Source organism: Leucopleurus acutus, assembly GCF_964270905.1.
Source record: "Leucopleurus acutus genome assembly, chromosome: 18".
In the NCBI taxonomy this organism is placed as follows: domain Eukaryota; kingdom Metazoa; phylum Chordata; class Mammalia; order Artiodactyla; family Delphinidae; genus Leucopleurus; species Leucopleurus acutus.
Genome location: NC_139160.1, coordinates 20463897 through 20528775, shown reverse-complemented (window position 1 = coordinate 20528775; position 64879 = coordinate 20463897). Strand labels below are relative to the sequence as shown.

The 64879-nt window shown below is 45.7% G+C and overlaps 1 protein-coding gene and 1 long non-coding RNA gene across 2 annotated transcripts; one reads left to right on the top strand and one right to left on the bottom strand.

Moving 5' to 3' along the window:
* The first annotated feature begins 4429 nt into the window (after positions 1–4429).
* LOC309974580 lies at positions 4430–6205 on the top strand. The gene is made up of 3 exons (XR_014326889.1): positions 4430–4471; positions 4599–4689; positions 5998–6205. It is a non-coding gene; the product is annotated as an uncharacterized lncRNA (long non-coding RNA).
* A 13501-nt stretch (positions 6206–19706) lies between these two features.
* Positions 19707–46070, bottom strand: RUBCNL (rubicon like autophagy enhancer). The gene is made up of 14 exons (XM_082859669.1): positions 45945–46070; positions 43714–44345; positions 40212–40294; positions 39542–39752; positions 35494–35595; positions 34979–35039; positions 34036–34165; positions 31971–32116; positions 30446–30510; positions 25059–25297; positions 23923–23984; positions 22184–22337; positions 21119–21209; positions 19707–19949 (listed from the first exon to the last, which is right to left on the bottom strand). Exons 2-14 carry the CDS (start codon positions 44249–44251, stop codon positions 19828–19830), a joined length of 2004 nt encoding a protein of 667 aa, XP_082715795.1. The 5' UTR covers positions 44252–44345; positions 45945–46070; the 3' UTR covers positions 19707–19827.
* Positions 46071–64879: the final 18809 nt, after the last annotated feature.

The following is a 64879-nucleotide window of genomic DNA, read 5'->3' as shown; positions in this document are numbered from 1 at the left end:
AAAAAGTCATTATCTATTTGGGAAATATCTGCTCAGCCACCAGATTTCCAGTTGACCTTAACTGAAGATGCTCTTGGCCCAGAAAGCACGATAATACACAGTCCTTGAAACAGCGTCCAGGAAAGGGCGCTGTTTTGTAACATCATGTGTCATAGAAAGAACTGCCTTAACTGGAACTTTCCAACTTCATTTTCCCTGTCCACTTGGCAATACACCAAGAAAGAGACCCAAAGTGATGTACAGTATTCCTTTTGGTGATTTCTCAAAGAACCCCCAAACGTCCCTGAATTTAGATTGCAGCTGTCTTCATTCCATTATGGTAACAGAGGGTGTTTGTTATCATGACTACTGGATCTATCTCCTTGACCTCCTTTTTACAGAGCAAAGGGAATTACCACTATTTATAGTTCACAATGGACACAAGCAGATAGCAAAAGAAAAACAGGTTTTTAAAAAATAGGAAAACAATATTACCTTATAATGGTAATGGGGATGCCATTAAGCACAACAATATTACCTTATAATGGTAATGGGGATGCCATTAAGCACTGTCCCAGCCTGAGGGTCTCTCTTTCAGCTGACAAAACACAGGGCAGGTGGAGCCCAGGTTTACCCTATACGCAGCTCAGCGGCGGAGGGGACGGAGGTCTCTACATGTGTGAACGCTTGTGGGTCAGTGATGGAGACACCATTCAAGGCGGCTCCAACTGCATGAGAAGGACCCAGGACAGGTCTATCAGTCTACTCCCCTCCCCAGTTCCCCCTCTCCCTCCCCGGGCAGCCCCTCCGCATTCTGAGCATCCCCTCTAAAGTCCCAGGTAACTGGCTCTCCATCCCATAAACACTACTTGCAGCGTTCTCTTCTCTGTTTTCTGTGAGTTCCTGTTGCACACTCCCTTTATTGTCTTCCCAAACAGCCAAATTCTCCTCTTTCCTTTCACAACAGACTTTGATTTGCTCATCCAAACTACAGCCCAATCATCACCAGCCAAAGCAATCTGAATTCCTGTTCCTTAGGGGCCAGGAAGGCTCGTCATCAAAGACCTTTGAAAACCTTCAAATAGACCCAGACCCTAATCCTACACACCTGCTGCTTATAAAGTTCAATCAGCCCACATGAAACGCACAATTCCAGGCACTGAGTGCTCACTAGAATGTTCCCTCAGAAAACGAAGTTTAGGGACTTCCCTGGCAGTCCAGCGGTTAGGACTTCACCTTCCAATGCAGGGGATGTTGGTTCGATCCCTTGTTGGGAAGCTAAGATCTCACATGCCTCATGGCGAAAAAAACCAAAACATAAAACAGAAGGAATATTGTAACAAATGCAATAAAGACTTTAAAAATGGTTCACATCAAAAAAAAAATCTTAAAAAAAAAAACAACAAAGTTTACCCTAAAAGCAATCCATAAAAATTATATGTGTAGTTTTCTTACGTCAAAGAAGTCCTGGGCTTCCCCGGTGGCGCAGTGGTTGAGGGTCCGCCTGCCGATGCAGGGGACACGGGTTCGTGCCCAGGTCTGGGAGGATCCCACATGCTGCGGAGCAGCTGGGCCCGTGAGCCATGGCCGCTGAGCCTGCGCGTCCGGAGCCTGTGCTCCGCAACGGGAGAGGCCACAACAGTGAGAGGCCCGCGTATCGCAAAAGAAGTCCTTAACCCTTTTTATGACAATATGTCTGAATTAAATCAAAAGCTCCAGTTTACATAACTTTGAGGCATCTTAAGAGATCTATTTCCAGAGCTGAATGAGCAGTGGGTGGACCAAAGCTCTCTTCCTAAAATATTTTTTTAGGTTTGTTCAAGCACACAGGGTACCAATATCTGAAAGTTGTATGCCACCATGTTGTAATAATTTTTATCTGGAAAGATTCTTATTTTTTCATCAATAATTATGCCTAACATTTGTCTAGCACACATTGTGTGCCAGTTTTCCATTATTTAATTCTCAAATCACCCTATGAAATAGTCTCTATTAATATCTCTATTTTAGAGATAAGGAAACTGAAAGGATGAGTTTAAAAAGGATGAATTCTGAACAGTATCATTTCAGGGTTACATATAGAAACACGCTGAAGGCTCTTGACACAGAAAGCCAGTTTGCTTTCTGGAAAATTTGTGTGCTCACTCATGTACACACCGGTAATCTACATCACCTTTTCCACCACACACTCACCAAAACACTGAGATTGTCGTTTAAAATATTTAATCATTTGAGAGGGGAAACTGGTATCTTATTGTGGTTATTTGAATTGTCTTTTTAAAATTTCCTATTTTCTACTAGTTTAATTTTGTAATATAATTAAATAAATTTGATTGCCATAAATCTTAAGGAAATGGATTAAATGCTTCACTATTTTACCTGGTGCCAGACTTAGCTATTTTATTCTGAAAAAAATTAGAAAAGGGGGAAGCTAAAAGTATCCCACACTTCTACAGCTTGTTTCAGAAACAGAAACAGCTTCTTTACTCTGAGGAACCACTAAAAAGTTTGTTCCTCTTCTCAACAGCCAGCAGGTCCCCACCAGCATCAGTATCACCAGAGAAGCTGAGGGCGGCACACCCATGTGATTGGAAGCAAGCGGACAAGCATGTGTCCAAACTAGGTTGAGCCTCATGCTGCATTTTCTCCTTTTTTTATATAAACGCATCACTGGCAACGGTCATATTACGGTGTCTCCACATGCTGAGAATTTTATGCAATGTAATGAATACCCAGTTACGAAACATGCAAATCCCAATACCTGTGCTCGAGTATAAGGAAGTGGGTCAAACAGAGCAGGTCGCTGCCCTTTCACACTGCCTCAAAGGGTTGCATCAAACAGGATGATGGGTGTTGCAAGGGGCAGAGACCACAAACCGTCTGCTGCCACCACTGCCAGGCACCACGGAACCTCATTGTTGCTGCTCCCTTAACCCTTTCCTGGCAAACAGCGCCTGACACATTGCAAGAAGGCAGCTCTAACTAAAATGTACAATCAGGCAAGAGAAAAACAAAATCAGATTAGCTATTTTAGAATACATCTGAATTCCCAAGTGTGATGACTCCCAAATGAAATCACTGTTTCTAACCCACATAGCTAAAGGCAACTGAGAAACAGCAGGAGAGAAGCTACACCCTCAAAAGAAGCTGGCTTTCTGCTCTGGCTGGCTTTGTTAGAGCATATTCTGCCCCGAAATACCACGATGAGATATGTCCTCCAAAGAGCTATGTCTTCCAGAAGATAAGTAAAGGCTGCTCTAGGAAAGCAGGAATCACGCTCAGATGAAAGGTATATTCGTTTCCTAGAGCTACTGTAACAAATTACCACAAATCAGTGGCTTAAAACAACACAATTTCGTTATCGTATAGTTCTAGAGGATTTATGTCTGAAATGGGTCTCACTGGGTTTAGGGTTTAAGTCACGGTGTCGGCAAGGCTGCGTTTCTTCCGGAGGCTCTAGGGGAGAATCCATTTTCTTGTCTTTTCCAGCTTCTAGAGGCTGCCTTCATTCCTTTGCTCATGACACCCTTCTATCTTCAAAGCCAGCGATGATTCTGTCTCTCGCTGTCATCTCTAATATTTCCTCTTCTTTCTCCGTCTTTTGAGGATTCTTATCCTCTTGACAATGGTCCCACCCAGATGATCCAGGATAATCTCTCCATCTCAAGATCAGCTGATTAGCACACCTTAACTCCACCTGCCAACCTAAATTCTCCCATTGCCATGTGACATGACACCGTCACAGGTTCCAAGGATTAGGACCGAGACATCTTCAGGGGACCGTTATTCTGCCTACCACAAGAGGGAACACCGGAGACGTTAGTTTTGTATCTCTAATCCACACAGCAAACGTCAAGGTGGGACGCCTACGATATAAGAAACTGAGGTTTTGAGAATTTAAGTAATTTTCCCAAAGATATTCTTCTAGTAAGAGACAGCTGGAACATGACCCCTTTCATCCTCCACATCATGCCCCCATCCAGGAGGGCAACCCTGGCCCTTCTACTAAATCCCATGTCAGATGGAGCCTGAAGACTATTTGGCAGGAACCTCAGAGGAAATTCCTCTTCCTTTGGGAATTTCAGGGGGTGCTGGTGAGGAGAGAGATTTAGGACACTTGGCCTTGACTTCATGTGGAATTGCACCCACTGTGTGACTCTGGGCAATTTACTAAAACTTTCAGGTTCTCAGTATCCTACACTGTAAAACCAAAGATTTGGACTGGATGGGGTCTAGCATTCCTTCCAGCTCTAAAATTCTAAAATCGAATAATCCTCTGGGTGAAACCACTGTGTTGCAGGACAGTGCTACATGATGCATGTTTTGTGGATCCCTGTCAGTCCACAGACTATTTGTTACCTATCTGGTAGTCCGTTCAGGCTGCTGTGACAACACAACACCGACTGGGTAGCTTGTAAACAACAGAAGTTTATTATTCACAGTTCTGGAGCTGGAAGTCCAAGACCAAGGATTTTTGTCTTCAACTTGTTTGGTAAACTTGGCGTTTTTTCCTCTGCTTTTTTGTTCCGCCCAGGGAACTGAATTAACAGTAGTAACATTTATAAAGTGTATTATGAGAAACACTAATTTTTAGAAACAAATATATATTTTAAATACAGGAAGAATTTCCACAGGAAGACTTTCTGTTACATGGTAGGCATGGATGTACAAAACGCCTTTATTTCACTTCACTCTCATATAATAATTTAGGTGAGTACAGAGTTCCAGGCTGATGACTATTTCACTTCAGCACTGTGACATTTATCTTTTGTACCTATTGTTGATAAGTCTGTTCTCTGCATGACTACTGTTCTTTTGTAGGTAACCTATGGATCCTCTCATTGTGTTTAGTATTTCCTTGTTGTCTTTGATATTCTGAAGTTTGACCCTAATATATTTAGTGTGGACTTGGTTTTATTGTTTATGCTTGGGAATTCAGAATGCTTCTTCAAACTGAGACTGCATACTGTTCCTCTCTAGAAAATTCTTAGCCATTGTCTCTTCATTGGCCTCTCCCTCCTTCCCTCTATGCTTTCCTTCTAGATGTAATTTTTTAAAATCTCTTATTTAGTTCCCCATGTCTTTGAACTTTTCTCATGTATATTTCCATCTCTTTATTTTGGTGTACTGCATTCAAGACGATTTCTTCAAATTTACCTTCCAGTATTTCAGCTGTTCCTCACATGCTGTTTAATTCATACAAGTTTTTTTCAATGACTTATTTCTAGAAATTCTATTTGATTCTTTCTTAACTCTCTTTTTCATAGAACCTATGCTGTTATTATGATTTCTAAGCTTATGAAAAATTTGGTCACTATAAATATGTTTATTTTATAGTTTCTTTCAGATTATCCTGTTATTTAAAATTCTCAGCACGTTAATCTCTTATTATATATGTTAACTCTCTTTCATGATAGCTGATTTCCTCTTTGAATAGAATTTTTTTTTTTTAATTGTACTCATCTTTACTAGGAGTTAAGTTTTCACTGGGAGTAGCAGGGAGCCTTGGGTTCAGACACTCTTGCATTTGTTTTGGCCGCGACTCTAGACCTTTCGATGCCTCTGGATCAGTTTGTACGTTCACTTCTTGGCTTGAGTTTCACAGTCCATACAAGCAGGATACATTGATAAGTCATGCCTGTTTGTGGTTCATGCCCAGATTTTTCATTTTTTATGGGTGACATTTTCCCCCATGTGCCCATAGATACGATTAATTTTCCCACAACTTCCTCAAGCAAGTGGCCAACATTTTTCTAATATTGTATTTATTTCCAGAACTGCTCCAGGGCTTTGCTCACAGCCCTTCAGATTCCATTTTTAGCAGGAGTGTCCTTGCTCCAAACCTGCCAACTCCCCCACCTTTAGCAGTAGTTACCATAAATCTTTTTCTTTTTTTAAATTTTATTATTTTTATTGATTAGTATTAATAATGTATCATTGATGTGGGAGTTACACTCTTTTTTTCTTCTGGTTTTTTTTTCTTTTCTTTCTTTCTTTCTTTTTTAACATCTTTATTAGAGTATACCATAAATCTTTGGTCCAGCGATAAGAAAGGAAGCTACAAACAGACAAAACCAGACGGGACCAGCTGGGACCAAGATGCTGAGGAATCTGACCTCCAACAGACCCTGAGTCTCATTATACGCTGATTTTACCACATTAGCACATAAAATAACACACCCTCCTGCAGCCAAAACCTAAGAATAAGGACCCAAAAAGGATAAAAAGGGGGTAGCACCCCTCTCCCTCTGAAAAAGCCCTGCCCCTTCTCCAGCGGACTAATGCATATGCCTCCCCTCGCTCCTCCTCCCTTTGCCTTTAGTGTTTAAAATTAAACCACTCTCCCCAGGTAGGTGAGAAGCTGATCTGTGAACCTAGTTCCCGCTTCTCCATTCCTTGGCCACTGAATAAAGCTTGTGCTGTGCTGCTATCTCAGCTTCGGTTTCCTTATTCACCTACTGAACCCAAGTGGAAAAAGAACCCTCCCCTGCAGAGACAGAGGGCCTCTGTGGGGCTAGGGCCCGGAAGAGGGTCCCTACGACTCAGTTAGGTAACATATTGGATCACCCCCGACTCCGTTGGCCAACTCTGCCCCACCCCCAACCCTGCCCTTTTCCTGTCCAGGGCAAAGTCCAGCTTCAACTCTGCTTGGGGTTTGGAAAGTTCTCATCCCCTGAGCTTCATCATTGGAGTTGGCATCCTCCAGCCACTCCCTTCACAGTTCTGAGATTTTGTTAAAACCAAACATTTTCCAAACTCAAAATTCGCCATCTTAGTTTGCTACTTTAGAAAATCCCTGGGGAAACTTAGAATACTAGTGGCATACCTCTGGTGGTTCCAGGTGTCAACTTGGCTAAACTAAATGGCATTTTCCAGCATCTCCTTCCCGGTAGGTTTCCAGGTAGAAAGAAACCACAGGAGTTACATTTGCACGCGGCACCGGCCCTCTCTTCCCGCTGGAGACTGAGGGCGAGTGGAGCCTGACGCAGCGCACGCGCATCGTCATGGCTCTGCCGGCTTCTCTTGCTGAGGCGGGGCGGCGGCTGCGCCCAAAGCCCCTCCAGCTCCCGCGAGATCAGCAATACAGAACGAGAACACCAACGGTGTACCGTTCAGTTGTCCGGGAAAATCAATACTTTTAGTACGATGCCTTGTTTGTACTAGCATAGTTATTGCATATGCATTTGTATTTACTCTCCTCTTGCATTTGCATGAAACTCATGACAAAACTTTCTTTTGTGAACATCGGAACAACGAAGTCTCGGCGGCGTATTTCATGTTTCTTCTGGTGAGACTCATTTGCTTGCAAGCAACACAAAACTTAAAGCTAACTCAAATAAAGGGACTTCATACAGGACACGAATAAAGTAATAGGGAAGGTGGGCTGTCTTTCAAACTTGAAAGCACGTCCTCTTACCAGGACTGGATCTGGATCCACAGACACCCTAGGGGTCTGAGTAGCAGCTGTGGCATTCCTTCACTCTTGGGCTGTGGTTTGAATACGACTTATCTATACTCTGTGGGTCCCTTTATTCTTGTCCTACGGCCAAGAGGTTTTTTTTTTTTCTCTTTAACTTTTCTCATTGCTTTACCTTCACTTCTGTTTTTTGTTTTTTTTTTTATGCGGGCCTCTCACTGTTGTGGCCTCTCCCGTTGCGGAGCACAGGTTCCAGACGCGCAGGCTCAGCGGCCATGGCTCAGGGGCCCAGCCGCTCCGCGGCATGTGGGATCTTCCCTGACCAGGGCACGAACCCATGTCCCCTGCATTGGCAGGCGGACTCTCAACCACTGCGCCACCAGGGAAGCCCCACTTATGTTTTATGTGAGACTTTTTCGGTATTATTTTTTAGCCCTTTACTTTTTTGGAACTATCATTTTTAACCTCAAAGAAATTTGCCTTCCTTTGATTATTTTTATAGTATCTCATTCTTGTTTGGGATGCAATATACCTTCTCTTAACACACTGAGGATATTCGTTTTTTAACTTTTTATTTTGAAATAATTATAGATGGTTGGGAAGTTGCAAAGATGTATAAAGATGTAACACCAGGAGGTCCCAAGTACCCTTTACCCAGTTTCCCCAAATGGTTATATCTTACGTTTACTTACTTGTAACACAATATCAAAACCAGGAAACTGACATTGGTACTATGTGTGTGTCTAATTCTATGTTATTTTATCACATAAGATACATCACCACCAAGATCAGCCTTGCTATCCCTTTAAAATCTTACCTTCCCTCGTCCACCATAGAATGTTAATTTATTTTTTTCTGTTTTCAGCATGATCTGTTTCCTCTATATTTGTTCTTTCCTTCCTCCCTCCCTCCCTCCCTCCCTTTCTTCCTTCCTTTTTCTTTCTCTTTCTCTCTCTCTCTCTTTCTCTCTCTCTCTCTCTTCCATTTTGTAGCTACCCACAAAATGTCTGGTGATCTTGCCTATTCTTTCATATTTAAGCACGAAGCTAATTGCAAGTTCAGTTGTGAGTATTTGTGGGGCGTCACCCCAGGGAGATCAATTGGCAAGTTCCCGTTTTCACTTGGGGGGAGGGAGGTCCTCCAGTGCTGGTGCCTGGGATCTTTTTGCTTGGTTTATTCACAGGCTTCAGAGAAGAATCCTCGGAGTGTGGGGTGGGGGATGAGAGCCTACTGTTCAATGGGCAGATTTTCACTTAAGTCCCTTGTTTTCAACTTGTATCCCATCTCTCCCCACCCCACTTCGCTATGATTCTCCCAAGTTTCTTAAGGTCAGTTTCTCTAGAGAATAAGCCTCCAGACTCTGAGGGGTGGGGAGGGCAGTTGCCAGACTTCATGAGGATGGGAAGGACGGCAAACTGCTCCATAGACAGACTTCCAGAACATCCCCATTCTCAGCGTGTTGCCTTGTGGGACTGCATACCTTGGGAAGCCTTTCTGTGGGTCCGAAGAGGAACCCTTGGCTTCCCATCCTGCCGCCTTCTTTGCAAATCCGCCATCACCCAAAACTGTGTTGAAATCTCTCTCATCTGATGCTGTTTCGTATCCGATTCACCTTGTCCTCTTGGATTTTTTTATTTATTTATATTTTACTACCTTTACAGTCATTTTAATAAGATTCTAGGAGGGAAGGTGGGAAGGAGCATGTCGTTAATCTGCCATGCTTATGCAGCACACAACAATCATTTTTTTAAAAACAATATTTGAAATATACGATGAAAACCAAATTTTTCTCTGAGTACATTTTCAATATAGATGTAACATGGGAGTTTAGTTCAGACAAGGCATTACAAAAAAAGATTGATTCCTTCCACAGCTTCAGGACAGAAGTAATATTTTTTCCTCATTTGCCTTGAAAACTTTGTTGGGTGATATACGGCTCTATCTTCCACATATATTTACCCCCCTTTGCTGCTACTGCATTATCAGTGTTGTGAAATTTGCCAGGATATGTGAGGAGGGCTAAGTTTAAATGAGCTCCAGACAGTAGGAACCTTTTGTCTCTGGAGTTAATTACCTCTAACGAAAGACAGGGACCCACAGGGCTCTTTCTTTGGGTTCTTGGCGGACGACTTGAATGAACGATGATTTTGTCGGCTCTTCTTTGTCTTATAGAATCCACACTGCTTCTGACTGACCATGGCCCAAGGGGATGTCAAACAGGGTGGGAGGGGGCTGAGTACAGGGGTTATTCATTGAAAAGTTGGCTTTGAAAGATATGAGTAAGGTCTCCTGAAGGTTGAAGACTGGCAACAAGCATGGAAGCATGAGAGAGACCCCATCAAGGAGAAAGAAGGTAGTAAGAATGAGAACAAAGAGATAAGTGGACAGTAATGGAGAGAAAGACAGTGGAGAATATATAAGCGAAAACTGAAAGCAATATGAAAGACAAGACACATACCAAACAAGAAGAAAGCTAGGACCATTAACCAGCAAATACTGACCTGAACAGAATTGAAGTCAGCACACTCATTCACTTAACAAAATTCATTAAATCTCTACTGAGCAGCTACTATGTACAAGCCCTGTATAGGACAGAATAAAATAGACCATAAACGTATTTTTTTTAAGTGAGAAAGGAAAATATCAGATAGTAAGAATTAAAATAAGGTGAAGTAGTTAAGAGTGACAGGTGTCTCAAAGTGGTGATGTTTAAGCTCAAATTTTAATGACCAAAGGGAACCAGCCCTGTAGCTATCAGGGCAGGTGATCAGCAAAATGCAACTTTCTGTAATTTGGAAACTATTTCAAAATAAAAACGTTTAAAAAAATAAGGTATTAGAGCTAAGGAAGAGAAAGAGAAGTAGGGAGAGAAAGAGAAAGTGAAGGGAGAAGAGGAGGAGACCTTGGAGGAGAAGGAGTAGGGGGAGGAGAAGGAGGGGGAGAGGGAGGAGGGGGAGGGGGAGAAGGAGGGAGAGAGGGAGGAGGGGGGGAGGACTATTCCCTCTGAGCACATACATACCCACAGGCTGTCCTGCAATATGATTCCTCTCCATAAACACACACCATCAAGGTTGCCTTTGCCATGAGGTCTGTAGTCTGACACCGCCTTCAAAACTTTATCTTCATTAAGCAATTTAGTTGTAGGAAACTAGAGACCCAAACAAATTGCTTTGAAAAAAAGTGGGGGACAGGCTGCTGCAGAAACCCTCCATCTCCTTCAGCCCTTCCCTGGCACACGGTCCCGTCCGGCTCATGGCCCTTGCGCCTCCTGCGGTGTGTGTGCTCCTCTGTGACACCTCAGCCCCGTCCCCTCACCTGCTGGCTCGGAGTGGTCACCCAGGCCTCCCTCGCCCCTTTCTGCCTCATGATTTGTCAGCTGAACCCCCACTGCTCATCACCTCTGTCTTTTGATAACTTAGATCTCAGGGAACAGGGGACCCAGCCAGTTGAAGGACTGGACACCCTGGGCTCAGGTGTGACTGGAGAGGAGGGAGGAGGACAAAATATGGGTGTCTGCGCCCCAGGGACTGTGGGTGGAGCAGGCTCCCTTAAAGGGGCCCTGGGTGTGAAAAATGCTCTCAGGCTCAGCCTGTCAAATGCCATCTTGAATACGTCAGTCCTCCGAGCTCGTCCGGAGGAAAGGACCAGTACAGAATCCGGTGTTTCCCTTTTTTTTTTTTTTCAATCTCTCTCTCTCTCTCTCTCTCTCTCTCTCTCTCTCTCTCTCTCTCACACACACACACACACACACACACACACACCCCAGCAGCTGCCTCTCATTTCAGCTCGGCACTGCTGTTAACCCATTTGATGCCGTTCTTCCTTCCAGAAAGATTGTTTCCATCCTGCCGTCCAATTCCACAGAGAATGTTCCTGGAGTAGATTTCCTGCCACTATGTTGGTTTTGTAAGTCATGCCAGCTCCACAGTTAGCCTCCTGTGGCTATAACTGCAAAATCCGGTTGTCGGATTCCGTCATCTGCAGGGTCTCTATCGGTTCTCACATCTGTGGTTCAGCAGCTCAGGGGAAATCCGACGGAGGAGGCGGGCAAAACTGCCTGCAGGGCTTTCCAACTGGATTTGAAAATGCTTGGAGGCAAAACTGTGTGGCTGGCGCCCTCTTGTGGGCACATCTGACACCTCGAACAGCCACCGAGCCTTGAGGAAATCACAAAATCAGAGCACCAGCAAAACACTTAGATAATGGTTAACGTTGAATTGAGGGCTTAGTAAATGTGCCTGCTGGCCGTTATCTCCATTAACCCTGTGGCACCCCTGCCTGGTGGTGATGCTACTACTTCCACTTTAGATGAAACTTAGGAACCCCAGGCTGAAGCCACCTGTCCAAAGTCACAGCTCACAGAGCGATCCCAACTCAAGAAGCAGGATTCCAAGCTATATTTCAGAACTCGACATTATGCTGCCTCATCAGAGGAAAATGCCTTTAAATGTTTTTTAAAATGCAAAAACCACGTTGGAGATCATCTTGCCAGCATCTCCCCAAATGGCCCACGGTCTGGAGGTCGTTCTGCATGAGGAAAATAAAGTTATGGGTCTGTGATGGTGGGGACAGGGTGGCAGAGTGTTCTATGATCAAACGAGGCTGAGAAACGCCGGGTCGAAGAGCACTTACGGTGATGCTCCTGTCTTCATCATGCCAATGTGTGTGGAGAAAGAAGGTGATGGGATGCGCTCCGTAAATCTCAAGCTCGTTAGACCAGGGTTTCTCATTATATCTTAGTTCCTCAACCTTATAACACCCTGGGAGGAATAATTCTTTGTCTTGGGGACTGTCCTATGCATTGTAGGGTAGTTAGCAGAATCCCTGGCTTCCACCCACTAGAAGCCAGGGCCGCCCCCCTTTCCTAAGCTGTGACAATCAAAAATGTCCCCAGACATGGCCAGATGTCCCCTGAGGGGCAAGATCAAAACGACTGCTTTAGACCACAGAACTCTTTTCTTCATGGAGCAACTCAAAGGACTAATGTTCCAGGGAACTCACTGCTGGAAACACTGATTTCGTTCATTTCTGCTCAGTTTCAAGGCAAGGAGATGAAGGCCCAGAGAGGCGAGGTGACTTGTTTATGTCAGTCGCATAACTTAAGCGATGCAGGGAAGACCTATGTTTCCAAATAAACCCTGGCCCTTTGGGCTTCAGGCCTATCCTAGCCTCTCTTAGGTGACACTGACAATGTGGGCTGGGGGTGGGATCAGGAGACAGCCCTCACTCAGCTCTGTGAAGCCCTATCTTTGTCACTGGTGCTGCGTCAGAGATATTCAAATACTGTACACATTTTTTTTTCTTCTCTTATTGAGGCAGCTCATGGACCCAGGGCACTTAGACACTCACTGAAGGACAGACCAGCTCATGGCTGACCCTGTGGTCCTACTGTAATGAATTTCTGGTTTTCAACCAAAAGGAAGAAAAAGGCTAAGTTCAGAAAGAGTCCCTTTTCCATACTGGATTCTCCAATAGTCACTTTTCTTTGTGGATTTCCTAACAGTGGTAGTGTTGGGGCCAAAGTTGGCATCTCACACCTTCTTTCCCTCAAGAACCTTTGGAATGGGGGCAGATTTCCATTTATTGAGGCCGATTTGAATGTGGAATTAGGATCGGGGTGTAAATGACAGGGGGTCAGTTGACTTTGGGAGAGCACACGCTGTGCTTTCTGAGGCCAGGACGCCACAGGAGCGGGAGGTTGGACCAGGTGCAAATTTAGGTTCCACTCTGCCTCTCCATGGGCTTGACGTGTAGCCCATTCTAGAAGCAGGGACACACCTGATGCCTCTCTGTCCACTTCAACTTGGGGTTTTGACCACCTGGATTCTACCCTTGAGAAAATAAGGAGGTATTCTGTGACCAGTTGCTCCTGGCTTGGGGTGATGAGTGCTTGGTGCTCTGCAAAGCAGTTCTCACCCTTAAAACGCACACACGCAATAGCGACAATATTCACCATCAATTGTATTGTGCTTCCCAATGCAGCCAGTACTGCTCTGATGCTTTACACTTACAACCCATTTAATCTTCACAACCCCGTATGGCAGACGCTGCTGTTATGTACATTTTACAGATGAGGAAACTGAGACACAAGCATTACATAACTTGCACAAGGTCATAGAACTAGTAAGTATGAGACAGCTTTGAAACTCAAGTGGTCTGGATTCTGAGGCTCCTAAGCTTTGCTCTGCCCATCGCCCCTTCTCCACGCCCCCACCCCAGCCCCAGGTCTAAGAACAGCCCTGGGAGTTCCACCTTTGAAGAGGTAAAGACACTGTAGATTTAACCAGGAAATCACTCCTGGTGCAGTGTGGTGCTTTGTAATGGCTGGAAAGATAGGATAAACCAACTCTTCCTTATAAAAAGGTGATATGTTGTCCTTATGGGAACATGACATGTTTAAATTACAATCTGATCGACCACTTTCCTAAAGGGTGATTTTCTAGATTATAATAATGATTGATTCGCTGCTGCTTTGCCTGTGGAGACACCAAAGTGAGCTTGAAATGCTGTTGATTTTGGTAGCTTTGATGTGCACGCGTCACCGCTTGAGGCTCAAACTCAAAGCTGTGCTGCCACCTGCTGTAGAGATGGAGGATATATTTTCTTCTCTTTCCTCAACAACGTTAACAGTCATAGAAACAAAGGAGGGAGAGGGGAGATGACCAGTCTCAACCGATCCCCCCAAGTGCTGAGTGGGTGCCTAGCTGCGGTCATGGCCAAAGATGTAATTTTGTTACTGCCTTTCTTCTCACAATGGAGCCTAAGTATACTTCGAGGTCTTAATCACAACATTGACGCCTGGACAACAGACCATCAACTTCTCTCAACTCCACTGCTGCCATTGCAGTCTGCGGCACCATCAGCTCTTGCCTGGACCTGGGTTGCCTCCAGCTGACCAGCCAGCTACCACTTCTTCCCCTAAACATGCCCTTCTCCGGGGTGATCACTATTTATTTATTTAACTTTTTATTTTATACTGGAGTATAGCCGATGAACAATGCTGTGATAGTTTCAGAAGCAAAGCAAAGGGACTCAGCCATACATGTACATGTACCCATTCTCCCCCAGACTCCCCTCCCATCCAGGCTGCCACGTAACATCGATGATCACTTTTTTTTTTTTTTTTTTTTTTGCGGTACGCGGGCCTCTCACCGTTGTGGCCTCTCCCGTTGCGGAGCACAGGCTCCGGACGCGCAGGCTCAGCGGCCATGGCTCACGGGCCCAGCCGCTCCGCAGCATGTGGAATCTTCCCGGACCGGGGCACGAACCCGTGTCCCCTGCATCGGCAGGCGGACCCTCAACCACTGCGCCACCAGGGAAGCCCACGATGATCACTTTTAAATGTAGATTAGACCATGCTACTCCCCTTCACGCAATCCTCCAATGGGCTTCTGCTTCACACAGAACGAAATCCAGACTCCTCCGCATGGCCTCGGCAGCCTCACGTGATCCAGCTCCTGCCTGCTCTCTGATTGCTGCCTGGGTTGCTCTAGCCTTGATCTTCTGGTTTTTGGACACAGCAGGCTTCTCGGCACTTTGGGGCTTCAGCCTTTGCCATTTTTCCTGCCAAAGAATGCTCAGGCCACGGATCTTTGCAAGTCCTTCTGCTCTTTGCTATTTAAGGCTCAGAATCAACGTCATTGCCCCCAGAGAGAATTTCTCCGGCCATTTATTTTTAAGATAGAAAACCTCAGTCTCTACCACATAACAGATGCACAGTAAATATTCTTTTTCTCCCTTTTTCCAGACATCCCAGGCTCTGGTGCTGTTAACACAGACAAAGCTGGGGGCAAAAGATTTATCGTTTGAAGTCCTTACCTGCCCCCAGCTCTGAAGTTGGTACGAAACTGGGAGAACACAATAACCTGTTAGCATAAGTGAGTGTAGCTGGGAAGGCTGAGGGGACAGTCATATGTAGGTGAGTTTGGCTTGTGTTGATGCGAGGCTGAGGCCCTCAGGACACGGAGGTCTAGTTGGAGCATCAGAGGACCTCGTTAAAGGAACTGGACTAAACTAAGGGAAGGCCGGGGTCCATAGCCATCCTCCCCCTACACACCTGCCTGTTCACCCTTACAGTTACCCACACCCTGGGTCCCCTACTGCTACCACCAATCCACATTTATAAAAACAAACACCTCCAGATTAGGTCTCTCCTCTCAGGCTGAACATCAGAGAGGGGTCTTGGGGCAGAGAGAAACGAGAGAGTGGAAGGAAAGAGGATGTTTCAAGGCCAGACCGGAAGTCATGGTCATCACCTCCACTTGAATTTCACCGGTCCCTCTTTTGCTACATTGGCTGAGCCAGATGCATGGGGCTAGGACCATGTGCCCAGGAAGAGAAGAGCAATACTGATGGACATGCTACAAGCTGGAGACACATCTTTCTTTCTGTTTTTTTTTTTTATAGACTCATGGTTCATGGGAGCCACTGTCCATTAACTTGATGTAATAAAGATTGCCCACCAGCTACTAATAAGCCATCTTCTGTTCAATATTAATAGAGAAGCTGTCCCCAGAGGCCTCCCTCTTCAGTGGGAAGGCACGGTGCTCTTGTCTGCCACTTGTGGGGTCCATAATGAGAAGAGTTCAGGGGAAGGAGTTCAGATCCTGGTAACTAGAGTCTGGGCTCTAGTCCTTTCCCAAAGGTACCTTTATGTGCCTGGAAAAGCACCCCCCCAACAGATGGCCTATGGAATAGCATCGTTAATTTGTTTTCAATGTTGAAATTTGTTTCAAGTGAATGGGACCGAGGGCAAGAACAACAGAGTGGGGATAGGGCGGTGGCAGAAGGGGACACTTCCCAAATGAGCCTCTGCCTAGGTGTGGCAGGAGGGCTCTGTGGGCGGAAGGGTGCTTTGTGGGCTCATGGCTCTGGACGCCAAGACTGGACCTAATGCATCCTGGCGGCCTCCCTGCAGCCGCCTTCCTCTTCTCGCTGAAAGGAACAGTGTAGACGTGTGATCGAGGAGTTGGGAACCTCAGTCCCTGCCGCCACGGCTCAGCTGGTTTCACGCCAACCAGCTATCACATACACGAAGCCTCCGTCACAAGACTTCTCAAGGTCATTTCCGAAGGGGGACGTGGGAGAGAATCTCAGTGTCTCATCGTCAACATCCTTTATAAGGTGCTTCCTTATAAGGATCTCTGTCTTTAAATAATCCCTCAACTGGTTTGGAAAGAGGAATCAGAGTTCTCTTTTTCACTTCACCAGAAACTAAAATAGTGCTTTCATGAGTGATGTCACAGATGGCAGACTGCAAATACAACTGGAAAACCTCAGCCTAAAACTGAGAAAACACGCTTCTCCGCTTCCTCCCACACGTAGGGCCAGCTCTCCTGGCCGACAGGACTAAGGATCTGAGAGATTAACCCCAGAGTTGAGGCAAATCCTGTGCTCCTCTCTGCATTTTCTCAGGCTCCTGCCTGCACCTCCAGGCATCTCTCCTCCCAGGGCCCCTCCTGACCTTCATCTTTCTGAGTTCCTGCCTCCATGCTCCTTGCCTCTGCTGGATGCTGCATTTTCATGTCAAATCCTCACATCCACTACATATCGTTATTATCCCCCAGTTTTCAAACAGAAGCTCAGGTACTGATAATTTAAGTAGCGTGGTCAGAGTCACACAGGTAGGAAGTGGCAGGTCTGGGATTCGGTCCATAGTTCTGGCCAAAGATTCTTACCCAAGTCATCACACCAGGACGACTTTGGGATGGCTCAGCCTCCTTGCCCCATGTCCCCTGGTATAACTCCCTACTTGCAGCTGAGAATCACGACTGTAAAGACATGTTATTGGGATTTTCCAAGTAAAGAGTATAAAGGCAGAAGGTTGATCCCTGAGATCCTGGGACTGAACCTCAGTGCCTCACGGTGGGCGATGGCCTGATGAGAAACGCTAGGTCTTCGTCTACCTTCCAGCAGCCATGGGAAAACCAGGCAAGGAGTAAATCCCAGTAAAGAGCAAAATATGTCACAACTAATTACTTCCCTCCGGGGTGGGCTGAGGACACTTCTCTGTTCCAACAGGTACCTTACTGGGAAGGAGCCTCTGTTACCAGGGCAGGGAGGAACCACAGCCCAGTCAGACCTGTAGACTGGTGATTTAAATGGCCTCATTCTTCCTCAAAATAAAAAACCAAAAGCATCACTTCCTGGTAGCTCCTGTGCACTCTTCCTCAATATCAGAAATGTGTCTCACACCCATACACACATGCACACACACACACACACACTCACCAGTGCCTTACAGACCTGGCAGCCTGAACACAAAGCCCTTCAAACAATGCATAAGCCACAGCACCTCCCTCAAATCAACGCAAGGGAAGAATGTGAGAAAACACTCAGCCAATGCCACCAGCTGAGGTTTGACCAGCACTTAGAAGTTAAAGTGGTTTTTTTTGTATAATCTAAGAAAGATGCCACGGAAGAAGTGGGAGTTGGAACATGGTCTTTGGAGGCAGGCAGCATGCATAACTTGTGGGAACCTAGGTAAGTTACTTCTCTAAGCCTCAGTGCCCCTCCCTGTAAAATGGAGATATTGACGTGAACCTCGTAGGACTGTTATAAGGAACATCAACATGCCCCTCGGGCCCTAGATTCCTAAGACAGAATGTAAGCTATGGGTAAAAATGAAACAGTGTCTTAAATTTCATCTCATTTATCTTATCCTATGTGCCTGAATTTCTATTTAAAAGAGACCTAGCTTGGACTTCCCCGGTACCCAGTGGTTAAGACTCCCCGCTCCCAATGCAGGGGGGGCCGGGTTTGATGCCTGGTCGGGGAACTAGATCCCGCATGCATGCCACAACTAAGAGCCCGCATGCCACAACTAAAGACCCACACGTGGCAAAAAAGATCCCGTGTGCTGCAACTAAGACCCAGCACAGCCAAATTAATTAATTAATTAAAACACACTGAGATTTTTTTTTAATTAAAAAAAAATAAAATAAAAGAGACCTAGCTTAAATAATGAAAGGAGGCACAGCTCCAGCAGAAGCATCTGGGACGGGAAAACAATTGATAGGATGAGAAGATGCCAGATTTATAGTAGACACTCATTTCTTGCAAGTACTCAATATCATCCCACTGAATGAAACACACATACATACAGACACACACACACACACACACACACACACCACTGGATGAGGTGAGGGAACGACCTGTCCCACTTTATTGCTTGCCTGTGCTGTTTGACAAGTTCATTCTGAGTAGGTTTACTTAGGGCGTGAGAATCCTGGGGACATGACACCACATTCCAGACTAAAGATGTGCCGAGAAGGGACCCAGCCCCAGGGCCCTTTCTCAAGCAGGAGAAAGTATATAGGAGGTGGAAGAAAAGCATGTAAATATAAGAAATATTAGGAAAAAGAAATTTATAAAGGTTTAGTGATTCACTTAACCTTGTTAATGGAATGTCTATGATTTTAAAGTTATTACTATAATCACATTGTGTTCATTAACAGCATTTCCCCACAGCGTATTTAAGTCTTCAAATATCTTATGGTCAATTTTATATCTATGAGACAAAACCCTCAAAGTTCTACCCACCCATGCGTCCCTTGACTTTGTAGAACAAAGGTGACAAATACAGGTTTGATTTGTGCTACCTGAAAGAGCGCCATCTAGAGGCAACTACTTCAAACGGCACCTGCGTACACCGCTAAGCATAAACTCATCTTGACATAGATGTAACTGCAAAAGTAATACGTACCCTCTGTACAAACCCCGGAATAAGTAAATCTGTAAGACTGATACAATTACAAAATGGAATTTAAGTTGGAAAAAAATGCCTGAGCAAACAGATTTTTGGTTGCCTTTTTGTTCCTTGGAAGTACCAATCCCTTTCACAAAACAAGCTTCACGGGAAGAGGAACTGAGTCATTTGCCTTGTCAGTTACAATTCATAAAAAATAGGCTCCACCATTAGCTAAATACAACTATTCAAATACGATTTAAGAAGTATCAAAAGAAAAAAACCTTAAAAAAACAGTAGCAGCAAAAACATTGAACATCTGTAAACAAAATCACCAGTAACAACCCTAGGCTTAATAACAAAGGATCTGCATTCTTGTAAAATATTAAATATATATAATGAAGAGAATATTGGCCATCTTTTTTCTTAATAGACAACAGTCAATAATAAAACAATCTTGGGCTTCCCTGGTGGCGCAGTGGTTGAGAGTCCGCGTGCCGATGCAGGGGACGCGGGTTCGTGCCCCGGTCCGGGAAGATCCCACATGCCGCGGAGCGGCTGGGCCCGTGAGCCGTGGCCGCTGCGCCTGCGCGTCCGGAGCCTGTGCTCCGCAACGGGAGAGGCCACAACAGTGAGAGGCCCGCGTACCGCAAAAAAAAAAAAAAATAATAATAATAATAAAACAATCTTATCAATAGGAGACGTGATCATAACAAGTGTTTCACAGTCTTTCTCACGACAGTCAAGGGCATGACGTCGCCACAGAGGGCAAACTTTCCAAAAGTCTTCTCCTCGCTGCGATCCTCGCACACCGGGGGCACTCGGAGGCCTGGAAGCACTGCTTGTGAAAGCAAGCCCTGCACGCTGCAAGCAAGGAGGACAGCCGTCAGCTGACAGGTAGCTGGTTTTCTCAAATATGTACAGACGCTCATCCCATCCCGGGGAGAGAGGGGATCTGAACCCAGAAACCAGAGTCTTCCAAAGAGAAGTCAGGCAGGTTGAAACTCAGAGGGACTGTAAAGTCCCCAGTAGGTCACGAGGGCCAGTAGCACATGAGGCTCAGAGAGCTTGATGTCGCGGATGCTGCAGTGCCTCCCAGATCTGTCCAAAGACCACCCCCCAGGGTGCTAAGAGTGCATCACCACACCAATGGCTGATGGCTCAGGAGGAAGCATCTCTTCTCTGGAAATGGCTTGATCAAGGTCATGCCCCCTTGCTGGCCCCAGCCCGCATCTAGTGACTGGTCAATATGACGTTTAAAGGCCTGGCTGGCTCTCTTGTCTCCAGTTTGGCAAAATGCCGCAAAACCATCCCAGCTCCCCTGAGATGCACTGAGTCTTCATGGCAACCCCACCACAGTTCAACTTCTCCCTCTGCCCAACCCTGCTGCCGTCATACTCTCGCAGGTGTTGAACCTGAGAAGTGCCCTAGTGAACTTGGGATTGACTGTGATTCAATTACAAAACAGGGGGGCAGCTGGGGCTTCCCTGGTGGCGCAGGGGTTGAGAGTCCACCTGCCGAGGCAGGGGACGCGGGTTCGTGCCCCGGTCCGGGAAGATCCCACATGCCGCGGAGCGGCTGGGCCCATGAGCCATGGCTGCTGAGCCTGCGCGTCCGGAGCCTGTGCTCCGCAACGGGAGAGGCCACAGCAGTGAGAGGCCCGCGTACCGCAAAAAAAAAAAAAAAAAAAAAAAAAAAAAAACAGGGGCAGCTGTAACTTGCCCTGATGTAGAAGAATTGGGGGACAGGCCAAACAGGGACCACCTCCTCTCGCCAAACCCTGTTCCATAAGACATCATCCTTTAGCTCTGCCCCACTCAAATTCTCCCCACTGTGCACCCAAACCTTTATTGGCTCCAATTCAACATAGAAGCACACACCAGCATTATTATACTTTAAAGAAATAACACAGTGCTTTAGTTATTAAGCTGTTTTTAAGCTAAAGTTAATTTTGTGCTTAAGTCATCAAACTTAACTTTGCGCTTAAGTTATTAAGCTACTATAAAGCTTAAGGTACTATCGCATTATGATACCTGAACATCTTCTACACGTTGCGGTCTGAAATGGGAAGATGACGGCTGTACTCCGGCAAAATTCACAAATGAAACCCTTTCCTTGACACAGCTGTAAGAATAGGAGTCAAAAAGTGAGAGTCCTCGTTGGTAATGTTTCTCCTGACGCAGAAGCCGAGTTACCACTTTCACAGAACTTTATAAACACCAGTTTTTTCCCCAGGTATTGAAATCTTTTATTCTAGCATCCCCCAGATTGACTGTGGAAGTAACAAGTTTCTGCATTTAAAACGTTTATATAAATTCGTGAATTGCAATTTTCATAGAAGTCCAATGAAACATTCTGCATAGGACAAAAGATATGCCTAAGCAACATATCATATTTGCACAAGGCCACTGAATGTCGTGGATATACGTAACAATTAAAAAGCTTGTCTACGGCAGATGATGTAAAGATTTCAGTTTGGTATTCTATAAGCCAAGACTGTAAACTGCTCTTACTATACAAGAGTTCTAATGACATACAGAGTTCTGTAAACATCAATGTTTAAATGTCTATGATTCTAGCCTCTAGAAGGAACGGGATGCTATATCCTGCCACAATGGAAGAATCAGAACAATAAATGTGCATTTGTTTTGTCTGGAGAAATTGCACATCAGGGCAGTTTGAGGCACCAGAGAAAGATCATGATTTTAAATAGGTGTCCTTAAAGGATCTCATTTTGTTTCTGATAGCTCCCCTGCAACTTGTCAGGCTCTGAAGACACAGAGGTCCTGATCCACTGGATCCTGAGTCTACACAGCTGCATTTGGCACGTCAGGGCAGATGGGAGTCAAGGGAGGCCCCACACAGCGCTGGGCGCCCAGACGACAAGTCGCTTGGCCCAGGCTTGCATCCCAGTAAGATGCTCTTGCTCTGGTACTTAACAGCTCTGAACCTCATTTTTTCTCATCTGCAAATAGTGTTGCTGGTACTTTCCTCAGGGTTTGTGAGGGTTAAACGAGGCAAGTGCGGAACAACCTGCCCAGGCCTGGCCACAGAAGGGACAGTTCAGGGATGCACCCACCAGGGCAGACAAACCTCACCTCACAGCTGGCAACGTGCGCGAGGGAAACTTTCAGAATGTCCTTGAGCAAGGGCGCCAGCAGCCCTTTCTTGACCCGGACCAGGTCCTCCAGGGAGAACAGGTTAAGCTTATCAGTCAAGTGTCCTGGCACCTGTTCAAACTCCTTCAATGTGCTGCCGGGAAGGAAACCAAGGGGAGATCAAACCCACCTGACACAGGCAAGGGCAGAAACGGGGGGTGCTTTTTCCTGGCACTCACACTGAATAGTTTGGATTCAACTTTTAAAAAAATAGCCCCAGGAACAAGTTAACTTTACTCTCCACTTTACATTTTGCCAATCTGCTTGGAAGCCAGGAAGTTAAAATTCCATAAACACCGAATTTCAAAAAGCTGAACAAGAAAAGTGTCTCTGGCAGCCTGCCCATGTGCACGTTGAGCAAAAGAAAACTGAAAATTTGTTTTTCCAGTCCTGAAAACGTGTACTGAGATAAAAAATTACCACTTGATTCATTTCCACTAAATTTCACGTCCATCAGCATCACTGAGTGATGCCTCAGGAGAGTTACTATGACTCCCAAACCACTGGTCCAGCACTGAGATTAAGATTCAGGCATCCAGTGCTTCCCTGGTGGCGCAGTGGCTGAGAATCCGCCTGCCGATGCAGGGGACGCGGGTTCGTGCCCCGGTCCGGGAAGATCCCACATGCCGCGGAGCGGCTGGGCCCGTAAGCCATAGCCGCTGAGCCTGCGTGTCCGGAGCCTGTGCTCCGCAACGGGAGAGGCCACAACAGTGAGAGGCCCGCGTACTGCAAAAATCTCTGCTAAATTCATGCCTGTGCCTTTATGGACATGGCCTTCAGAAGTTCATCCTCAGGCTATACCTATGGATGTGGTCAGAGATTCAGCTAAAGCTTAGTGCTTTTTTTTTTTTTAATAACAAAAGATATTTAAAATGTATGAGGTGTTCAGTAATAGGACAATACTTAATACCACATCATAGTACAGACTATTACACAGTCAATAAAAGTTGACATGCCTCTCTATCAGCATAGCAACACTAGTCACAATAAGCAAAAGAAAGCAACCCAAGAAGGGTGGATGGGTCCACAACAGGTGGAATACACACTCAATGCAGTGTCATTCAGCCTTACAAAGGAAGGACATCCTGACACAGGCCACAGCGTGGGGTGAAGCTTAAAGACATGATACTACATGAAATAAGCCAGTCACAAAATGACAAATACTGTTTGATTCCACTCATATGAGGTACTTGGAATAGTCAAAATCATAGAGGCAGAAAAGAGAAGGGTGGTTCCCATGGGCTGGGGGAATGGAGGCTGGGGAGATGGTGTTGAATGGGTACAGAGCTTCAGTTTTACAAGATGAAAAGAGTTCTGTGGTGATGGTTGGCCAGCAATGTGAACTTAACCCCTTAACTGGACACTTACAAAGGGTTGGGATGGTAAATTTTATGTTATGTGTATTTTATCGCAATTTAAAATAATGATAATAATAGCCCACTGGCTAGAGCTGTTTCATCCTTATACTGGTCCATTTTTCTTAACATGTTAAATTCCCTGCTAGTGAGCTAGAAGGCTTAGCAACACTCAAGAGGGGGTCCGCATCCCCAAGGAGAGTCACAAGGTGACAGCTATGTACTGGAGGAGCTGGGCCTGGAGGCACAAAGGATCAGCAAGTGCGTGGGGTTATCAGACCTCCCATTCACAGGCCCGCCCGCCCGCCCAGCCAGCAGTAGCACCTTTCAGCAAACCTGCAGGTCTTCAACAGCTTCCTGATGTGAAATAGCTGCTCCTGGATTTCCTGATGTGAGGAACCAAACAGGAGGAAAAGTAAGTGTGATAAAATAACACTGGAGGGTATATGTACACGTGTAGCTGATTCACTTTGTGATACAGCAGAAACTAACACACCATTGTAAAGCAATTCTACTCCAATAAAGATGTTAAAAAAAAAAACACTGGAAAGGTACAAGTCAAAATTAAATGTTATTTCTAACCTTGAAATGCTACAACTCTAGAAAATAAGCTTTTGAAATACACAGTCTTTATAGCAGGGGTTCATTACTGAGTCCAGAGATCTACAGAGGGTCCAGGAGGGACCCAGGTCTCGGGGAACCTGAAGCTTATACAATGTTGGGGGCCTTCTTTAAGAAAAACACCAAACTATATACAAAAGGAGGAGGTCCTGCGATTTGAGACACCATGGATGAACCTGGAGGACATTATGCTAAGTGAGATAAACCAGACACAGAAAGATGAAAACTGCATGATCTCACTTATATGTGGAATCTAAAAAAGTCAGGTACATAAAAGCAGAGACTAGAAGGGTGGTTCCTAGGAGGGAAGAAGTGAGGGAAATGGGGGGATGCTGGTCCAGGGTACAGAGTTTCAGTTACATAGGGAAAGTCTAGAGACCTCATGTATAGCATGATGACTACAGTTCACGAGACTATATTAAATACTGGAAATCTGCTGAGAGAGTAAATTTCAGGTGTTCTTAGCACACACACCCAACAGGTAACTGTGTGGGGGGATGGATATGTTCATTAGCTTGACTAGCAATCATTTCACCACGTATACGTATACCAAATCGTCATGTTGTACCCCTTAAACACATACAATTTTTATTCAAAAGAGAATAAAATTCAAAAGCTAGGTATAAATGAAAACTACGCATAAATGTGAAGTTTGGTTTGGGACCACAGAAAGTGCCCAAGCAGGCGAGGGTCTCTGAAGCGTAAGCTCCATCCACTGGATGGTAAATCCGCCCCTTTGAGGGTCTGTCTGGATGCCCTGAGCTGGGGGAGATGTCCATCTGCTGCCACAGAACCAATTCAGCCACTGGACTCCCTTCCCCGGAAAGGCAGTTGCTCACCCTCACTCTGTCCAGCTCCTTGGCCTTCGTATACAGGCCGTGGCCGACGTGCAGCAAGTTGAAGATGGGCTGGTACCATATGCTATCCAGCAGCCGTTTGGAGAAATTGCTGACGTAGTACCTCCTGAAGTCCCACAGCCTGAGGATGCGGGCCGGGATGCACGACTCCGCGTACGAGTGGCAGCAGTCACAGAAATACTTGCCCAGGTATTCGCAGTACCGGAGCCGCTTCACAAATTCTGCGGGACACACGGAAGGATGAGCACTGATCACCTGACGCTGGAAACCCACCCTTGCCTGTCCCCACCTCCAATTCCCTCCCAAGGGCAAGACTCAGCTCGCTGTTTTCACGACGCTGAAGCCGTGCTGGGGAAGCTCTGGCAGACACGGGAGGCCTTGAGTCATGGCCATTCATGAGCTTTGCTTTCGTGTAACAGATGTCGGGAAATAGAACCCTCCCGGAACACTCTTGGATTTGGAAGATGGGCCTTTTAAACTGACGTGTGGTCAAAAGAACATGAGATTCAGGGTCTGGGGATTTGGTGGGAGTCCAGTCTCAACCCCTTACTGGCAGGAAGACTCTTATAAGCCCAAATCTCTTCGGGCTAACTGTCCTGAAGCCACGAAAACAACTCAGAACTGGATTCCGTGATATCACACATATGAAACATGCTTTGGAAATGATAACGCACTCTACGTAGACTGTTAGGAAGTAGCACCCCAAAGAGTTTTTGAATAAATCGGTGAGGAAAAAAATAAAAACACGCACAAAGGCTGGGAATACATAGGAAGAGGAAACACAGCCAGTAAAGATGTAAAAAACACTCAGTCTCAGTAACAAAGACATGCATATAAAATGAGTGAAAACTTGGCTTTGACTCAGACTGTCACACATTTAAGAGATCCAGAGCTGGTGAGGTGCAGCGTGGTGGGCACTCACCCACAGGGCTGACAAGAGAGGCTGCCTTTTAGGACATTTCCGTGATACAGTTCAATTCTTAAACATGAGGCAGTCATCTTAATTCTGCAGCATTAGACAGAAATGCTAACTAGCACGTGTGGCAATAGAGAAAAGCGTTCATTACAGCACATTTATAATAGATGGAGGGGGGGCGATCTAAATATCCATTAAGAAGCAACTGGTTAGATAAGCATGGCGCACTCAACAGTGAGATGCCCGGGGGTCTATGAAATACAGGGAAGAGTGTGGGCAGTGGCCGTGCAGGTATAGGTGTGTATTATGTGATCTGTATTTTGTTTTTAAAAATAACCACACAAAGTCCAAAAAAGTGCCCACCAAAAAGCCATCACTGAATACTTCTAGAGGGTGGGGGAAAGAAAGGAGTTTTGCTCTTTGCACTTTTTAATTTGCTAAAATGAACATGCATTGCTTTTGGAGATATTGTTAATAAAACATATTGACAAACAATAAGTATAGAAATTAATGCAGCCAATACCTGGGTGCCCACCACCTGTCTTAAGAAAGAAAATGGCAGTTCAGTTAAGCCTCCTGTGCGCTCCTCCCTCAAGCCTAGGGTCTAAGATGAGCCGAGGTTGACATTTATCGTTCATGAAGGAAGCTGATTTTCTCCTTAAGGCACATCACAGCCTTCCTGTGCTTAGGAACACTGGACAGCATTTCAGCACTATGCTTGGGGGCCATTTTAAACAGCTGAAACCACCCCAAAATGCAAAAATGTAAAAACACATGGCACTAAATAAACTGTGAAAAGGACTTGTTTACAGCATGAGAGCTGAAACAAGGAGGCAGAGCTGCCTTGTTCAATTTCAGCTGAGAGAAAGTGCACCGGGCAACTCACATTTTGGGCGATAAATTTTTCGGTGCTTTGCACATACCTGTGAATGCCTGTGCGAACACCGTGAGCACTGATTTTGGAGTCACAAGTAAATTTTAGGGAGTAGGCAAATTTGCAAATACGGAATTCGTGAGCGATGAGGGCCAACAGTAAGTACATATGTACACACGCTATTATCAAACTCTAAATTAACATATGACACTCCTCTAGGGTTGACAAATTATTTGTGAAGAACTTAGTAAGTGCTTAATGATTCATGTCTGAGCTCTCACATTTGAAACTTTGAAAAGTCTACTGTACTGTGTCTATTTCCCACCTTGGATTAGGATCTCTGATATGAAGAATAATGAGTATTATTCTGCGTATGATAGGGCCTCAACACGTTTTATATTAAACAGGAAAAACACAGGCATATCCTGGCCCCTGAACTCTATTTTTCTGATCGAACTTAGCAAGATGTGAAGACAGAGGAGGACAGAAGGGGCCAGTGCATTTTCCTGTTAGAATGCATCTTTCTCTAACATCTAAAATCCTAACGTTTCAACATCCAGCCACTTATTCACCAAATTTCATTGAATGCATACTAAGCATTATACTATCAATACAGAATGAATTACGTCCATCTATTTTGGTTTCCTCAGTCCTTGAATTAGAACAAAACAGAGCACGCTAAACCAGTGGTTCTCGACCAGGAGTGATTTCCCCCCAAGGGACATAGGGAAATGTCTAGAGACAATTTTGGTTGTCACCACTGGGGAGCTGCTAGAGGCATCTAGGGATGCTGCCCAACTTCCTACAACTCACGGGGTAGTCTCCCCCGTGCCCCTCACAACAACGCACAGCACAGTCTCTCCCACCCCATCCCCCACACATAACAAAGTCAGCAGCACTGAGGTTGAGAAACTCTGCTCTAAGCCACAGTTGTTCTCATCTCAGGAAAAGTCAGTGTCATAGAAAAAAAATAGGAGGGAAAAATTCTAGAACAGCGCTGTCCAACAGAGCTCTCTGTGAGGACAGAAACGTCCTTGATCTGTGCTGTCCTGATACAGTCACTACTGGCCAGAGGTGGCTGCTAGGCACTTGAAATGTGACCCGTGTGCTTGAGGAACTGGATTTTTAATTTTAATTTTCAGTAGCCACAGGGGCTAGTGGCTACCATACTGGACAGTGCAGTTCTAGGATAAAGCTGACTAAAGAGAAATAATGACGGAATGCAATGTATGAAACTTGGTGGACAAATTAGCTATAAACATCATCTTGAGGACCACGAATGAATCTGGACTAGTATTAGACAATATTAGAGAATCGTTACTAATTTTCTTTGGTGGGATAACTGTTCATCATCCTTATTTTTAGGACCTGCTAAAGGGTAAAATACCATCCTTTCTGCTGCTTACGTTTCAAATGATTCAGTTTGTGTGAGATTGGAGGAGAGTAAGAAGACACGACAACTAAATTGAGTGTGGAATTCTGGATTGGACCCTGGAATGGATAGCGGTCATTAGTGAAACCCAAATAAACACTGTAGGTTAGTTACTAGGATTGTATCAATGCTAATGTATCAGTTTTAATAATTATACTATGATTATTATAAGGTGAAGGGTGGGTGAAGGGTATCTGGGTTGTGCCTGTACTATTTTGGCAACTCCTCTGTAAGTCTAAAAATATCTCAAAATGAAAAGTTAAAATTATCCTAAGAACTATAGGAAGTTCACGGGAAAAGTCCAAAATGATTTCCACGGTTGCTAACGCTCCTGCCGTCTGTGCTCTGCCTACCTCTGCGGCATGTTGTCTGATCTTGTTCCTACTCTCCAGTCATATAGGACTTCTTTGCAGTAGCCTTGGGCCCTTTACATATGGTGACCCCCCCCCAACCCGTACACACACACACACACACTCTCTCTCCCCCTCCCCTCCCCTCCCCCTCCCTCTCTCTCTCCTTTGGGGACAATCACTTCCTTATGAAACCTTTCACTCCCAGCCCCCTGAGCCCAGATTAAGTTCCCTGGCTGTAAATCCCATAGCACACTTGCCTTTCTCTTTTGTCGCAGGCATCGCCCTGTTATTTACTTCGCTGATGACTTCCTGTCTGCAAGCTTCATGAGGGAAGGACCATGCTATTATCAGTGGTGCAGGCCTACGTCCCCACATGTGAACAAACTCTGGGAAGTACTTTAAAAGTTGGTGGAATCATAGGCACGCATTCACACTTTCTGAGTCATGCATTCAATATTTACTGAAGCACCAGGATACAGTGGTTAACCAAAGAGACATGGTCCCCACTAGACTAGCGGGGAAGAGGGTCATTCAAAGAAAATTTGTTACAACTGTGACGCATGGCAGGCGTTACCATTCAGCATGGCAGAAGGAAGTTCAGATAGATTTCTGCTTTCTATTTTTATAGAAAATAGATGGAGATGCTCAAAGGTGGAGCAAAGGTGGAAAATAGGTGGAGATGCTCAAAGTCTTTTTCCTTCCAAGATTGCCTATCAAAGGAACCCTTTCCCACAAAGCTCCTTCCCCAGCCTTCTCAGGTTAGACCTATGGATGCCTTCACAGCAAAACAAGTGATTCCCAGTCTCAAGAGAGCAACTCGCCTTTCTGACGGGGTGAAACCTAATTTTCTAGGCCCTGGGGCCACTCCCTGAAACCCTCTTAGAGGAGTCTGGCTAGCTTCTGCATAAGCCATTCAGTCATTCAACAAATATCTTCTGAGGCCCAACTGTGTGCCAGGTACGCTTGTAGGAGCAATAGATAAAGCAGTGGATAAAACAGACAACATATCTGTCCTCATGGAACTAGAGTCTTCTGACGGAGACAGACAATAATAAGAAAAATCAGTAAAATAGGAAAGAATATTTTAGGGAGATAAGTGGTTGAATAAAAATTAGAAAGGAAGGGGAATATAAAGTGTGTATGTGTGTGTTTGTGGCCAGGAGGGTGGTGAGGTAGACAGTTTCGATAGGGTAGCCAGGGAAGATCTGTGAATGAAGATGGGACGGAAGGAAGAGAACCAGTCAGGGGGACACTGTAGGGAGGGCATTCCAGGGAGAGAGAAGCACAAATGCAAATTCCTGAGTCAGGAGAGAGCCTGCCGCCTTCAAGGCCCGACAGGGAGGCCTTGTGGCTGGAGCTCAATGCCCGACGGGGAGAAAGCTAGGAGATAAGAGTCGGAGAGGTAATGGGCAGTCACAGAGCCTTGTAGGTCACGGTGGCCTCTTCACGAAAGAGAGGGCAGCATCATGAAGCGCCTATAACTTCTCATCAAAGGCATCTCTGACAAAAACAATGCACCGCCCAACTCTGATGTATAGAGGGATAAACAGGAAATATAAGAATTGGTTATTTGGGGGTGCTTTTTAACTTACAGTATTTAAAAATGCAAGGGTATGGATATGAAATTATGTAAATTTCATTCACATGCTTATGAATCAAACCATTGTTGAACAGAAGATTTGTTGCTGTGTAATTATTGCTTGTATGCATTTGAGAGAAAAATATACCCATACTTATGTTTTAAGAAAACAATGTTATCACCTAATAAGCAGGCAACCCATTATCCATACTTACTAGGTTCTATCGGAGTTCCACAGCCAGCACAGAAAAAATTTTGGGCTGCTACCATGAGATCCCTCCTGAGGGCAGAAAATGAAAAGAGTTACATTTCAGAAAAGGCCAAGGGGGCATTTTTTCACTGATTGGAAGAGAAATTGACATCATCGTACTTTTCTTGGCTTAATTTTATCATTTTTCATTTGGGAAAGAACTAGAATTATTCAGTAGAGTTTTCTAGTTGAAATCTCTAGGTCTTTTAAAAGCCCCTGCTACCACCAAAGCAGAAGTCGGTATCACGAGTAACTATTCCACTGAGGGGTCCTTAGAGACGTCTCACTGGGCATACACAGGATTCTCTCTCCACGGAGAACTAGAGGCACATAATACATGGGAGAAAGTTCAGGGGTACGAGACACCAAGAGATGATGCACTCGGGCAGTTTACGGATGGACCCAAAGACATTTAGATGAATAGGAGGTAATATAAGACAATGCTATCAAACATTTTTGGTGAAAGATAGTCTACTGAAGTGTTTGCTATTGAACTGTTAGTGTCACAGTTCCACATGGGATTTGGAAATATGGAGAAAGTTGTAAATTTTTAATACAGTTTAGGGTCGGCAAAAGTGGCCACGGTAAAAATACGCGGAACCCTACTCATGTGCGTTTGAGAGGACCCAGGGAAATCCCAGAGGAAAGACATCCCACACCAAGGGAAATGACCCCTCAACAAGGCTTGGAGAGGGGGCTCTTCTGCCCGAGCAGCCCCAGAGAACTTCCTGGCATTCTCTTGAAAGAAAAAAATAAAGTCAGTCTATAAGGCACCTCCACAGGGAAGGCAGTGACCCTTACCAGTCCCTTCATAACACTGCAGTCTGTACACTGTATTAAATACCAACCAAGAGGAATGAAAAACACTGTATTTCGTTACAATGTCCCTTTGTCTACAATGTCATCTAGTCTCAGAATAAACACCACTTTAAATTATTATATATATTTATATACAATGTATTTATTTCCTTTTTTTGCACCATCTTAGTTTTTTGTCTTTTAGGATTTCGTTACTTCATAGAGAACAAAGATATTTTTATTTGCATTCTGTTATGTTTCTTAACTAGAGGTGCGCTTTTCAAGATTAAATTTTCCTTTAAAAAAAGTAATTCATTGATTTTTACTTCACATTGCACTGGAAAATAGTGGGCTAGTCTTAAAATTACTGTATGTAATTTTTAAGGCTCACTATTAGCCACTTAATATGAGCCTATTTACTTTTCAATTGTTATGTAATGTTCATAATTAAGGACACATAGTTAAACTCTCAAGTTGTCAAAACTTACAGAACCCAAAAGCCCATGATAAACAGGGTGCCAAGAAAGCTAGCTCAGAAAAATATGCCCAACTTTACTCTTCCTAAAACAAATTTTTCTTTGTCCCTTGGTATATTATTTTTTGCCTTCACCTATTTTCAGAACGAGTCAGGTGGGACCCATCACAACTTGCTTTAACTGGACTGGAGGGTCCAAGCAGCAACCCAGACTTACTTGAGTGGTGGATGAACATTAAATATGATTTGAAACCTAGGGGGCGCCCAGTCTCCAGTCCCTCTGATCCTCGACTTCAATTTAATTTCCTGTACTACATCCATGCTGGATTCAAAGTCTTTCTGGACACATTCTTCATTTACAACCTGCATAAATAACCCAGAAGAGGATTTAGGAGCAACAGGCATATTTCAGGAACTGAAATAAAAGAACATTCAGGGCTTCCCTGGTGGGGCAGTGGTTGAGAGTCCGCCTGCCGATGCAGGGGACACGGGTTCGTGCCCCGGTCTGGGAAGATCCCACATGCCGCGGAGCGGCTGGGCCCGTGAGCCATGGCCGCTGAGCCTGCGTGTCCGGAGCCTGTGCTCCGCAACGGGAGAGGCCACAACAGTGAGAGGCCCGCGTACCGCAAAAAAAAAAAAAAAAAGAACATTCAAATGTGTTTGCAACATTAAAATTTACCTTGAGAAATGAAAACTGCTTTCATCTGAACTAAAGGACCTCGGCAGAGCCCTCCCTGTATTTAAAACCCTCTGCAGGAGAATTGCTTAAGACATCACGCAGCTGAGATCACTTTGCTTGGTATTTTCAGTTAGTTCTTTTGTTTCCAGACTTCAGATTGCTGTAAGTAGGTCAGTGTGACCTGGAATGCTTTCCTGCACAGCAGAACCTCACCCTGCTTAGTCAACAGGCTGACAAATGGTGCGGATCAGAATCCCCTGTTGTAGTCAGACTTTTCCAGAAGCAGCTCTCTGCAGACACTTCCCGGCTTATACAGGTGCAGAGGCACCTCTCCCAACCATTATACTTTCCTCTTAGCATCTAAAATCCAAACTCCTGAACTTAGCATCTATGCCCTCCATAGTTTGGTCACTTTTGAGCTTAATTTCCAAGGAAGATTAAGATTAACTGTCCCCAAAACACACCCAGCTACACACAAACACACGTTTTCCAACCACACCGAATCACTCTGCTCAAGAAACACACCATGTGGACTTCCCTGGTGGAGCAGCAGTTAAGAATCCACCTGCCAATGTGGGGGACACAGGTTCAATGCCTGGTCCGGGAAGGTCCCACATGCCGCGGAGCAACTAAGCCTGTGCGCCACAACTACTGAGCCTGCACTCTAGAGCCCGCGAGTCACAACTACTGAGCCCACGTGTCACAACTACTGAAGCCCTCGCGCCTAGAGCCTGTGCTCTGCAACAAGAGAAGCCACTGCAATGAGAAGCCCACACACCGCAACAAAGAGCAGCCCCCGCTCACTGCAACCAGAGAAAAGCCCGCCAGAAGAAACAAAGACCCAATGCAGCCAAAGATAACTAAATTAATTAATTTTTAAAAATATTAAGAAAAAAAAGAAACACACCACACAGACTTCCCTGGCGGTCCAGTGGTTAAGACTCTGAGCTTCCACTGCAGGGGGTGCAGGCTTGATCCCTAGTCGGGGAACTAAGATCTTGCATGCCCTGTGGCATGGCCAAAAAAAAAAAAAAAGGGAAACACACCCCGCACCTCCCTGTCACTTTTGCTCCAGCTGCCCTTTGCCAAGAGTGCCCTTCACGTGCCCCTACCTGTTACAGTTCTGCCTGGCCTGACGCTTACCTTGAATTCTGAGATCGCCTATCAGCCTTCCCAAGTTCCCCTGATGAAATGGAACACTGCCTTCGCTGCACTTCCAGAGTGCTTTTCTCCCACCCCGACTTTAGCCTCTGCCACAGAGTCCTCTGCCGCAGTGGGTGGCCTGCTCGGCGGGCAGTGTGGAAGGGAACCAGCCTGGGCTTTCAAACGAGGCAGCCTGGGGCTCGACTCCCGCCGCTCTACCACTGACCAGCCCCACTGAGGGTCTGGAACTAAAATAACAGTAGCATCTACCTAATAGGAGACTTGTGAGGATTAAAACATGAATTGCTGAGCACAGACCCTGGTGCATCACAAGCGCTCAATAAACATCAGATCCATCAGCACCCAGCAACAAAGACAGACAGAAACACCTGATGTGAAGAGCGGACAAAATGAGAATTTAGGAAGCTTTGATTCAAGGTCAACTTCTGTTGATACTTACTATGGAGCCAGCTGCATCCAGGGAGCCTGCCAGCTGATAATTAACTTCTGACATCCAGCACTTCCTGAAGAGGTGGTATAACTCTTTGGCTATTAGCTCAGCCGAATTGAAGTTTGGCTCATAAACGACACTGAAATGGAAGAGATGCAAAAATGGAACACTGTATTCACGAGGAGTGTTTTACGGTCTTGTGCTTCAGGTTTTCAACTCTCCTTCCCTCTCCAAAAACCAGAGGAGGTGTCATACAACAGACCGCGCATCTTACCGTGCCCACCGACGGTTATCTTACTCGACTCAATGCCTCCACGCTCAACAGGGCAGCTTGTGTTTGTTGAGGGTACCAAGGTGGGGAGGGGTGGTGAAAAGAGCACCAGATGTAGAGTCAGAAGACCTGAGCGCAAGCCCTACCTCTGCTCTTTAACAGCACGGCGTCCTGAGGCACATCTCGTCCGAACCTCAGTTTCTGCACCCATAAAATGGGGTTTAAGAAAACCCGCCCATCCCACCCATGAGGATTAATGAGAATGTGTACAAGAGTCTTTGAAAGGGGCTTCCCTGGTGGCGCAGTGGTTGAGAGTTCACCTGCCGATACAGGGGACAAGGGTTCATGCCCCGGTCCGGGAGGATCCCACATGCCGCGGAGCGGCTGGGCCCGTGAGCCATGGCCGCTGAGCTTGCGCGTCTGGAGCCTGTGCTCCGCAACGGGAGAGGCCGCAGCAGTGAGAGGCCCGTGTACCGCAAAAAAAAAAAAAACAAAAAACACTTAAAAAAAAAAGTATTTGAAACACTCTAAAAACACTGTAGGAACTTTAGTAGTGATGGCTTCATTTCTAAGCAGTAATCCTTGTTATTGGAACTGGCTGAATTGGGCCCAAGATGTCAGAGGCCTGGGGTCTACAGTGCCTCAGAGGTGATGGCCCGGGGGTCTGCGTGCAGATGATACCTCTTAGAGGAGCTGCAGGAACATCCACAGGTCTCTGTGGTGTTGCTGAAATCTCCAAGTTCTGTGGGAAAATCAAAGAAAGGGTGGTGAGGTCTTTTAATGTTTCACCTCATCGTAGTCAAGTTTATGAGAACACAGAAAGAGCTGCCTGCATCTCAGAAAGGACCGATTATTCAGCATCTCCATACTTCACATTCTTTTGTGTTTCTGCTATGAGACCACAGCTAATGACCAAAGATGGGATTTCAAAATATGCCCATCTGAAATTTCATCAAAATATAACTGAGGCGCCAAACAGATATCGGACCATAACGAGCACCTGCTTTTGCATTCAAATCTACAAATGAGATGAGAGATTAATATCGACACATCTTATTTTTTATATCAGGGACATTGTCTGATCTTGGGAGGAGCTTCTCTGAATGCCACGTAAGGTGGTACTGTGTGTGAAGAGTGCCAGTATGTATGTGGGGAGGAGGGTACCTAGTCACAGATCATGAGTTTCCGAATCTTACCTACGATAACGAATTCATCCAAGTCACATTTGCAGTCATCCTTCATCACATCACAGTAAGTAGGTGTTTCAACCACTGGGCTGACCTGTAACACAGCACAACCTAGAAGAAGAAAGGAAGGAGATTTCACCAACAAGAAGAAAAAGGACTGCCCAACCTGCAACACCCAGCTAAATCGAAATTGGGGAATGAAAGGGCTAGTTGATTTTTTTTAAATTTTAACATTCAGCTGTAAGAATTAAAAAGTACAGGGAGCTCTTTTTGTGTTGTTCTTATATTTACATGATTAAGTGAAACAGACTGCTGAGTCTATTGGGGTCCCTAGGAGTATTCTGCCTACTTTTATGTAAGTTTGAAAATGTCCATAATACAGTGTTTCACAAAATGAAAGAGGGGGAAAAACACTTTTTTTTTTCACAGTGAGGCAAAAAGTATAGGTGACAAACATTGTACTGGGTTGAACATGTCCCCCAAAATCATGTCTACCCAGAACCTGTGAATGTGACCTGATTTGGAAATAGGGTCATTGCATTGTAATCAAGTTAAGCTGAGGTCGTACTGGATCAGGGCAAGCCCTAGATCCAATACGACTGGTGTCATAAAAAGAGGGAGATTTGGACACAGACACAGATATTCGGAGAAAGAACATCCTGTGAAGATGGAGGCAGAGACTGGAGGGACGTGTCTACACACCAAGAAACATCAAGGATCCCCAGCAACTGACAGAAGCCAGGAGACAGGTGTGGCCCAGAGCCTCTGGAAGGAACCAACCTTTCCGACAACTTCATGGCTGACCTCTGGCCTCCACGACTGTGAGAGGCTAAATTTCTGTTGTCTTACGTCACCCAGTTTGTCATATTTGGCTACATGAGTCCCAGGAAACGAATACAAACACGTTTATGCTTTTCTATCCCTAATACCAGTTTGGGGAATTATCCCAAGAATGTCATTAAACAGAGGAAAAAAAGTGAAAGAGGAAGGTTTTGATCACCAAGGAGCTATCTGCAGTCCTTTTAAAGTGTTAAAATATTGAAAGCTACCTAAATGCCAAAGAATTGGGAAATGATTTTGCAAATCATGCTATTACCTCAAGAAATACCCTCACTGAAAAATGTGATCATTGAAAAACCGTTCTAGCTGGGGGACAATCAACTTCTCAGCTTGCTTTCCTCATGGGTTAAATGGGGACAATTTCACCCACCTCTGTGTTTCTCACACTCTTTCGATCATGGTCAGCAGTAACATACAATTTACATAGCAACCTAGTACAGGCACAAAAATAGACTTAACTGATAAAGTTCCAGGAAGCATCGCTCCCCCTATGTGAGGTGCATGCTGATACTGTCTAGTTTTTTGTTTTTTGTTTTTAATATTCTCTTGATCAACCTGCAATTTGTTGAACGCCTGCCTTACCTCATGGAGTAACATCTATGACCATAAATGTCACAAGAGTGATAAAAGATAAATATTTTTGTCTGTGTGGTAGAAATATTTTAAAATTTCATTTCACATATTCATATTTTTAAAAAATTTCAGCTAAGGGCTTCCCTGGTGGCGCAGTGGTTGAGAGTCCGCCTGCCGATGCAGGGGACACGGGTTCGTGCCCCGGTCCGGGAAGATCCCACATGCCGCGGAGCGGCTGGACCCGTGAGCCTTGGCCGCTGAGCCTGCGCGTCCGGAGCCTGTGCTCCGCAACGGGAGAGGCCACAACAGTGAGAGGCCCGCGTACCGGAAAAACAAAAACAAAAAAAACAAAAACAAAAACAAAATATCAGCTAAGCATGAGCTTCCAGTCAACCATTCAACAAATATTTATAAAATATTTCAGGCCAGGCATATATTGAATGCAAATATAAGTAAGACAAATTCTAATCTCTCAAAGAGCTTAAGACCTCACGAGGGGGCTGAGACACCGACACACTTAACCACAAGAAAGCAAGGTGTGTGTCGTGGGCCTTCAGAAGTTCAGAGGTCGGGGGAGCCATGCACATAGATAATCACAGAGCATCCTGGAGCACAGCTTGTGATTCATTTCCCATGAATGGTACCTCTGCCCTGTGACACAAATCAGGGAGCATGCCACAGAGCTCGTAACGGGAGATTGCTTTTGAAGAATGGGAAGGAGGAAGGAACTAGTGTGCTGTTCCTGGGGAACCGGCAATCCAGGGGAGCCCAGGGAAGCAAAGGGAGGGAGGCAGGAGCTTATGAAAAATGTCTGCCAGCGAGTAGAACAGGCTAGTAAAACCGGAGCCCATTTGCACAGGGAAGCAAATGGCGGGAGATGCCTGTTGGAGAGGCAGGGAGCAGGTGGACACCAAAGGCTGAAATCCCAGGGTGAAGTGTGGAACAAACTCAGCAGGCCATTTTAGAGGATTAGAAGCTGTGTTCTAGGAGAACAGATGTGTGTAGAATCAACGAGGGGAAAGAGGCTGAAAGTAAAGAGAGAAAATCAAAGACAGCAAACATACACGGAGGACCTAGACGCAGCTGTTACAGAATGACTGGCCAGAGGCTGCTGTGATGGTCCAGGTGAAAGGTGGGACTGGGGCACAGGTGGCAGGATGCTGTATTACTGTTAAGTCAGGACTGATTTTTTTCCCTTGTAGAAACAGGACGGAGCATGGGCATGAGGAAGAAGAGGCACAGGTAGAGCCCCATGTACAGGAATACGAATCCCTTCTTTTCTCCCCACGGGTGGCCTCAAGGGGGACCATGGTCCATATCACATTCCCCGGCTCCCCTGGCCACCGCTGGCTGACCAGTTGTGGACACCCCGTCAAAGCAGGCCCAGCCAGGTGCTGTTCCCTGGGAATGTGGACTTGGGGTCCTGAAAGGCTAGGTTGAGCTGTGAGACCCTGACTGAGCCATCAGGGGGACTGCCGAGCTGAAACCAGGTGCTAGGGGGAGGGCGGAAGTCTAGCCGCAGGAAAAGGAGAAGGAAACAACTGCACGAAGAGAAGTAATGAGAAGCCACAAAACCCCAGAAAAGACAGATGCCAGAGCTGCCTCTCTGCTGGTCAGTGCTGTACTGGCCACCATTGGGTCCGATGAGGGTGCTTTGTAAACTTTTTTTAAAAATCCCTGTAAATTTGAGCGAGGGTATATTCGACATCTATTGATCGTGCACCTGCTTTGTGCCAGGCGTTGTGCTACACACAGAGCCGGTGCCTCCCTCGTCACTGGAAGGTTCCTGATAAAGATGCTAAGTGAAGGCAGTCCCAGCGAAAAGGAGGCTTTAGTCTTCATTTTTTTTTGAAAGGAGGGGGGTTGTAAGGGAGTGACAGATGACTAACTTAGACAAGTTAAGTTAGTTACCTGCCCACCAGGTAAACGCGTTCAACAGCTCCCAGGCTTGTGAAGCAAGCCCTTAGAAGAGAGGTGAAAGGCTGGGAAGAAACTGGGGAGAGATCAAGGGAGAAGGAATAATGGAAAAGCATTGCAGTGGATGGAATCTCCCAGGAAGGAAATACAGAGAAAGAATCTAGGACTGAAGCAGGACTCAGACTTAGGAAATGGGAAGAAAACGGTTAAGTCCTAACTTCAGTTCTCAGCTTAGGTCCACTCCGGTCCAGGAAGGCTCCCTGGATCCCAGAATAAAGAGAGATGCCCTGAGCCCGTGACTCGCCACGCTGGGCCCTTGCTTCTGTTAGCCCAGCGATCACGCATCCCTTTCTCAGCCTCTCCTCCGGCGTGACAGCTCCCTGGGGAAAGGAGCACATCCTGTTGCCTGCAGATTCCCAGCACCCAGCGCATCATGGGCTCCTTGTTATAGAGATGAATGAAAGAGGTCTACGGGGGGGTGGGGGGGGGTGGGAAGGAAGCCTGTGTAAGAAGAGGGATGCTGAGTGACAAGACAGAGGAGGAGGGAAAGCAGGATGGCGCCCAAGAAGAAAGCACATCGATTTCGTAACTGAATGGAGCACAGTGACCAGTCCCAAGCCAAGCGGCAGAAATGGTGGGCATTGGACAGGTTACTCCAGAAGCTTCAGACAGAGGGGATGCACGTGGCAAATACAGCAGGAAGCTTTCTCGTATTTGCCCCACTTGCCTTCAGAGCCACTGTCGGACGAAGTGGAAGAGCCGGATTCCTGCTTTATGTGGCTATAAAACATCCCTTCCAAGTCTGCCGGCTCATTCCCGAGCGACCCGCCGGCCTCTCCTGTACTCCAGGTCTCTGTGTGCTGTTGACTCAGAATACTACACTTCATATTCTCCATGACTGAGATAATCATATCTGCAATGTAAAAGTGGGCATTTTCCTGCAGAAGAAAAGATGATCAGTTAAAATTCTCACAAGCATAATCAACTTTTTTTTTCCACTGAGGGTGTATTAGATTGAAAAATCAAGAAGTTGTATTTAAGTGGAGTTAATGCGTAGACATATAAATGTTTATTTAACTGCGTTATCATAGGTCATTACCTCAAGTACAGCCCATATCTTCCAGAGACAGAAGATTTAGCCCACTGCAACCAAAAGATGACCCAAGTTGAATTTCTTGTGATATGAAACCCTAGACTGGTGGTGCCTCAGTGGGAGACATCATTCATCAATCATGGAAAACTTCCCAGCTGAGTGCACACACTACCACTCAAATGCTGAAATTCAACTTATTTGCCATGTCTCATCCAGTGAAGCTTCCAGACTGAAATCAGAACAGCACGTTCTAAGGGATTAACACTCTCGGTGGTTTTAAAAAGAAAAAAGAAGCTGTGTTCACCTTTTCTACATCCACAGGGAGCACGAATGCCTCTGGTGAGAAGGAATTTGAAGAAACGGTTCTTCCACCGACTTGAATAGCACCTGCCAATACAGCAAGTTATTAAAAATAGAGAAAAAGAAGTTCAAAGGTGATCTAAGAACAATTCTAGGGAGTGGCTTTTAAATGCTGTTTTAAAAATCAGCACAGGGTCTTCCCTGGTGGTCCAGTGGTAAAGAATCTGCCTTGCAACGCAGGGGACGCAGGTTCGATCCCTGGTCGGGGAACTAAGATCCCACATGCCGCGGGGCAACTAAGCCCGAGCACCACAACTACTGACCTCGCGCGCTTCAACGAGAGAGCCCGCGTGCCGCAAACTACGGGGCCCACACGCTCTGGAGCCTGTGCACCATGCGCCACCACTAGAGAGAGAAAACCCACACGCCACGACTAGAGAGAAGCCCTCGCGCTGCAACAAAGAGCCTGTGTACCGCAAGGAAAGATCCTGCATGCCGCAACTAAGACCCGATGCAGCCAAATAAGTAAATAAATAAAACCAAAAATAAAATAAATAAAAATCAGCACAATTCTAGAATAAATTAGGACGACAGAAGAAGAAAGACCCTTCTGATGGTAGACCTTGCAGATGGCAGAGGGTCATCATTTCTGCAAGAAGCTTCTGGAGTAACTTGGGAGGAATCCTCAGAGAAGGATTCCCAGAGAGCCATGGGAATGGAGGAGACCAATGAGGAAAGAGGGTAGAAAGAGAAGAGGATCATGGAATCTACCTACAGGAGATGGAGGGTGAGAAGGAGCAGTCTAGAAGCAGGGCCTTAAGAATTGTGGGATCATTCCTCCAACTCATTGCATTTGACCTAAAACTTCCTGTTTACAGAAACAAAATCTATCTGAAAAAGGTCAGCACTGCTTCTCTAAAACGTTCTTCCTCCAGTCAAAAACAAGAAGAAGCTGCAGAGGATATATTCGGCTGACTCATCCATTCTGCGTCCTTATGAAGCCACTCCATTACTGGCAATGAACACCACCAAGACAAAAATGAGGCCTGTCGTGTGACATCTTATTGCAGCTTGTAAGGCAAAACATTTCTGTGAGAGCCATAAGCGCTGCTGTCCCAACCTGGTGAATCAGAACTAAATGCTACAGATGTTTTGAAGGCTTTACAGCTCTCGGGGTGGCAAACAGAGAGACAAGCAGAATCCCTCCAAGCCCTCTGCCTCGTCTTCAAGAACTCCACTGTTGCGTGGAAAACTCTGGACCTCTTAGCTTCAGAAGCCATCTGGGGTGGGCAACCTTTCTCTGAAAAGGACTAGGTAGTAAATATTGTAGGATCTGAGGGCCACACAGCATTCGCTGCAATTACTACTCAGTTCTGCCACTGTCCTGAGAGAACAGCTGCAGACAAAACAAACACAACTGTATTTGTAAAATCAGGAGTCTGGCGGGGTTTGGCTACAGGTCATAGTTTGGGGACCCTGAGGATAGAGGAAAAAGCGCAGAGAAAAATCAGACAGTGGATTCCGGTTCCAGGCCCACCCCCGTTCACCAGCTATGCCTCTGCAGTAAAATTTCCTCATCCCTGGAATTGGGATAATTATTATTATTGGGATACTTACTATTAGGAAACTGAAGGAGATAAGGAATGTGAAACCACTTTGTAAACGTGTAGATCCTATGCAGACAAAAGGAATTGTTTCTTACAGCCCCAGGAAATGCTGACAGGCTCAGGTGTCTTTCCCTCCCAAATAATCTAAAAAAGGAAAACCCTGCTGCTTTCATTTGAGAGGCAGCAGATCCAGGAAAATCCCAGGCCTTGTGGCAAATGCCTGCACTCCCCACATCAAAGAAAGAAAGAACCGTCTCACTCGGGACTTCTTTTTCTTAAGCCCATGGAATGAATCCCCTTACCAAGTTTAAGAGACACTCTCAAAAGACAGAGTGCTTTTGAAAGGTACTTAGATTGCTGGGAATCACTGTTTTTGGACAAAGCGGCTGGGGTGCCTGTTTTCTTTCTCGGAGAAAGGATAACTTGAAATTGCAGAACCACTTCCTGTAGAGGAATACAAAAAATGATTTTGGGCAGGGGTACACTAGGCCCTACAGGTCATCTTCCGTCACTTTATAAGTTGTCGTGGTGGTGGTCTGCGGGAGAGAAGCCTTTCAATTTTCTCTGTTTTTTCCTCACTCTCCCCTGAGACAACCTAGCAGGAAACTAATTTCTCACTTTTCAACCAGTGGATTTACAGGTCACTCTTTTCCTGAGAGCTAACCGGCCAGGGGAGCGAAAAGAGAAAAAAGGCCTATAATCAGACTGTGCCATTTTGCTCAAATTTGGTTCTTAACTCAAAGTTAGCCCACTGAACCCCTGTCCAAAATCTGCTCTTCTTAAAGTATTAATAATATGTTAAAGATTGTCACCATCTTTGACTTTTCAAAAGTTTCAATAGAACAAATAAACCCCGTATTTTAGGAAAGGGGGAGGATTGGTTCCTGCTAGTGAGAAATAAACACACACACACACACACACACACACACACACACACATACAAAGGCAGGCAGCTTTTAAAACTGTTTTGAAAGAAAAAACTTCATTGACTATTTGAACTAGGATTCCAACAGAAATACACGTTAATGCAAAGTGTGAATATAGGGCTTCCCTGGTGGCGCAGTGGTTGAGAGTCCGCCTGCCAATGCAGGGGACACGGGTTCGTGTCCCGGTCCGGGAGGATCCCACATGCCGCAGAGTGGCTGGGCCCGTGAGCCATGGCCGCTGAGCCTCCGCATCCGGAGCCTGTGATCCGCAACGGGAGAGGCCACAACAGTGAGAGGCCCGCGTACCACAAAAAAAAAAAAGTGTGAATATAGCATAATGAATATTTTAAAATAAACTAAGCATGCCACACATTTTAACAAGAATTGCTAATTTATTGACTCTTGAGTGGCGTTTGGAATGGATTATCTCATTTTAGGAATTTCAGTATTTTAGGAATACGTGTGTCACCTCATAGCCCTGGTTTTAACAGGAAGAGGTTTTCGCCAGTTTGGAGGAATTGTGGTTACTGTGTTTAAGTCTTACTTTTTTTCTAGCCACACCCTGTCCAGGTAAATCTAACAGGGGAGGCGAGTTCCTCTCCTACCTCAGCACTGGTGTGAACCGGAGCCCACTCTGTCTGGACCACCTTCCATCACCACACTGAATGCAGAGCACTTCTGGTGCTCTCCTGCAGGGCACATACCTGTTCCAAGATGGCAGGTGACACTGATTATCAACTAAGTTGAGCTAAGATGACATTTCCCTGCAGTCTAAGGAGAAGGGGTATCCTTGACTCCGCCCATCGTGACCCATGGTGCTGGGCCAAAGACAGCATGAACTGAGCCCATGCCCTGGATCGTGGGCAAAGTGGAAACCCAGGAGCTTTTCCCTCGCGAGGAACACCTGGCCTCAGCCCCGGGCAGAGCTGGTGTGAGAACAGACAGGAAGGAGGGCAGTCCCCCCCAGAGTTACCTGCATCAGTGGAAGGTGTCAGCTGGGAAGGCTTGAAAAAAGTATCGTCAGCCTCACGACACGGGGAGGCAGTCAAGTCAACCTTGGAGCTTGTGAACAGAGGCGTCCAAGGACAGCGTCCTGGGAGCACTGCCCGTTCTTCCTTTGAAGTAAGAGAGAAGTCACCGCCTTTTTCAGCTGAGCCCCGGGCAGAGGAGCTGCCCATGGAGTCCACAGTGCCCTTCGACAATGATGTCTCCACCACGGAGTCCCCAAGAGATAACGGTGAAGGGCCCAAGGGAGAGGCAGCGTCCCAGGCAACACGGCTCTCTTTGTTCCCCACTGCTGGCACCTGGGGGGGCGAGTCCTGCAGCTGTTGCTGCACACACTGGGGGTTAATCCAGGCAGCTCTGTGCCTCGTAAACCTGATGCTTGATGCGCAAGAGAGGTGGTCCGTGTCCAGGAGGCTGGGCGAACCATCAATGTCTCCAGGGTCATTGCTGATTCCTTCCCAGGGGTCCACAGGAGAGTCCTGCCGGCCCGCAGACTGTGACACCATCTTCGAGGCTCAGGGCTGGTGTGAATTCCCTTGTGCTGTTGGATTAGCACCTTGAACTCACCACCTGGTCAGCTAGAGGGCTTGGGGAGCTTACCTGCAATGAGCAAGAATCATTCACGATAAACAAGGGCTCGATCATATTTTTAACTCCAAATTCTTTTCAGGAAGCAAAGAAACAAGAAATAAAGTTTCTACTTCGTCCTATACAACGCAGTAAATTCCGCTTGGATTTAAAAGGAAAAAATTAATAAATGAATCAGCCATAAAACTAGAAGCAAACGTAAGGGATATGACATTGGGATAGGAAAGGGATTTCAAAGCATAAAAATATTATTTTTATACCAGGATGAAGTCGTATAAGGATACTGCTGATAAAAAAACAGGTAAAAATGTAAAACACCCATGCATTAAATGTCAACTCAAAATGGGAATGTCATCTGGAAGTAAAGACACATGTTCATAGTTTCTTATTTCTATTTAGTTTGTGTTTATATTTCAACAAAGTAGGCAAGTGGCATGTGAAACTGAGAACAACCAATAGCACCAAAAACTTCTGTTTTGTATAACTTTACATGAGCCTGTAATACTTACTTAGATTATAACAGCAGTGCGAATTTATGATTGGCTTATAACATCTAAAGACCACACTGCAAACCTAGACTCTGTCTTTAAAATGGTCCACTCACTTTCCAGCCCCGTCTTTAGCTTTAGTAAATTAGGCAGTGATTACAATGTTGAGAGCCACACAGATGAGAAGCGCTCTCGTCACTAACTACAGGCCCAGCACATGTGTCTTCCTAATGTTCTCCCACTGTCTTTCACGTTGTAAAGCTCCAAACAGCCTTCAACAGCCAAAGCAAGGTTGGCAGGGGGAAGGTTTAGAGATGGAGGTGTCTACTTGGGCAGTGACCCTAAAGGAAGGGTGAAATCCATGGGCACATTGCCGTGAGCCTCCGACTTTGGTCCTCATAACGTTCCAGGGCTTTGGGCTTCCCTGGTGGCGCAGTGGATGAGAGTCCGCCTGCCGATGCAGAGGACACGGGTTCGTGCCCCGGTCGGGGAAGATCCCACATGCAGCGGAGCGGCTGGGCCCGTGAGCCATGACCGCTGAGCCTGCATGTCCGGAGCCTGTGCTCCACAGCGGGAGAGGCCACAGCAGTGAGAGGCCCGCGTACCGCAAAAAAAAAAAAAAAAAAAAAGTTCCAGGGCTTTAAACACCATCATTATATATAGGCGGCTCCCACATGGATCTCTATTCCTGACCTCCCCTGAACTCTGGGCTAGCGTATCTTACTGCTTATTTGACGTTTGTCAAGAAGGCATCACAACCTGATATATTCAAAATAGACACTGATTTTTCCCCCCCAAATCTGCTCCTGCCTGGTTTTCCCCATCTCAGCAACCCCCTAGTTACTGAAGCCCCGAATGTAGGAGTCAGTACTGACCCTACCTTCCCAGGCTCTCTACCTTTAACCTACCAGCAAGCTTATATCTACAGCCACCACCCTAGTGTAAGTCAGCATCTTCTCCCACTGGATCTCCCGCCATCTTCCCAATGGTCTCTGTGCTTCTACTCTCACCTATTTATAATCAAGTTATTCAGAGATATCTTTTATAAACCTAAATCATTCCCCTAATCGACCCCCCCCCCATAGCTTCCCATCAAATCTGGAATAAAATCCAAAATCCTTACCTTGTCCTCCAGGCATGACATGATCCTGTCCTGCAGACCTCTCTCGCCTGTCCAACCTCCGGAAGTCCCAACCACGCAGCAAACCTTGAGTCCCACACGCTCTTGCCCACTCTCTGGGCCCCGTTGTAATCTCTCTGCTTGGACTACTCTTCCCTCAGATGATCACACATCTGGCTCCTTCCTGTCTTATGCGTGCCTGGGTTTATGAATGACTTCCTCAAAGAAGTCTTTCCTAACTACCTCTCTTAACGTAGTTCCCTGGTTACGCCTTCTGACATCACTTTGCTTAATCTTCATCACAGTAGTTCTCACTTCCTGATACTTCCTGTCATCTCTGTCCAGCCCCCTGACTAGATGCTCCGGGAGAGCAGGGGCCTTGTCTAAGAGCGGCAGATGGGGGCTCAATAAAAGTTACAGACTGAATGAATAAATCCAACAAAGTGGAAATAAAGTCACGGGTAGAGGAAAGACGTCTGTGGTCGATACAACTGCTCTATTATGGTACCAGACTTACTCATCCAGGGATGGAAGTGAATCAATGTTTCCTAAAGATACAAAATTTTTCTCACCCAATGCTTACAAATAGACCAAAAGAAGGTAATGTGGAAACTGGGTTTTCTTGATTTGTGGGTCCTCCATTGTAGGTCATAGTTTTTGGAGTGATGTAGGACATCTATGTATATCTATCATCCTCAGAACACGGCACAAGCTCCAACTCACCAGTCACAAAATATCACAGGATTTGGTGAGAACGGCCAGCGCTCACTACCTGAAGTGTTTCATCTTCCTTCTCCCGACCTCAAATCTCACTTTGTGCCCCAATTTCTCTTTGTCGCACATCTTTTCCTCTCCAGTAATTTCGAGTGTTATAATTACCAAAAAACCCACTCATGACTATGGTTTTATAAAATGCCAAAAACACAGAAGCCTGGAGTAAAAAGTGAAGCAGTGTCACTGCACCAAGCCTACTTCTTTCCCAGAAATAACATCGTCAACCATTTTATTCCATCCAGACCTTTTTCTATGAATTAACATACATATGTCAGATCAGAAGATATGTCTTATTTTTTATATACACACGAGATCATACTAAATGTACTCTAAACATACCTTCTTTTTCTCTCATCAACACGTCTTGAGGGTATATATTCTTTTTTAAAATTATTTATGGCTGTGTTGGGTCTTCATTGCTGCGTGAGGGCTTTCTCTATTTGTAGCAAGCGGAGGCTACTCTTCGTTGCGGTGCGTGGGAGGTGGCTTCTCTTGTTGCGGAGCACGGGCTCTAGGCATGCAGGCTTCAGTAGTTGCAGCACACGGGCTCAGTAGTTGTGGCTCGTGGGCTCTAGAGCACAGGCTCCGTGGTTGTGGCGCACGGGCTTAGTTGCTCTGCGGCATGTGGGATCTTCCCGGACCAGGCCTCGAATCCATGTCCCCTGCACTGGCAGGCAGATTCTTAACCACTGCGCCACCAGGGAAGTCCCATTGAGGGTGTATATTCTTTACCTTAACTATTTTACCACTTTTTATGGTACAAATGTATCATAAATTCTTAGCCAGACTCCTATTGATGAAACTTTTCAGTTTTTCACTATTATAAAATATACAGCAATGAACATCTTCAACCATGTTGCTTTTGATTGACTTTCTTTTACTAGATCTTTTCTTTCACTAGTGCCAATTTTAGTTCTGAGTCCATAGCCCATGATAATCTCACTATTTCCAAGAGAATGAAGCTATGTCAGTCATGTTTTATTCTCCATTTTCTGCACATCATATCTGGTTTCGTGTGTGAGAGATGATTACAGATATGAAATCATATGAAAAACACACAACCTCAAATAAATGGGAAGCAGTAGTGAAACCTGTGTTTTTATAAACAGTTTAAAGTTAACAATTCAAAGAGAATGATGTTATTTTTGAGACTCCCAGATATGGAATCAACTGCACTGAGCAAAAACAGACTTCCTTACAAAAAGTAATTTTCATAAGCAGGTGCTTGTTCTACTTCCTTCTAGAAAGATGTTCTTGCTTCACACAAATAGCCGGCAGGTGCTGGCTTTGCCAGGTTATAGAATAAGAACATTGTAGAGCTGGAATAGGCCCACAGAAAGTCAAAGCCATATCTAAGGTCACAGCTGGGTAGTGGCAGAGAAAGGATGACAAGCCAGGTTGGACACTCATTAGGAAGCGTGCGTTTCTCTGACATGCAGACTGACACAGAGGAGAGAGCAATGACTGGAGATAAAGTCCAGACCCTGGAGACGAGAGATCATCTCCATTTCTTGATCTTTGGGGTAACAGATAATTCAGGAGATACCAAGATATTGTTGCTGGTTGTGTTGCTTATTGCCACATTGCTTCTAGTCTGTTATTCAATTAAACCAATATTCACTGAGTGTCTATTACATGACTGGCAGTGTTTTTGTTCTGGTAGCACTGGGGTAACAGTGGTGACTGAAATAAGTTTCCTGACCTCCAGTAGCTTACACTCTGGTGGAGGGGAGACAGGGACTAAACACATTCATAAATTTCAGGCACTGACTGACAGCAGGTAACATGGATCTAAGGAATGCTTGGCATCTTCTCAAAGTCCTTCCCGCTGTCACAAATGAGCTCCCTTGAATCAGAGATGCTGGGGCGCAAAGATAAAATCAATTTCCAAACACATTTCAAAGGAAGAGAAAGCCAGTTGCGAAGCTTACTGTCAGTTTTATTGAGATTTTCCTACTGAACGTAAACACAGATTACTAGTTAACACACGTGCAGCAGCAAAGGTCCTAGACAAAGGAAAGACTCCGGGACTCGACCCGCCACACCCCAAGTCATTCTGGAAGGTCCCTGAGCACTGGAGTCATTGGTCCCATTGAGAATGACTGCATTACTAGGGCCACTGCTGAGGTACAGGGGCCGCTGCAAAGATGCAACCTTTGCAAGAGGGGCGGATGACTCACCGTGAACCTCTATAGAGCAGCCAGCATTTGGATGGTAGCGAGGAGACGGCTTTAGCTCCTAATACCCCTGAGAATCTTAAAGACACTCCAGGGCTAGGAGCAAGCATGTCAGGTTTAGGATTTAGGATTTTCTCTGCCTCCGCACTAGTACCTGAATACATAACTGGGAGCATCAAAGACTCATCTTACATGCGACCTTCTCTGTGAGGCCTCCCTGGTCACCCTAGAAATAATGGCAACTGCCCCTCCCCCATAGTTCCTCTCCCCCTTTGCAACTATCTTTCTCTCCTTACTCCTCAGCACTACCCCTCATTTCATTTAACCTCAGTGACCAACACCCACTAGAATGTAAAATCTTTGAGGGCATTTTAAAAACTTTAAATTTTCTTCAATGATCTGTCCCTAGTATCTAGAACAGGGGCATATCATAGGTACTCAATAAATATATTGCGTATATGAATAAAAGAATGAACAAACTAACCAACAGTACCTAAGTATGGTTATATTGGTTATTTCTGTTGCCCAAGAAAGGAAGCCAAGAACAGACGTCACCGTGTAGAAGAAACTGGAGATCACGACCTAAAATACTTGCCAACCATTTCCTTAGAACAAAGGGTGCTAGAGAAATCACAAACGAGAGTTGGGGGTGAAAGGTCAAATTCATTTCTCTCAGTTTCATGGTGTCTTACTGAGCATATGCCAGGTGAGAGACAAACGCAAGCAGAGAATGAAATGACCTTTAACCACAGCATGTGAGCTCTTTGGTTAACACAGTTCCCAGGACCTCTTCCCATCTTTCTGTATCTATTCCCTTCATGCTTTGACTTTAAGCAAAGGCTAATATCCCCCAAGGATGTCTACAGACTCAAGCGATCACAGATCACACAGAAACCTTTAAGATGCCCAATAATGCAACTCCATAGCTTCCCTGACAGTGGCCAGGAATCAGAGTAAACTGCAGTTTTGAAACAGCTGCACCTTCACTGCACATGTGCTGAATGCTGTGTTCTCATACGAAAAGCACCAGGAAGGAAACAGTGCCACACCGCAATGGTGGCTGGTGGCATCACAGGACTCCTCTCCGTCCAGGTCAACCTTTGGCAATGACCCTTCATTTTGAAGGTCTGTTGTCAGAAGAACACAGAGGAAGGACAGAAAGCAGGGTGGGGTGGGAAGGGGAAGACCCAGCCAGGGAAAAGGTCAAGGAAACCCAGATATTTGCCTAAGAAAACTGCAGGGTTGCACAAGATGCGCAGATGACTAACTTTCTGTGGTCACTGCATCTGTCATACTTACCACTCTTGTTCTGCACAATGAAAATTTATGATATTTCGCGTGTTATCAGGCCAATTTGGGAACTGAAATGCAGACCTTTAGGGGACTTGCCCAAAGTCTCACCATTAGTAATCAGCAGAAGTAGAATAGAAATAAAAGTCCAACACCTGATCCAAAGCTCCTTCCACTGGTATTTACATGTTCCCTTTGGGCTGAAATTAGCAGGATATTTTCAATTTCTTTAGCAAAGTAATTTTAAGAATTTCCCCATCAAAATTGTCACAAAGCATGGGATTAATAACCACACAGCTACATATATTTGATCCTATGTCTTTAGAACAGTTGTCCCCAGAACTTCATATGACTTCCTGCTTGTAAAAAAAGAAAACCTTTGCATTTACATCTCCAATATAGGACTATTTACTTATAAACCTTACATATACATAGATATTCTAATACATTGTATAATTATAAAGCATCATTGAAAAGATGCAAGAACATAGCATTTTGTTCTTGTTTTCCAATGAATCATCTTGTACCCTAAAGGTACATAACTTCCAATTTGGGGACCACTGCTCAAGTAATGCTTTACTCAAAAATCAATAACAGGGGCTTCCCTGGTGGCACAGTGGTTAAGAATCCTTCCGCCAATGCAGGGGACATGCGGTCAAGCCGTGGTCCAGGAAGATCCCATGTGCCACTGAGCACCTGAGGCCATGCACCACAACTACTGAGCCTGTGCTCTAGAGTCCGCAAGCCACAACTACTGAGCCCGTGCACCACAGCTACTGAAGCCCACGCACCTAGAGCCCGTGCTCTGCAACGAGAAGCCACTGCATTGAGAAGCCCGTGCACTGTAACAAAGAGTAGCCCCTTCTCGCCGCAACTGGAGGAAGCCCGCGCGCAGCAGCGAAGACCCAACGCAGCCAAAATATAATTTTAAAAAAAGAAACAACAAAAAACATCAATAACAAAAAGGTTTATACATGAATATAATTAGATAACTAAATAAGACTTAGAAAAATATTAATACAAAAATTTACCCAAAGTAAGGGTGGGTACCTGCACTTGAAAGATAGCTAAATTCCCATATTTGGGCAAAATAAACTGGGGAGCTATATTATTGAAAGAAAACAGTCTGACAGTTCCTCAGATGGTTCAACATCCAGTTACCATTTGAACAAGCAATTCCACTCCTGGCTATATACCCAAGAGAAATGAAAGTATATGTTACCACAAAAACTTCTACGTGAATTTTAAAACTCGAGATGTAATTGACACACAGCCCTGTATAAGTTTAAGGTTTACAGCATAATGATTTAATTTACATACACTGTGAAGCAATGATCGCAGTATGTTTAGGGAACATCCATCCTCTCGTATAGGTACAAAATCAAAGAAATAGAAAAAAACGTTTTTTCTTCTGATGAGAACTCTTCGAATTTCCTCTCTTAACAATTTTCATATATAGCATACAGACGTGTTAATTCTATTATAATCATGTTGTACATTACATCGCTAGCACTTATTTGTGTTATAGCTGGAAGTTTGTACCTTTTGACTAGCTTCATCCAATCCCCCTCCCCTCCCCCTCCAACCTCATCACTGGCAACCACAAGTCTGATCTCTTTCTCTATAAATTTGTTTGTTTTTGAAGTATAATTGACCTACAACACTATGTTAGTTCCCGTTACAAAAGAGTGATTTGATGTTTCTATACCTACATGAATGTTAATGGCAGTATTATTCATAATAGCTAAAAAGTGGAAACAACCCAAATGTTCATCGACGGAAAAATGGATAAACAAAGTACACTACAGCCATATAATGTAAAATTATTCAGCCATCCTAAGAAGGGAAGTACTAATGCATGCTACTACATGGATGAGCCCTGAAAACATCCTACTAAGTGAAAGAAGCCAGTGACAAAAATATTTCTTAAGTATTTATTTATTTATGAATGAATGAAATGTCCAGATAGGCAAATCCATAGGACAGAAAGCGGATTAGCAGTTGCTTTGGGGGATGGGAAGATAGGGGGTAACAGGTCAAAGGTATCTTTTTGAGGTTCTAAATGTTCTCAAACCAACTGTGGGAATCCTGGCACATACCTGTGAAGACACTAAAACCACTGGATTGTACACTTTAATTGGGTGAATTCTATGTTATGTCAATTCTATCTCAATCTCAATAATGCTGTCGAAAAAATGAAATGGGCCAAGTACGCATCTCCCTTCAAAAAGGTCTGAGAAGACTACAGAGCACTGGTATTTCGTGTGCCACAGGGATCAAAGGAGCACAAGCTGTAAGTCAGGCTGAGAACAAAAGCACTGAAAGCTAAAAGGGGAAAAAGAGAGTAGATAAAGGGAGTATGGAATAAATGTGCCTAAAGTAGGCATGGAGAAGGGAGAGAGTAAGTAGAAGTGAAAATGCCATGACTGAACTATGTAGGAAAAAAAAAAACCCAAGGGAGAGTAAGGACAATACCATCAGCATGATGGCTGAATGATGGGGAACCGATTGTCTACACTGAGGGCTCCAAGCGTCCACCCTTATCTTTACACAAGCTCTGCAGGGGAGGTTCTGCTGATCCCAATTTAGAGATGGGAAAACAAAGTCAAAGAGATTAAGTATCATGGTCATGTTTGGTTAAGTGCCTATCTTTTAGAAATATATACAGAAGGATTTAGAAATAATTGATAGAATTTCTTGAATTTGCTTTAAAATAAAACAGTGCCAGTGGGGGGATATGGATGAAACACAATTGGCCATTTTGATCATTGTTGAAGGTGGGAGAAGGGCACATAGACTGTTCTCTCTACTTAATGGTTGAAATTTTCTATAAGAAAATTCCCAAGTTAAAAAAAAAAAAACCTTCAACATGTGCTATATCTGTCTGTGTCCCTAAGTTACCTCTCTGACCCCCTTATTTACCTCTGTACCCCTACACCTCTATACCCCTCTGCAACCCTACACCACTATATCCCTTTACACCCCTACACCCTCCTACCCTGCCCCTGGTCTTACTCAAATTTACCTTTGGGTTGAGAATTTCGCTATCACCCTGTTAAAAACTGCATCCCTACAAGTATACCCTATCCCCATTTACTGCCATTTTTTTTTTTTGCCACACTGCACAGCATGTGGGATCTTAGTTCCCTGACCAGGGATTGAACCCATGCTCCATGCAGTGGAAGCGTGGAGTCTTAACCACTGGACCACCAGGGAAGTACCTGCCCTGTTTCTTTTTCCATAGCACTCATCATCATCAGTTCATTACTAACACTTAGATGGCATTTACTATGTGCCTGACACTGTTCTAAGCTTTCTACACACACACACACACACACACACACACACACACACACACACCTGATCCTCCTAACAACCTATGAGGTAGATATGACAACACTGTCTTTATTTTACAGATGAGAAATTGAGGCATGGTTAGTCAATGGAGCCAGTTTCCCAGCCAGGCAGTCTCGCTGCAAATCCACATTCTTACCTACAACAGCACAGGGGTGAAGGGAAGACCTTTAAATAGCATGGATCCAAACATCACTCCAGATCATGAAAATTCACCAAGTGCGGACCGGCTGCTGTGAGCCTGGCCACATCAGTAACACTGACACGGTTACCTCCCTCAGCCCAAATCTCCATCAGGACCACAGTCTAAATTAAGAGTGAGAACCTCCCCCAAAAAAGATCTTACATAGGTCACAGGACAGTTCAAATGATTTGACAATTGAACCGTACTGTTTAAAATACCCTTAATATAAGCATATACGGAAGTTCAAGTTTCCTCACCCACCAGATTTAAACTGGCTGTCCCAAAAGCTGTCTTCTAAGAACAATTTCCAAACAAAGAAAGAGAGGATATGGAAGTAACTTACATATATTTTCAGGACTCGGTTGTTCTCTGACCCACTATAGCTTGTTGGAATAAAAGGATGTAGAATGTAAGGATTAAAAAACAAACAAACAAACAAACACTCCACCCTCCAATTTTCATCACCTGAACTCAACCAGAGAAAAGCACGCGCTGGCTGTGATTACTGAATAGTGTTATTCAATGTTACTTACCAGAAAAACTCTGAGGTCTAATCTGCATTTATCTCTTTTAATAAACGTAATGCTAAGGATCCAAGAACAGAACTCAAGAATTTTTTAAAACAAATTTCAAACATAATTGTTGAGTAAATCACATTGTGTGTAGTCTCCTCCAGCTTCTACTCATTTGCCACCTGCCAGCCTACTGTTAACCGATGACAAAAACACTTTGACTCTGAAACTTCCCTTTACATGCTGAGAAGTATCTCTTTCACAGTTCACGCTCCATGTTCACGTGAGAAATAAAGCATTCGCTCAATATGGAATTATTATCACTATTTTGTGGATGAGAAAACCGAGGCTCAGAAAAAAGAAGTAAAGACCACACAGCAACTTGGCAGCAAGCTCAGGGTCCTGAATCCCTGCTCCAGGGCCCTTAGTCTCACTCCTGACCACCTGTATGTGTGGGAGAAAACCCAGCGCAGAAGTTAAGAAACAAACACAAGAGTACCAATCAAATGTAATTGTTATGCCAATCTGAGAGAAATTCTCCACTACTAGCTGTGTGACCTTGGGCAAGGCACTCAACATCTCTGTGCTTCAGTTTCTTTACAGACTTTTGTGAGAACTAAATGGATTGTAACATGCATATCAGAGTCTGGCACACAATAGTCTATAAAAGTTAGCTTTATTATCACCCTTTGTGTTATTTTATAAAGTATTAGACAATCTAGTTATTTTATAAACTTATTTATTTATTCATTTATTTAATTTTTGGCTGCATTGGGTCTTCGCTGCTGCACACGGGCTTTCTCTAGTTGCGGTGAGCGGGGGCTACTCTTTGTTGCGGGGCGCAGGCTCCTCATTGCGGTGGCTTCTCTTGTTGCGGAGCACAGGCTCTAGGCGCGCGGGCTTCAGTAGTTGTGGCACATGGGCTTCAGTAGTTGTGGCTCGCGGGCTCTAGAGCGCAGGCTCAGTAGTTGTGGCGCACGGGCTTAGTTGCTCTGCGGCATGTGGGATCCTCCCAGACCAGGGCTCGAACCCGTGTCCCCTGCATTGGCAGGCGGATTCTTAACCACTGCGCCACCAGGGAAGCCCCTAGACAATCTAGTTTTATTTCCCAATCTCTTAAATGAGTCATCTTTCAACTCCTTTTAGTTAAAATGGAAAAGCCAGTCAGTGGTCTTGTTTGGTATCATGAAAAGATACAATATGACATACTCTAGCTCTAGCATTGCTCACTTTTATAGCCTCTGGAAGGGCTGGACACGCTTATCTCAAATGGACTGCTGAAATTTTAACAGTAACACAACCAACCATGCGAATCTCTCCTTTCAGTATTAGATATATGAATCTAAATTTGGTAATAAGAGAAACTCTTCTAACTTGTCCTTGCTAACATGTGCTATGATTTGTGTGGGAAACATTTCCGGAGCTCTTTACCTAGCTTCCTCTAAAAGCATTCGAATTAAAATGCTTATTCTTGGATGTCTATCCTCGGCTCTGACAGAATTTTCCCCGCGTCAGAAAACAAGAACTCCAACTTCAGAAAGCCAACAATGTTTTCGGAGCTAAACCTGTTCTCCTGAAGAACACGTGCGATCAAATCTAACCCCCCAGCCGCTGCAACAAAGACTTTCAACTTTTGTGCACTCTCCGAGCACCTCCCCCGCTTTGTACCCGCCCTAAAGAAGCTGATGAACAAGACAAAGTTCCTGTCCCCTGATGTCACGCTGTGCTGGGCAGTTTCACGACGGCTGTGCCGTGAAGAGGAACTGCAACAAGAGATTGAGAAACAGACGCATCTCGCCCCTCTGACAGGTAACCAGGAAAAGGCCCGCACTGCCGCGAAGTTCCTGCCTTAACTCGGCTATGAGCAAGGTTCCGTCGGTGTCCAGGAAAAAGGTGTGGGCAGCAATGCTTAATTTGTACAAACCACACTTTATACTTTTCAAAATACCACCCTCCTTCCAATTCTCTTCCAAACCACCCAGTGAGGCGGGGCAGGAACCATCCCCACGCTTCTCACACTGAAGTTCAAAGACGTTTCCTGACTTGCTGAGACCTCTGCTATTCGGCCTCAGGACAGGGTCTAAGAAACCCAAGTCTGCCGACCCTCAGTCCTTTGCACTTTGCCTGCACATCTTCAATTTAAAGATCCTTCCAAATTGCACTGGCATAACACGGGGCAGCTCTTGCATATCCCCTTTCCTTTGAGTCTTCGTTCCCATTAAGGCTAAAGGACCCCTCTTCTGAAGGTGCTCTACCTTCTCCAAGCCGACAGCATCAATTTCGCAGGAGGCCGGTAGCAAACCTCCCGCGCGGCCACGGGCAGGCGGGGTGAGGGTGAAACGCAGCATGCGCTATCCCCGCTGCAATCTCAGCAGGTGGATGTCACTCCTGGCGCCCGGACGAAACCTTGCGCGGCGCTTTCGCACTCTAACGTAGTTCAGTTAAGCAGCCAAAAGTTGCTTGCCACCAGGTTTGGGCGTGTTAGGCGGGTGCTCCTCCGCAGACCTTCGCCTGCTGTGTGGGCGCTTTTTGTGGAACCGGGAAAAGCCACCGAGTCCGGAGCCCAGCGTCCGGGACCACGCAGGGCGCAGGATTCGCGCTTGCTGAGAGTCGCCCTGCGCAAAAGTGCCTGGTGATCCGGCTCCTGCGCCCCTCGGACCCAAGCCAAGCACAGGGTCGTCCCCACCCCCACCCCCTGCAAGGCAACTCCACAAAAATCCGCCACCCTTACCCAGATGCCCCCTCCTACCTTCTCCCGGGGGCGGGGCGGGGAGGGCGGGACTCGGCACTGCCCTGACCTACCTTGGGGTCCCCCGAGTCTCCGCTCTGTGCTCGCCTATCTGGCGGCCCTCCCCCTCTCCCCGCACCTCCCGCAGCTCTCGCGTCCCCGGCCCCGCCTGGCTCAACCAAGCGGCGGAAAACCATGTGGGCGCCGCGCGGCGTCTCGTCTCTGGCGCGGCTCCGAGCCGCGTTGCGCGGTCACTGCGCCCCCAAGCGGCCGAGAGAGGGAATGAGGAGGGGGAAGCGGCGCCCTGACGCCGCCACCCCCATCTCCCCGCGCCAACCAAAAAATCCGGGGCTCCGGCTGCAATCCGAGAAGCTCCCCAGGGAAGCGAAGCGCCACTCCCCGGCCTGCTGCTCGCGGGGAGACGCCAAAGAGGCGAGCTGGAAGCCACTCGGGCCCCCTGCGCTCCCCCCGACACCGGGCCCTGGGTGATGCGGGCTGGGGACCGCCGGAGCAGCTGCGCTCCCTTCTCCCTCGGTTCCCTCCGGAAATCCCACCCTACCCCTCGCTGGGGGCCCATATGGAACCGCGCTTTCCGGGGTCGAAACGAGATAATCACACACCTGGCGGACTTAGATGTCCAACCCCAAAGCTCAAAGCATTCGTCTTCAGCGTCAGTGCTATTGCCTGAAATGATCTTCCTTAGTAATTTGGATTCAAGTCTGCACTGCAATCAATGGGCCCAGCGGGGACCTGCAACTTACCCGGAGCGCGAGCCGCGTCTTTCTGACCACAGCGGGCTGCTCCCCGCGGAACCCCACTCCGAGGACGCCACCGCCAGCATTCGTTCAACCTAATCGTCCTTGTCCGCCCGCAGCGAGGGTTTGGAAACCCATCACAGCTGTGCCGCGCAGAGCACGCAGATCGCAGTGGAGGCTGGCGAGAAGCAGCCAACCAATACAGAAAGTTTTCACAAATAGAAACATAAGCCCTGACAGTACGGCTGAGTGCACGGCGTCCCTTGGCCCCTAGGGAGCTTCAGCGCGCTCCAGCAGCGCCCTAACGTCTCTAGGGGAAAGAATCTCCCAGTTACCTGCTCCAGTAACAACACGCAGGTGAGCCAGTCCTGGCCCTTCTGCTCGGTAAAACCAAACCCGCACCGCAATCCTTTTGGTTCCCTGGCTTTGTCCTTTGTCACTTCCAGGAACATGGAAGTGACATTGTGGAACCATGTCAGAGGTATTTTTGGCTTTATTTGCCGGGGGTCTCTCTGAAACATCCCCCTCCTTGGCGCAGCCTGGCGTGGAGTTAGTTAAGGGGCGGCGCCGCGTAGACGCTGCTTCTTCAAATGAAGACCTAAGTGAGAATCGAGATCACAAGCCGGGTGAACGGTAGCTGTCAATCACCCGCTTCCACTGAGGGCAGCCGGTGTGGAGCCTAGATTGGCTTAGACCTGAAAGACCTCTGGACATTTGGGGTTCTGTCTCAGGAATTCACGTCTGCTGAAGGCCGACTGGGAAGGGCTTACACTAAACTAGATCAAGAAAGGAAAGGGCATGGGATGTGTGCTAACGTTTGCCGAGTCTCTGCTATGTGCCAGGTACTTTTCCTGATTATTTTCAACATCCCCGAGAATAACAAATCATTTATTCCCATTTCACAGAGGAGGGATCTGTGGCTTAGAGAGGTTAAGTCACTTGCCCAAGGTCACACAGCCAGGAAGTAGCACAGTCAGGCTTTGAAAGCAGATGTATCTAACACAAAACCCCATGTCCAATTGCCACTGTGCCACTAGTAAGACACAGAGGAAGAATGAAATGACATAGAAGGGGCCAAGCCAGAGCCTTTTTAAGGAATATTTAAAGGAGGAATCAGGAGGAAGCTGAGAGAAAGAATCTTAAAACAAGGGCAAATGTCATGCAAAGTAAATCAGAGAGTCTACTAGTCAAAATCAAACAAACAAATGAAAAACAACAAGAAGAAAAACTGAGTAGGTGCTAGACTGCACAGAGTCTCAGGCAAGAAAAGTATTCTTGTAGAGAGACTAAGAGATTTTGCACCAAGACGATAAGGTTTGGTCAGTTCCCTCTGAAGCCACTTTGAAATCATCTTTACTAACAGGTAAAGAGGTAAATAGCCCAGCCTATGCACTCTTGTGTGGGGCATTCTATAAATTTGAATGTACACATTCCACATCTAATCACGGATAAAGGAAGCCCATGTTCTGGAGGAGTATCTCTAGAATTAAGAAAATTCGAGGACAGATTTTTCAAATTAGGAATACTCACTGGAAATCTGCCCTGGCCCCTCAGGGATCTGGAAGTAGAATTTTCCAGTCGCTAAATGCTAAGGGATAGGCTTTCCAAGACTGCCTTATTGATTGGTCAGTCCTGAAAAAGTCACAGATAATTACGAACCAAGAACCATGCAGGAGAAGCAGAGGCAAGTTTTATTTTTCATGGGGAAGGTCATCTGCCAGGTCATAGTGCCCTCCAGGCCCCAGGTCTCAAGGGCAGTGAGGGCAAGTACCAGGAACAACTTAGCGCTTCAGCCAGCAGAGCGCCCCCCCCCCCCCCCCCCCCGGCACCCGTTGGTCACACACAAAGCTCCTTTGTGACCGGGACCGGGACAGCCTTGTAGGAGACTAGAAGCCTGGCAGCTGCCCGTCCAAACCCAGCCGGGCTGCACAAGAAGTTATTTGTGCCAGGAGCAGAGATGCGACCCTGCTTTTGAGCTCAGCTGACAGAGCCAGCAAAGGGGAAATCAGCTTCTGTACAGAGCAGGGAGGAACTGAGCTGAAACGAGCAGCAGGAGGAGCTTCAGGAAGGCGCCTAATGGTATGGTCACCATGCAGACGTGCAGGGATGAAGGGGCCATCCTGTGTGGGAGGGAAGCCAGGACACGCGCCAGGGGATGTGAGAGATACCCACTTTTTTTTAACCCACAAAACCCCAAATCTGTATGATTCCATTTACATGAGGAAGCTAGAATAGGCAAATTCATGGAGACAGGAAATAGAATAGAGGGTACCTGGAGGAGGGAAAATGGGGAGTTGTTTCATGTGTACAGAGTATCTGTTTAGGATGCTGAGAAAGTTCTGGATATGGATAGCAGTGACGGTTGCACATTACTGCAAAAGTACTAAATGCCACTGAATTATATTCTTAAAAAATGTTTAAAATAGTGTCATGTATATTTACCATAATGAAATATATATGTATTTTATTATTATAATAAATACATATGTACGTATTGAAAATCTACTATCACGATGTGATACTTCTTTGGAGTAAAAGCCCAAGTGAAAGCACGATGCTAAGAGAGGGGCCCCGACCTCTGGGGATTAGTTTCTTAAATTTTAGTAAATCTTGCTCTCTTTTGCTTTCCTTTAGGGGTGTCAGAGACCAGCTTTGGGGAAGGAAGAAGAGTCCCGCCATTTTACTATTTGCTTCTGCTGTGATAGGTAGCCTGGGGTTTGTTAGTGGCAGAGATACCACGCCCTGAAAGAGCCTCTTTACCTGTAAGAGACAGAGGCAGTTAAAACAAAAGGATTGTGGCCCCAGGGGAAAATACTCTTTGCTTCAAGGAATACCAGGCACAGACAGTCCCACAGCTTCAGGCAAACCCCGATGCCCAGGGTCAGCCTGTTCCACGGAGATGTCAGGATGAGGGGCCTGTGCCCTTGGCCTGACAGATAATGAGTAAATATTGTCCTCTATTCCTCCTCCTCTCTCTCTTTATCACACAATTCCTGCTTTTCCTTTCTGAAGATGCTCTCAGCTGGACGAGTAGAACCGGAAGCTGCACCTGTTCTCTGGTCCCTTTTCGTGATGAAAAATGTGGTCTGCACAAAAATCTGAGGTCTCGCATGAGTGCAATGGTAAACGGTTATCTGTGTTAGAACTAAAAATATTAAGTTGTTTGTATTCTGTCTTGCCCACTAGATTGTGGACCCAGAGGACCTTACTTATTTCTGAATTCCTTCCCCCACGATGCCTCCTCCCCAGGACCCAGTCCTGTACTTCATATGTTTTAGGTGTTTCATTAAAATTCCAACTGTTCACGTGGCTTATGGGGTGTGATTTGAATGCCATCCTACAAAAGAGGAAGACATTCAGCTAAGATTATCCCATGTTTGGGGACAGTTAGTGTGTCCAAAGTTCAGTGTCTTAGTCAACATTTAAAGTGTTCTTTACTGTGGTCTCAACCCAATTTTCAGTCTCTTCTTTCACCCCTGCCTCAATTACTCTGAGATCCACAATGGCCCACCAACTGCTCTGGGAGAATTCTTCATATTTTCCTACCTTTTGTAACTCAAGCCATTAACCACGTCTTATATTTTTCACACCTGCTTCCCAGAGCTGACCCTTCAGTGTTTCATGCCTGACATTTCATTAGTTTCTGTGGGAGCCTTCTTTTCCACATGGACGGTTGAATAAGGAAAGGCCAAAACACCTAAATAAAATCCTGTATGGCTGGTATTGAATTTTTCTCCAAAATTCTGTTACCATAACAAAGTTACCTTATTTTTCTAAATTTTTTCTAAATTAAATTAAGTTTAACTTGGTATCTCTACCTGAATAAGTGGCAAGAAAAATCTGTCATGTGTTAGAGAGCCTTGCTGCCTCCCTAGATTTTCTCAAGAGCCCAGATGCTTACGTAACGTCCGAGGAAAGATTTCTGGTTTTTGTTCCATCATGGTCACTGCATGAGTCTCACTGTTGAAGTCTATTAATTTGGGAAGTTCCATCACTCTGTGCCACACGTGGGTGCAAGGATCCTTCACCAAGCTCTTAGGGGTGCATTTACCCAGCATCCAAACGTCCCTTCAGAGAGTCTGACCCTCTCTCACAGGTCCTCTCTGTCCTTCCCATCAAAAATAAAAGTCAAAAGTAAATAAAAAGAATCTTTTTTCCTTAGCTCCTACTTGAAGAAGTTACTTCCCACTCAGGCAACTCCTGCCTTTTTGCTTATCGTATGACAAAACCACAATTACGCCAAATACAAAAATCTCTTATCTCTGACCCGGGGGATTCAAAGCCCTGCTGGCCCTTTCCAGGGAGGTAAGAGAAAAGTGGTCTCATTCATTCAGATTTTTCTGCAAAGCAGTAAGAACAGAACAACTGAGTTTCTTGAGAAATTATTTTGCCACATGAAATTAAAAACATTTAACGTGCCAGTACAATGAATACCAATGGATGAACGGAAGTTACGTCTCTATAACGTAGATGGATCCAACCAACAGCTTCTCTCTCACTGATTCATTTCAGCAGCCATTAAAATCATTCAGCTTTATGTGATGTTCTGATTTCATGCTCTCCAAGCTATCTTCTATTTAAAAATTGACTTTCTGTCTCAATTTGCCTACAGGGAAATGAGATGCTGACCAGCCAATATGGGCATTCCCACCTACTCCATTTCCCCAGCGTTACATTTCTCACAGTAGATAGTAATAAATTATCGTTCTTGCTTATATATAAATCTCCAGTGAGTTTCATCAGATCCTGTGATAGGGAGAACAGTGGCTCCCCGCCAAAGATGTCCACATCCTAATGCCCAGAACCTGTAGTTATGTTATGTTGCATAGCGAGGGGCAATTTAGGTTGCAGATAGAAATACGGCTGCTGGGGCTTCCCTGGTGGCGCAGTGGTTGAGAGTCTGCCTGCCGATGCAGGGGACACGAGTTTGTGCCCCGGTCTGGGAAGATCCCACATGCCGCTGAGCCTGCGCGTCCGGAGCCTGTGCTCCGCAACGGGAGAGGCCACAAGAGTGAGAGGCCTGCATACCACAAAAAAAAAAGAAAGAAATAAGGCTGCTGATCAGCTGACTTGGATGATTCCCCATAGGCCCATTGTAATCACGAGCGTCCTTATAAGTAAAAAAGGGAGGCAGGAGAGTCAAAGTGATGCAAGCGACAAAGATTCAACCAGCCATCGCAGGCTTTGAAGATGAAAGGAGGCCATGAGCCAAAGAGAGCCTTTCTGTCTAGGAGAGACAGGAAATGAATTCTTCCCTGGGGCCTCCAGAAGGAATGTAGCCCAGCTGACACCTTGATTTTAACCCCGTGAGACCCATTTTAGACTTCTGACCCCCAAACTGTGCAATAACAAGTTGGTATTGCTTTAAGCCACTAAATTCTTAATATTGTGAATCAGCAATAGGAGACTGCTACAGCTCTACGATAGGGAATTGTTACTGCTATAGTACAGACTGCAAGAGACTGAGTGATTTATTTATTTATTTTTAAATTTATTTATTTATTTATGGCGGTGTTGGGTCTTCGTTTCTGTGCGAGGGCTTTCTCTAGTTGCGGCAAGCGGGGGCCACTCTTCATCGCGGTGCGCGGGCCTCTCACTATCGCGGCCTCTCTTGTTGCAGAGCACAGGCTCCAGACGCGCAGGCTCAGTAGTTGTGGCACACGGGCCTAGTTGCTCCGCGGCATGTGGGATCTTCCCAGACCAGGGCTCGAACCCGTGTCCCCTGCATTGGCAGGCAGATTCTCAACCACTGCGCCACCAGGGAAGCCCGAGACTAAGTGATTTTGATTGCACTGATGAAATGCAGTTCCTGGAGCTGCAGTCTCGTATCCGTGCCAAATGGGTTCCTGCACTCCCCTGAAAATATCTCAATTTTTTTCCCTCTCTCTGATCAACAAAGTGCTCTGAACATAATATAGGCCCTTAAAAATATTTGTTGAATCAATGAGTTTTTGGCAAAATATAGAGACGGTGAGCCATAACTGGTGTGTTATGGATAGTCTGAAAAATTTAAGGCTTAACCATCTCTCTCTGTAACTAGTTGTGAGTGAATGCCTCTATTATCAGGAAATTGGTAGTTTAATTATACGGACTTGAAGTAACAGAGAATTTGGGATGAGAATACCCAGCTCTCTTTTCCACTTACAGGGAAAATGTGAATTCAATTTAAAAATCAAAGCTTAGTCTTAGCCTCGGGTAGTAACTTCCCTCCTGCAAGAGGAAGCTTCATTTCTATTCTGAGGCATGTGGAAGCTCTTCAGGCTGGCTGGTGAAAGAGCTTGTGACATTCTTGTCAACACAGCTGACACCCGTATCATGTCCAACACTAAACACTAGGCCTATTGGAAGAAGAAAAGGCAAGTACAGCATGTCAATGAGTCATGACAACCTTTGGTGAGCTAAGAAGAGCTCCGGAGCATCCTGTTGTCATCCTCTGGTATTGGAGCTGCTGCCAGAGAGTCAAACCAAGGGTAAATAAAAAGGTCCCTTGGAAAACGCCATCCGTTGAAAGTTGCTGACTCAAGAACCCTTCTGGGAAGAGAAGTGCTTCTCACACTGAGCTGTGTGCGGAGCTGATACCCTGACTTGGCCACAGTCACACTCGCCAGGCTCCTACGGGCCAGGAGAGCTTTTTTGTGTGTTCATTGCTCCTAAGTGGTACTATATTCCTTTGGCTTTAGAACGCTCCTATTTCAGTTTGCAGAAATACATGCAGCACATAGATCGAAAAGAAAGCCTGGCTGGTTCTCACAGCTGCTCTAAGTTGAGTCTGGGGAGAATATAAGAGGGAAGAGGAGGGAGAGGCGCCCGGAGACTGAGTCTAATGCCCCATTAAGGAGTTGGAGCTTATCCTCATGGCAGTCGGAGCTACTCAAGGGTTCTGAATGGTGGGACTGATGTTTGCATTCTCCTTCCTTGGTGATCTAATATGTCTTAAGTTCTCAGACTTTAATGTGCTTAGGAATTACCTTGAATCTTCATAAAATGCAGGTTCGGATCCAGTAGCTCTCAGGTGGGGCCCCAGATGCTGCAACAAGCTCGTGGGTGATGCCAGAGCTGCTGAGCCATGGACCACGCTTTCAGTAGCAAAGGCCTAAACAGAATATCTTGTCTGCATCCACCACTGATTTTTTTCAGAGCCTGCAGGAAGGCGAAGGAGCAGCT

Excerpts from the sequence above, each read along its gene's own strand:
- RUBCNL (XM_082859669.1), bottom strand. The coding sequence starts at position 44,251 with ATGGTGTCACAGTCTGCGGGCCGGCAGGACTCTCCTGTGGACCCCTGG. Across the intron at positions 40,295-43,713 it reads GACACCTTCCACTGATGCAG|GTGCTATTCAAGTCGGTGGA; the intron begins GTAACTCTGGGG and ends CTGTATTGGCAG. Across the intron at positions 30,511-31,970 it reads AATGTTCATCCACCACTCAA|GAGGGATCTCATGGTAGCAG; the intron begins GTAAGTCTGGGT and ends TTCTGCCCTCAG.